This window comes from Sebastes fasciatus, chromosome 23, assembly GCF_043250625.1.
Source record: "Sebastes fasciatus isolate fSebFas1 chromosome 23, fSebFas1.pri, whole genome shotgun sequence".
NCBI lineage: Eukaryota > Metazoa > Chordata > Actinopteri > Perciformes > Sebastidae > Sebastes > Sebastes fasciatus.
The window spans coordinates 20,685,646-20,756,384 of record NC_133817.1 but is presented as its reverse complement, the minus strand read 5'-3'; the positions used below and the strand labels follow the sequence as shown (position 1 = coordinate 20,756,384).

At 42.9% G+C, this 70,739-nt stretch overlaps 5 protein-coding genes across 10 annotated transcripts; 3 read left to right on the top strand and 2 right to left on the bottom strand.

Annotated features, from left to right (window-relative positions):
* Positions 1-3,333: 3,333 nt before the first annotated feature.
* Positions 3,334-18,078, top strand: cdhr5-rs (cadherin-related family member 5, related sequence). Its single transcript, XM_074626451.1, has 15 exons — positions 3,334-3,858; positions 4,939-5,147; positions 5,313-5,369; positions 5,505-5,597; positions 5,983-6,069; positions 6,296-6,406; positions 6,558-6,722; positions 7,633-7,723; positions 8,440-8,546; positions 8,623-8,823; positions 9,419-9,541; positions 13,350-13,428; positions 16,546-16,736; positions 17,479-17,880; positions 17,920-18,078. Exons 1-15 carry the CDS (start codon positions 3,792-3,794, stop codon positions 18,076-18,078), a joined length of 2,142 nt encoding a protein of 713 aa, XP_074482552.1. The 5' UTR covers positions 3,334-3,791.
* Positions 18,079-22,061: 3,983 nt separating this feature from the next.
* Positions 22,062-32,526, top strand: calua (calumenin a). The gene is made up of 7 exons (XM_074624852.1): positions 22,062-22,227; positions 23,037-23,260; positions 23,751-23,944; positions 24,589-24,752; positions 25,384-25,444; positions 25,827-26,026; positions 31,905-32,526. Exons 2-7 carry the CDS (start codon positions 23,046-23,048, stop codon positions 32,007-32,009), a joined length of 939 nt encoding a protein of 312 aa, XP_074480953.1. The 5' UTR covers positions 22,062-22,227; positions 23,037-23,045; the 3' UTR covers positions 32,010-32,526.
* Positions 32,527-32,704: 178 nt separating this feature from the next.
* On the bottom strand, positions 32,705-35,398 carry opn1sw1 (opsin 1 (cone pigments), short-wave-sensitive 1). The gene is made up of 5 exons (XM_074624851.1): positions 34,979-35,398; positions 34,220-34,388; positions 33,974-34,139; positions 33,461-33,700; positions 32,705-32,967 (listed from the first exon to the last, which is right to left on the bottom strand). Exons 1-5 carry the CDS (start codon positions 35,373-35,375, stop codon positions 32,866-32,868), a joined length of 1,074 nt encoding a protein of 357 aa, XP_074480952.1. The 5' UTR covers positions 35,376-35,398; the 3' UTR covers positions 32,705-32,865.
* A 7,029-nt stretch (positions 35,399-42,427) lies between these two features.
* tnpo3 (transportin 3) lies at positions 42,428-56,109 on the top strand. Of its 3 annotated transcripts, none has more exons than XM_074624856.1 (23): positions 42,428-42,698; positions 44,511-44,711; positions 46,459-46,532; positions 47,063-47,219; positions 48,342-48,485; positions 48,632-48,807; positions 48,889-49,027; positions 49,691-49,837; positions 49,989-50,096; positions 50,292-50,383; positions 50,662-50,801; positions 51,064-51,255; positions 51,861-51,952; positions 52,201-52,277; positions 52,385-52,445; positions 52,890-53,030; positions 53,390-53,506; positions 53,588-53,682; positions 53,855-54,011; positions 54,279-54,446; positions 54,532-54,644; positions 54,912-54,995; positions 55,414-56,109. In XM_074624856.1, the coding sequence occupies exons 1-22, from the start codon at positions 42,579-42,581 to the stop codon at positions 54,970-54,972; spliced, it is 2,772 nt and encodes a 923-aa protein (XP_074480957.1). In that variant the 5' UTR covers positions 42,428-42,578; the 3' UTR covers positions 54,973-54,995; positions 55,414-56,109. The 3 variants fall into 3 exon arrangements, 2 of the variants coding, with proteins under 2 accessions (XP_074480957.1, XP_074480958.1); XR_012592588.1 differs by having other exon boundaries at positions 42,430-42,698; positions 54,912-55,055; XM_074624857.1 differs by lacking the exon at positions 42,428-42,698 and adding an exon at positions 43,048-43,188.
* A 1,483-nt stretch (positions 56,110-57,592) lies between these two features.
* Positions 57,593-70,337, bottom strand: irf5 (interferon regulatory factor 5). 4 transcript variants are annotated; one of them, XR_012592624.1, is made up of 10 exons: positions 70,121-70,334; positions 66,226-66,430; positions 63,505-63,691; positions 62,969-62,994; positions 62,860-62,887; positions 62,329-62,706; positions 60,563-60,952; positions 60,362-60,480; positions 58,558-59,042; positions 57,593-58,398 (listed from the first exon to the last, which is right to left on the bottom strand). XR_012592624.1 is itself a non-coding variant. In XM_074625245.1 (9 exons), the coding sequence occupies exons 1-9, from the start codon at positions 70,225-70,227 to the stop codon at positions 58,854-58,856; spliced, it is 1,629 nt and encodes a 542-aa protein (XP_074481346.1). In that variant the 5' UTR covers positions 70,228-70,334; the 3' UTR covers positions 57,593-58,853. The 4 variants fall into 4 exon arrangements, 3 of the variants coding, with proteins under 3 accessions (XP_074481346.1, XP_074481345.1, XP_074481344.1); XM_074625245.1 differs by having other exon boundaries at positions 57,593-59,042; XM_074625244.1 differs by having other exon boundaries at positions 57,593-59,042; positions 60,563-60,946; positions 62,860-62,994; positions 70,121-70,337.
* Positions 70,338-70,739: the final 402 nt, after the last annotated feature.

Here is a 70,739-nt window from a genome sequence, read left to right as displayed (position 1 = left end):
CAGGGAGGCTGAGTAGTGTGATACCCCTGTAATTGGCACACACTCTCTGGTCCCCCTTTTTGAAAAGGGGAACCACCACCCCGGTCTGCCACTCCTTAGGCACTGTCACCGACCTCCACGCAGTGTTGAAGAGACGTGTCATCCACGACAGCCCCTCCACACCCAGAGCCTTCAGTATTTCTGGACGGATCTCATCAATCCCTGGGGCTTTGCCATTGTGGAGTTGTTTGACTACCTCAGTGACTTCCACCAGGGTAATTGATGATGGTCCCCCATCAGCTTCCAGCTCTGCCTCTACAATAGAGGGCGTATTGGTCGGATTCAGAAGTTCCTCAAAGTGCTCCTTCCACCGCCCGATTACCTCCCCAGTTGAGGTCAACAGTGTCCCATCCTTACTGTACACAGCTTGGATGGTTCCCCGTTTCCCCCTCCTGAGGTGCCAGATGGTTTTCCAGAAGCACTTTGGTGCCGACCGAAAGTCCTTCTCCATGCCTGTCCATTTGTGATGTCACAAATATACAATATTTAGACCCTTTACAAAGATTTAAACGTAAAATTCTAAATGTGTCCCAGTTTATTCCTGGTTGCAGTGTATGTGGATGTCTTCAGCTGACAGGAAGTACACATGGACCCAAGCTGTTGCCTAGCAACGCAATTTTGTTGCGATTTCGTCGCAATTCCGTCGAAATGCGCTAAAACAGTGCGTTTAAGACAGAGGGTAAATACAGGCATATTCAGGCCGACAGTATGAGGAAATTAAAGTTTTTTTTGAACATTACAGCATGTAAACATGTTCTAGTAGAAACACAAAATACAAGTATGATCCTGAAAATGAGCATAATATGGGACCTTTAAATCACTTTATTATAGTGATTATGTTTTATGTCCAGGTGGGTAAGATAAAATAAGATCAGTTGTGTTACGGTGGCCTCGGCCTGCGTTATTATGACTCCACAGGTTGTTTCAGTGTGTCTGTGTTTACTGTATCTGTAGCACAGAGTAGCATTAGTTAGTATTAAATACAGTATTAGTACTTGTACTTGTGTAAGTACTTCCAGCAGGTGTCCGGTTGGTGCATTGTCCTGCAGCATGTTGGCCTACTTATCCTGCTCATAATGCTCGGTAAGCTCTCACATAAGCTACTCACACACTAACACACACACACACACACACACACACACACGAACAGTAACACACAATAACACAGTAACACACAGTAACACACCCAGTACCACGGTGACCGTCTCTCTCTCTCTGTTCTCTCTCTGTTCTCTGTTCTGTCTCTGTTCTCTCTCTCTGTTCTCTCTCTGTTCTCTCTCTGAGGCGACGAGCTGAACAATAAAAACATGAACGAATGAGACCATGAAGCGATGACATCATGAGAAGAGGAGGCCTGGAGAGAGCGAGGACGAGAGACACAGACCGACTGTAGACCAACAGGAGAGAGAGAGAGAGAGAGACAGGTGAGTACATCATCATCATCATCATCATCATCATCATTATTATTATTATTATCATTATTATTATTATTATTATTACTGCTGAGGAACAAACTGACACCGACCATCTGTAGACCAACAGGAGAGACAGGTGAGTACATCATTATTAGTATTATAAATGTATAAACTGTATGTAAGTAAACGGATGTTAATTCTCATGTGTCAGTTTGTTCCTCAGCAGTAATAATTATAATAATAATAATAATAATAATAAGTATAATAATCCTGTTGGTTGAGTTAAACAGGCTTTATATAATCTTACTGCAGCAGCATGAATGAAATACTCTGAGAACAGAGGCACCATTCATCAGTCTCTCACTGCAACTCATTTATTTGTTTGTTTGTTTATTTGTTTATTTATTTATTAGGCCAAAAATGATTCGACACTGAACAGTAAAAAGGAGTTATTGTTTGGATCCTGGCTCATTATTTCCAGTTTGTTCCTGATGAACTCACCCTGACTCATCATACTGTATGTGTTTGGTTGTAATCTGCTCTGAGGTCAGTTCTCTTTCACCTCCACATGTTTCTGCTGCAGGACAACAAATATAATAATGTATAATATAATTATAGAATTATATAATAACGATCCTTGAGTTTATTAACCGTCTGTCTCGGTTTTAGTCCACAGTGAACTCTTCAAATGTCTCCTTTTGTTTAGTCTGACCAACAGATTCAGTTTGATAAATCTGACCATCAGTCCTCATCCCGAGACTGCTGCATCTCTCTGATGATGACGTTGACCAGAAACACGTCTATAGAAATATTGATAAACTACCGTTAGTACAGCCGGGATAAGAGTCCAGCTTTAGTTACATGAGCGGTGGTGCCATCCTCTGGTCAAACTTCACAGTTTGACTCCACTGATGGTAAAAAGAGAACAGCTTTCCTTTAGTTTAGTTTAGTGGGATGAACAATAACCAGACAGAACGTGATGAAGAGCTGATGAAAGCTGTTGCGTTGAAGTGAAGTGATGTTTCCATGCTCTGCAGGTGAAGGGGAAGTGGTGTTTTTGTGCTCTGCAGGTGGAGGTGAAGTGATGTTTCTGTGCTCTGCAGGTGGAGGTGAAGTAGTGTTTCTGTGCTCTGCAGGTAGAGGTGAAGTGGTGTTTTTGTGCTCTGCAGGTAGAGGTGAAGTGGTGTTTTTGTGCTCTGCAGGTAGAGGTGAAGTGGTGTTTTTGTGCTCTACAGGTGGAGGTGAAGTGGTGTTTCCATGCTCTGCAGGTGGAGGGGAAGTGGTGTTTCTGTGCTCTGCAGGTGGAGGTGAAGTGGTGTTGGTGTGCTCTGCAGGTGGATGTGAAGTGGTGTTTCTGTGCTCTGCATGTGGAGGTGAAGTGATGTTTCTGTGCTCTACAGATGGAGGTGAAGTGGTGTTTCCATGCTCTGCAGGTGGAGGGGAAGTGGTGTTTCTGTGCTCTGCAGGTGGAGGTGAAGTGGTGTTTCTGTGCTCTATAGGTGGAGGTGAAGTGGTGTTTCCATGCTCCGCAGGTGGAGGGGAAGTGGTGTTGGTGTGCTCTACAGGCGGAGGTGAAGTGGTGTTTCTGTGCTCTGCAGGTGGAGGTTAAGTGGTGTTGGTGTGCTCTGCAGGTAGAGGTGAAGTGGTGTTGGTGTGCTCTGCAGGTGGATGTGAAGTGGTGTTTCTGTGCTCTGCAGGTGGAGGTGAAGTGGTGTTTCTGTGCTCTGCAGGTGGAGGTTAAGTGGTGTTGGTATGCTCTACAGGTGGAGGTGAAGTGGTGTTTCTGTGCTCTGCATGTGGAGGTGAAGTGGTGTTTTTGTGCTCTGCAGGTGGAGGTGAAGTGGTGTTTCTGTGCTCTGCAGGTGGAGGTGAAGTGGTGTTTCTATGCTCTGCAGGTGGAGGTGAAGTGGTGTTGGTGTGCTCTGCAGGTGGAGGTGAAGAGGTGTTGGTGTGCTCTGCAGGTGGAGGTGAAGTGGTGTTGGTGTGCTCTGCAGGTGGAGGTGAAGAGGTGTTGGTGTGCTCTGCAGGTGGAGGTGAAGTGGTGTTGGTGTGCTCTGCAGGTGGAGGTGAAGAGGTGTTGGTGTGCTCTGCAGGTGGAGGTGAAGTGGTGTTGGTGTGCTCTGCAGGTGGAGGTGAAGTGGTGTTTCTGTGCTCTGCAGGTGGACGTGAAGTGGTGTTTCTGTGCTCTGCAGGTGGAGGTGAAGTGGTGTTTCCGTGCTCTGTAGGTGAAGGTGAAGTGGTGTTTCTGTGCTCTACAGGTGGAGGTGAAGTGTTGTTTCTGTGCTCTGCAGGTGGAGGTGAAGGTGGAGGAAGACGTTGAGGTGAAGGTGGAGGAAGATGTTGAGACCCTACAATCTGCTGCTGTGGCAGTTGGCTCTCAGGTTATCGTATCACGTCGTTACAGGTAAGAATACAGAAACATTTGATTTAGCTTCCACCAGGACTGAACCACTGAAACGTTTCCCTCAGATCACATCATCATTCTGAACTCTGACAGCTAGTCGCTCTGAACCAACATCTGAACCAACGTTCAGTCTGGTGATCATCAGATTTTCATCTGTGAAAACAGGTGGAGACATTTTATAAAGAATTGTTTGTTGTTGTAATGCTCATTTCAGCCACAAGAGGCTCTTGTTCTAAATAGGACTAAAAACATCCAGGTGAGTTTTCACCTGTTTAACAGATGAACAATATAAATAAGGATGTATAAAGATTAGTCTTTTTTTCTTTAGTCATAAATACAAGAGGGGAAACAGTTTAGATCAGACTTAGAAAATGGATAGCCAGAATATTTTTGCCTCTCATTTTTAGTGTGTTTTCCTACGAATGTCCAGCAACACGTGAATCACGTGTCAATTTCCACTCCAGTCTTTTCAAAATAAAATTACTTAGTGAGGTTAAGTAAAAGATGATGGTTGAGTTACGATAAAACTAGAATTGGTGTAACTTAAGCACAGAAGTTAAGTGACAAATAAATCAATGTTGACCTCTGGCCTCAAACGGGGCACCAATAGCGGTCTCCTGGTGAAAGTCTGGTGTTTTTAGACCCATCCATCCACCCCGACCTCCTCCCTACATGCCGTTCACCGCTCTTTATACTTCCTGGTTCACGATTATGTGGATTACATATCAATTGATTTTGTGCTGACCACCACGAAAAAGAGTGAAATTCGTGTCTATGTACACGAATCAATACATTCAATTTGGTGACTATTTCTCGAACTGCCGTGCGACTGGGCTGGTCATGTCAGTGCATGTGAGCGTGTTCCACTGGCGAGCTCATGGCCGCCACTTTTTACAGATGAGAACGCCGTCCAGACCAACGGCATCATTGCCGAAGCATACCGCCCACCCTTCGGTTCCCTCCCGCACCCCCAGGTTGTTTTCGCCATGTTGAGAGCCGCGTGGATGCAACAGATATACCCTGAATTGCATACAGAGAAGCTTTAAATCAGAAACTTCATCTGGTGTGTTTTGTCCTCAGCCAGTCTGTGTATGGGGGGGTCGGACATCTTTGCGGCGGTCAGAGAGAACAGTCCAACGGGTCAGTTCATCTCTGACCTCAGTATCAAAGCAGAACCAGGAGCTAACATCATCCGACTGTGTCTGACCGGAGACAACGCCGACTGGTTCTACTTAGAGGGTCGAACCATCCGACTGAACACCTCCGTCTACAAAGTCCTCGACCGAGAGGTACATTTACCTGTAGTTCATCTTTTACCTGTACTTTATCATTCACCTGTACTTCATCATTTACCTGTAGTTCATCTTTTACCTGTACTTTATCATTTACCTGTACTTTATCTCACCTGGATAATCTACAGGAATCTGTCACTGACACATGTGTTTGTCTCTCAGGTTCAGGGACCAGTGCTGATAGCAGAGCTCACCTGTTATGAGGATGATGTCATACTGGTGAGTTAACTACCTAACATTAACTACAGCAGCTAATCAAAGTGTTAAATGAAGTTGTGATTGTTTCCTCAGAGTCAGTACATGATCCTGGTGGAGTAATCAAAGTGTTAAATGAAGGTGTGATTGTTTCCTCAGAGTCAGTACACGATCCTGGTGGAGATTTTGAATGAAAATGACAACAGACCAAACTTTGTGAAGGAGACGATTCAACCATTCACCATCAGTGAGGTAAAACATGGAGGATTAACGCTGCTTTTATAAAAAACATTAAAAAAGAAAAAGAAAAAAGAAATGTAAACCCACGCTCACCTGCATGTCTTTGGACTGTGGGAGGAAACCGGAGAACCTGGAGTAATCCCACACTAACCTGCATGTCTTTGGACTGTGGGAGGAAGCCGGAGAACCCGGAGTAAACCCACACTAACACGGAGAGAACATGCAAACTCCACACTCTTGCTGTGAGGCAACAGTGCTAACCACTGCACCACCGTGCTGCCCAGTTTATTAACATGACACTTGTATAAAATACAGTATGTTAACATGATACTTGTATATAATGCAGTATGTTAACATGATACTTGTATATAATGTAGTTTGTTTTCTGTGTGTGCAGCTGACAGCAGTGAATTCTGTGGCTTACACCGTGAAGGCCGTTGATGAAGACGGAGACATGATCAGTTACATCATCGATCAATCATCGGTAAGACGTCCACATACTTCTGTCCATGTCCTCTGTCCGTCTTTATGAACTCACCTGCCTCCCGTTACCTGTGTCTGTCTTTATGAACTCACCTGCCTCCCGTTACCTGTGTCTGTCTTTATGAACTCACCTGCCTCCCGTTACCTGTGTCTGTCTTTATGAACTCACCTGTCTCCTGTTACCTGTGTCTGTCTTTATGAACTCACCTGTGTCCTGTTACCTGCAGCGTGATGCAGAGTTCTTCAGGATCGATCTACCAAACAGTGGGAACGTAGTTCTGAATAAACCTCTGGACTACGAGACCAGAACTCAGCTGCAGGTGATCATCTGGGCCCAGGTAAGACTCAGTCATACGCAGCCTGGTCTCATTCCCAGGGCGTCGAATGGAGAAGTTTTTGGCATCTGATAGCGATGCACCCTTTAGTGTCTGTATGAGACGCACTAGGCTTTCAACTAACTCCAATGACTCCAATGATGTTGTAAAACAGGAAGCGAACACTGTGGAGAAGTTCAACACGTCTTCTGTTCTGACTGTGAACATCGAGGACGGAGACGACCAGTATCCTCACTTCCTGCCCTGCACACCTATCGCTCCAGATGTTCCTGTGTGCATGAGCCCCACCTACACCACCAACATCACACACAAACACCAGGTAAACAAACAAACATCACACAGAAACACATATATATATACAGTATATATAAATATATGAGGGGGCGCAATGGTGCAGTGGTTAGCACTGTCGCCTCGCAGCAACAGGGTTCCGGGTTCGAAGGTTCAACTCCGACTTGGGGCACTTCTGTGTGGAGTTTGCATGTTCTCCCCGTGTTAGCGTGGGTTTACTCCGGGTTCTCCGGTTTCCTCCCACAGTCCAAAGACATGCAGGTTAGTGTGGGTTTACTCCAGGATCTCCGGTTTCCTCCCACAGTCCAAAGACATGCAGGTTAGTGTGGGTTTACTCCAGGATCTCCGGTTTCCTCCCACAGTCCAAAGACATGCAAGTTAGTGTGGGTTTACTCCGGGTTCTCCGGTTTCCTCCCACAGTCCAAAGACATGCAGGTTAGCGTGGGTTTACTCCGGGTTCTCCGGTTTCCTCCCACAGTCCAAAGACATGCAGGTTAGCGTGGGTTTATCCCGGGTTCTCCGGTTTCCTCCCACAGTCTAAAGACATGCAGGTTAGTGTGGGTCCACTCCGGGTTCTCCGGTTTCCTCCCACAGTCCAAAGACATGCAGGTTAGTGTGGGTTTACTCCGGGTTCTCCGGTTTCCTCCCACAGTCCAAAGACATGCAGGTTAGTGTGGGTTTATCCCAGGTTCTCCGGTTTCCTCCCACAGTCCAAAGACATGCAGGTTAGGTTCATTGTTGACTCTTAATGTCCTGCAGGTGTGAATGTGAGTGTGAATGGTTGTCTGTCTCTGTGTCAGCCCTCTGATAGTCTGGAGACCTGTCCAGGGTGTACCCGGTTCGCGCCACCTCGAACAGGATAGTAGTTACAAATAATGGACGGATGGATGTGAGAAATATTTCGGGTTTTTAGCAGATATATTTGTTTTCTGTTTCAGGACGCAGTTCTGGAGTTTTTTCCCGGTCCAATCAGAGCACAAGATGGAGACAGAGGAATCAACACTCCTCTGATCTACAGCATCCTGTCAGGTCATTAAACACTGATCTGCTGTTAAAGACCACTAACTAATCAGGAATGAGTCCTAAAACACGGAAATGAGTCACTTCCTGTTCCCTCGTCTGGAAGTCAATGGGTTTTTAGATAGATGTCTGAAATAAGGCCTGTGGTTAACACAAGCTGAAGAGATTTTAACGTTTTGTTCTACGATATAAAATACGTCAGTAAATATCCCACTGGTGAATTTTGAAAGTGAAGTGAAAAGGCGGTTGTTAACAAGTGTCTAAATGAGACGACTAAACGTCATCACGCCGACTCGTCCTCCTTTACAGCCTCGTTGAGTTTACTCACGCTCATGTGACCGTGGTGTAGTTGGTTTATAGCCTAACGTTAGATTTTTACTTCTGCTGATTGCATTCACACTTCATAAATCATAAAGTGGTGTTCATTAGTGGGGATTATCTTGATGAACAAAATGTGTCAGTATCATAAACGTGTGTTTACCACAGAGATTATTTTCTGCAATAATCCAAAACCCAAGGGAGCAATCCCATTGGCTGTTAGTGGAGGGAACCAGAGAGATGATCACTTCCTGTTAATGGAGGGAACCAGGGAGATGATCACTTCCTGTTGGACAACAGAAATAAGTCATCCCTGCCACGCTCTATTGATGGCGAAGGCGAGGAGTTGGAGGTCGTTGCGGCGGGGGGTAGGGAAACTGTTGAACTGTGTGTTTGTGTGTCAGCAGGTGGTGATCAGGGCAGGTTTGTGATCAACAACAGGACAGGTGAGATCAGGTTAACCAGAGCGGTGAACGACCGACGCCTGGAGGCCAACTTCACGCTCACCATCATGGTAACAACACTACTTCCTGTTTATAACAGTCACTACAGAACAAGAGGTCTGACCTACCTGTCCTCTACCTGTGCAGGTGTGTCAGGAGGACGACCGGCTGAAGTACAGCGTGGCGTCGGTTCTGATCAGAGTTCTCAGTGAGAACCTATTCCCTCCGGTCTTCAACAGAACCACCTTAAAAGGTTTCATCATCCAGAGCTCCAGCCCCGCCTCCATCGTCACCACCTATGGGAACCAGGTGTTACAGATCCAGGTGTCAGACCGCGACTTCTCTGATGTAAGAACACCTGCTACTGTACCTGTATTATAACCTGTATTATAACCTGTATTATAACCTGTATTATAACCTGTATTATAACCTCTATTATAACCTGTATTACAAACTGTATTATAACCTCTACTATAACCTGTATTACAAACTGTATTATAGCCTGTATTATAACCTCTATTACAACCTGCATTATAACCTGTATTATAACCTCCATTATAACCTGCATTTTAACCTGTATTATAACCTCTATTATGATCTACATTATAACCTGTTTTATAACCTCTATTATAACCTGTATTATAACCTCTATTATAACCTGTATTATAACTTGTATTATAACCTGCATTACAACCTGTATTATAACCTCTAATATAACCTGTATTATAACCTTTATTATAACCTCTATTATAACCTGTATTATAACCTCTATTATAACCTGTATTATAACCTCTATTATAACCTGTATTATAACTTATATTATAACCTGCATTATAACCTATATTATAACCTGCGTTATACCTTGTATTATAACCTCTATTATAACCTGCATTATAACCTGTACAACCCCAGCTGAGTCATCACCACTGCCGTCCAATCACAGGGCCAGAATCCAAACATCCACTACTCCGTTCATCCTCCATCTGAACTGTACCAAGTCACCCAGGGGGGGGTTCTGATCGCCAGGACGGACCGACTGCACGCCTTCGACAGACACATACTACAGGTAGTATTACCTCTAATGTAATACACTAAACTATAAGGCAGTAGTATTACCTTTAATGTAATACACTAAACTATAAGGCAGTATTATTACCTCTTATATAATACAATACAACTACAATGTACAATAGTATCATACAGGTAGTATTACCTCTAATGTAATACACTCAACTATAATGCAGTATTATTATCTCTATTATACTACTATACAACTACAATGTATTATTATACAGGTAGTATTACCTCTAATGTAATACAGAAATATAATGTAGTATTATTACCTTTATTATACTACTATACAACTACAATGTAGTATTATACAGGTAGTATTACCTTTAATGTATCATACAACTATAATGTAGTATTATTCCCTTTATTATACTACTATACAACTACAATGCAGTATTATACAGGTAGTATGACCTTTATTATACAACTGCTACTTACTTTACTCACTGTATTACCTTTACTACATTATACTGATTAATCGCAAATTAATCTCACATTTTTGATCTGTTCTAAATGTACCTTAAAGGGAGATTGGTCAAGTATATATTACTCTTATCATCATGGGAGTGGACAAATATGCTGCTTTATGCAAATGTATGTATATATTTATTATTGTAAATCAATTAACAACTCAAAACAATGACAAATATTGTTCAGAAACCCTCACAGGTACTGCATTTAGCATAAAAATATGCTTGCTATGCTTATACAAAGTTTGGAGCGTAATTTGACCTCCTTCATGATGAGCTAGTATGACAGGGTTGGTACCAATGGATTCATTAGGTTTTATAGATTCATATGATACCAGCCCCACCTTCAGCACCATCAACCACACCATTCTTCCCCATACAACAGTTTCTGTCACACCTGGTGTTCCTCAGGGTTTGGTACTCAGCCCTCTCTTCTTCTTCCTCCATATATATTCCACCTGTTGCTCTATTGTTCTGTTCGCCGACGACACCCCGCTCTGCCTCAAAGACCCTCTCAGTCACATCTCAGGCTTTATAATCCACATAAGACGCCTATAAGTAAAACCAAAGAGTATAGAAGCACAGAGATGAAACTCAACAGCCTCTAGATGGCACAGCGGGAGCGCTGCTGCCATCTTGGACTGAAAACACCAATGAGTCTGTGTCCATGGATGTATAAAGAGATGTCTGTAAATCAGAGGATATAAATCAACTTCCAGTAGGAACACTTCAATATGCCACATTTAAATCACTATGTCCTAAAAGTTGTAAAATGAACTAACAGCTGAATCCAGAGTTATTTTCCTCGCCATAATGAACGGTCATCGGACCCACGGGACTGCACCGCCCTGCACGCTCATATGACATATCGGGTTCTGCCAGCTTCCTGCTAGCTGTATGCGGCTGTAATAATGGCTATATTGGCTGTAATTCATCACTTTTATTATCTTCTAATACACCCATGGGCTGTTTGCTGTAAGCCTGTACCGTGGTGGATGTATTAACGTCTCTGTTCCCAAACAACCGGCTATCGGCCAGTAGCTAATAGTGCTAGTAGCATGACATAAACACAATTTAATGGAGTTGTAGACTATTTACTAACTCGCAGGGCAAAAGAACAGGACACAACCTCTTCTACATCCATGGTCTGTGGTCTATTGGACCCTCTTCTACATCCATGGTCTGTGGTCTATTGGACCCTCTTCTACATCCGTGGTCTGTGGTCTTTTGGACCCTCTTCTACATCCATGGTCTGTGGTATATTGGACCCTCTTCTACATCCATGGTCTGTGGTCTATTGGATCCTCTTCTATATCCATGGTCTCTGGTCTATTGGACCCTCTTCTACATCCATGGTCTCTGGTCTATTGAACCCTCTTCTACATCCATGGTCTCTGGTCTATTGGACCCTCTTCTACATCCATGGTCTGTGGTCTATTGGACCCTCTTCTATATCCATGGTCTGTGGTCTATTGGACCCTCTTCTACATCCATGGTCTGTGGTCTATTGGACCCTCTTCTATATCCATGGTCTCTGGTCTATTGGACCCTCTTCTACATCCATGGTCTCTGGTCTATTGGACCCTCTTCTACATCCATGGTCTGTGGTCTATTGGACCCTCTTCTACATCCATGGTCTGTGGTCTTTTGGACCCTCTTCTACATCCATGGTCTGTGGTATATTGGACCCTCTTCTACATCCATGGCTGTGGTCTATTGGACCCTCTTCTACATCCATGGTCTGTGGTCTATTGGACCCTCTTCTACATCCATGGTCTGTGGTCTTTTGGACCCTCTTCTACATCCATGGTCTGTGGTATATTGGACCCTCTTCTACATCCATGGCTGTGGTCTATTGGACCCTCTTCTACATCCATGGTCTGTGGTCTATTGGACCCTCTTCTACATCCATGGTCTCTGGTCTATTGGACCCTCTTCTACATCCATGGTCTGTGGTCTTTTGGACCCTCTTCTACATCCATGGTCTCTGGTCTATTGGACCCTCTTCTACATCCATGGTCTGTGGTCTATTGGACCCTCTTCTACATCCATGGTCTGTGGTCTATTGGACCCTCTTCTACATCCATGGTCTGTGGTCTTTTGGACCCTCTTCTACATCCATGGTCTGTGGTATATTGGACCCTCTTCTACATCCATGGCTGTGGTCTATTGGACCCTCTTCTACATCCATGGTCTGTGGTCTATTGGACCCTCTTCTACATCCATGGTCTCTGGTCTATTGGACCCTCTTCTACATCCATGGTTTGTGGTCTATTGGACCCTCTTCTACATCCATGGTCTGTGGTCTATTGGACCCTCTTCTATGTCCATGGTCTCTGTTCTATTGGACCCTATTCTACATCCATGGTCTTTGGTCTATTGGACCCTCTTCTACATCCATGGTCTCTGGTCTATTGGACCCTCTTCTACATCCATGGTCTGTGGTCTATTGGACCCTCTTCTAAATCCATGGTCTGTGGTCTATTGGACCCTCTTCTACATCCATGGTCTGTGGTCTTTTGGACCCTCTTCTACATCCATGGTCTCTGGTCTATTGGACCCTCTTCTACATCCATGGTCTGTGGTCTATTGGACCCTCTTCTACATCCATGATCTCTGGTCTATTGGACCCTCTTCTACATCCATGGTTTGTGGTCTATTGGACCCTCTTCTACATCCATGGTCTCTGGTCTATTGGACCCTCTTCTACATCCATGGTCTGTGGTCTATTGGACCCTCTTCTATATCCATGGTCTCTGGTCTATTGGACCCTCTTCTACATCTGTGGTCTATTGGACCCTCTTCTACATCCATGGTCTGTGGTCTTTTGGACCCTCTTCTACATCCATGGTCTCTGGTCTATTGGACCCTCTTCTACATCCATGGTCTGTGGTCTATTGGACCCTCTTCTACATCCATGGTCTCTGGTCTATTGGACCCTCTTCTACATCCATGGTTTGTGGTCTATTGGACCCTCTTCTACATCCATGGTCTCTGGTCTATTGGACCCTCTTCTACATCCATGGTCTGTGGTCTATTGGACCCTCTTCTATATCCATGGTCTCTGGTCTATTGGACCCTCTTCTACATCCATGGTCTCTGGTCTATTGGACCCTCTTCTATGGTCTCTGGTCTATTGAACTCCATTTTGGATCTTTGACATGAAAAACATGACATGTGCTGGATTTTTCTAACTTCCATTTATGTCCATCGCTCACTTTACACTCCTCTGTGAAAGCAGCCAGGCAAAAACTCTAATAAATAAATAAGTAAATAGATTTTATTATTATAGATACTGTATATATATTATTTGTTATATATTTGTATGTGCAGGTTGTAGCCAGAGATGAAGAATCAGGAGAAGAAGCTTCAGCCTCGGTGGACATTGAGGTCCTGCAGAGAGGACAATCAGGTGAGGACATGACTCATCACACATACAGTATAGTACACAGCAGTATGTATAGTATACAGCAGTATGTATAGTACACAGCAGGATGTCTAGTATACAGCAGTATGTCTAGTATACAGCAGTATGTATAGTACACATACAGCATCAGTAACTACTTCCTCGCCATAGACCAGGGGTGCCCACACTTTTTCAGCATGCGAGCTACTTATAAAATGACCAAGTCAAAATGATCTACCTACTATAAAAATGCAAAACATATATTTATTTATAAATATATTGAGTATTCTTTATATGTACAATATATGTTGGTGTACCTTGCATAACTGCATGAACCCATATTGTACAATATAACTCTGTACATTTTTTGTCATTACCTTACTCTGATGACTTGCACTGAATGGAATCAGCCAGGGATGCATAGTCCGGACAGTAGCTGCTGATAGCCAGCCTCAAGCACACTTCCAAATGATCATCAGTCAAGGTGGAACGGTATTTGGACTTAATAATCTTCATGTGGGAAAAGGCTGACTCGCATAAATAAGTGGAGCCGAATAATGCAGTCAAGGAGGTAGCACATTTCCTCATGTTAAGGTACTTTTCCTCTGTGAGTAAGTTCCAGAACTGTCCATGAGCCCTGGACTTAAGCTGAATGTCAGTTTGTAGTGTCAAAATCTCATCCTCCACTCCTGATGAGTTCAGGTGAAACAGTGTTGCAATTTTTGATGCAAGTGAATCAACCTCAGCATCTTCCCGAAAAGAGTAGCACATGAATGTAGCGACTGGCTCCAGTAAAACAAAGTCTTGAAAGCGTCTGTCAAACTCTGACAGACAGTTCTCAATCTGCTCTGTGTAGCGTGCACTGTCAAGTTGCACACACGCCTTGCCTTGCGTCTCCAGCTCTGACGCGAGGTTCTGGAAGTTTGCCAAATCATGGCGCTGCATCTTTGAGGACAGATGTTGCATTTTCCGTTTGAAAGCATTAACTGAGCTGATCATATTGATTACGATTTTGTCTTTTCCTTGCAGCTCTACATTCAGGTCATTTAACATGTTGGTCAGATCGGTTAAAAATGCTAAGTCTAGCAGCCACTGATCGTCATTTAGTTGGTTGTATTCTGCATGTTTAGCTACACGGAAAAACTCCTTAATCTCCGGACAGAGCTCTCGAAATCTTTGCAGGAATTTCCCTCTACTAAGCCATCTCACGTCAGTGTGTAGCAACAACTCAGAGTGGTCGCAGTCAGCCTTCTCCAGATGCGCACGGAATAGCCGTCTTTGAAGAGATCTGGCACGAATAGAACAGGCGATCTTCATTGCCACATCCATTATCTCTTTCATGTTGAGCATTTTTGCGCATAACGCTTATATATTATGCAGTGGTAATTGAGGAAGTCTGGGAAAGCATCGTCCTCCCTGCACTTGGCAATAAATCCATTTGAGCGGCCAACCATCGCGGGCGCTCCGTCCGTGGTGATGGACACCAATTTCCACACTGGGAGCTGGGTTTTCTCGATAAAGTTTTTGAAAGACTGAAAAATATCCTCTCCTCGCGTGTGTTCTTTCATGGGCAGTACTGTTAACAGCTCCTCTTTTGCAGTCATATCGGGAAACACCATCCGAATAAAAATGCACAACTGGGCTGTGTCACTCACGTCTGTAGACTCGTCCAATTGCAGTGAGAAACACTCGCAGTCCACGATATCCTTCCAAAGTTGCTGGGTCAAATCCTCGGCCATGGCTTCACTGCGCCGTGTAACTGTACTTCTTGATAGCTGGAGAGCTTTGATTGAAGATAATATTTCTGGTTTGTTTTTAAAATCTCGGAACAACGAGTCAGCTGCTGCAACGAATGCCTCTTTTACCATCTCTCCGTCTTGGAAGGACTTCTTGTTCTTAACGATGAAGTGACTCACCCGGAATGATGCTTCGGTGGCAGCCTTCGCTTTTGTGGTCAGCTGTGAGAAAAATGACTGCTGTCCGGACAACTGGGATTTTAGTTCCTTCACCTTTCTCTTTCTCAGCTCGCTTTTCGGAGGGAAGTCAGTGTTGTAGTTTTTGTGAACAGTCCGAAAATGCCGCTCCACATTTCCCTTCTTCGGAATAGCAATGGTAGACTGGCAGATGAGGCAAACGCACTTCGAATATGACATTGTGAAAAAAAAGTCCTCCTCCCAGTCCATATGGAAGTGGTAGGTTTTTTGGCTTCTTACTTGGTCCAGCTCCCCCATTCATTTTTATACCCTTTCTTAAGTTTAGAAGAAATAAATTGGAGGCTAACTAGGCAACTCGGTAGCTTGCTAGAGTTTTGCCGCACTTGGCGCGCTTGTTTGCGCATGCGTGGTGACCCATGTGTCAGAAAAGATCAGATGTCAGACTGGCTGCCCTGTATGTCAATCAAGTGACAAATTTCATAGTGAGGATGGATGATAGGCTGACGTTCATTTATTTAAAAAAAAAAAAAAAAAAAAAAATTTTTTTTTTTTTTTTTTTAATGCCATGCGATCTACCCACACTACCTTCGCGATCGACCGGTAGATCGCGATCGACGTATTGGGCACCCCTGCCATAGACAGTGTAGAATATGGATGGCATCTCCGTGACAACGTCACCAAGAAGATTTCTGAAGAGCCGTTTGGAAGTGTCCAAATTGATGGTTTATTTTCCAGCTTTTTAAATATACAAAATGGTGTCCCACAAGGGTGCATACAGGGTCCTATTTTATTTACAATTTATAATAATTATATATATGATAAACCAGTAAAACGTCGATATGTCCAGTATGTAAGGCTTCTGATTGGATGGCTGGTGGCTCTAGTGTCGCCAATTTCAACACCAGCAATCTTATAAAATATCTGAAAACGCATCACGTGAAAAAGAACAAGATACAACAAAGATAGTAATCATATCACATCCATACATTGTCAGCAGTAAACAGCTGTTTATTATTATTAGTAGTAGTATTAATAATAATAACAATAACCATCAATATTTTCTATCACGCTGGTATCAGATTGGTACTCGGTATCAGCCTGGGAAGGGAAGCCTGAATGGGAACATCTCTAATGGTCTAAATAAAGGAAGAAAACACTAAAATGAGGCTGAACTGTCTTCTGTCTGTAGTCCCCCGTGGTGCGTTCACGGAGCAGCAGATGTTTGGAGATGTGGACAGCAGGCTGGCCGGAGGAATCGCAGCGATGATCCTGCTCTTGTTTATATCGGCGGTTCTGTTTCTGCTGCTTCGAACTGCCAGGAGAAGACGACTGACGAGAAACCCTGACGAACACGCAGCCGGCGGGAAACATCCCAGCATGGTAACGAACTACATCACCGACACCTTCACACACCTGATGAGATGTTTGAGACATTACAGGGTCAAAGCTGAACTAATAGATATCACCATTTCATTACTGACTATTATGGCTATTAGCTTTTGTTTTACAAGTTTTCTGAAATATTGTGTTTAAATATGCACAGTGTCCGATATTAACATTATGACTCATTGGCTAAGGGGACTAGTAGATGGAAAATCTACAGGCGCAAATTCAATTTAATGCAATTCATATTCATATTCATATTCATATTTATATTTATATATTGTCAAATCATCACAGAAGTTATCTTGAGATGCTTTTCATAAAGAGCAGATCTATACCATGCCCTATAAGGTTTACATTAAATTTAAATTCAATTCAATTGTATCTAAATGTAAACTATTTATTTAAATTCAATTCAATTGTATATAAATGTAATCTATATATTTAAATTAGATATAATTGTATCTAAATGTAAACTGTTTATTTAAATCAAATTTAATTGTATATAAATGTAAACTATTTATTTAAATGTAATTTAATTGTATCTAAATGTAAACTATTTATTTAAATTGAATTAAATTGTATATAAATGTAAAGTGTTTATTTAAATCAAATTTAATTGTATATAAATGTAATTTTTTTTATTTTAAATGTATTTTAATCGTATGTCTAAATGTAAACTGTTTATTTAAATTTAATTTAATTGTATGTCTAAATGTTATGTGTTTGTGACTGACAGGTGAGCTCCAGTCGACCCGTGTTCTCTATGGACGAGTCTTCATACAGAACCAGAGCTTTCACTCATCAATATGAGTCTTCTTCACAGTCAGAAGGTTTCCATGGCAGACAGGGAGTCTACACCAGGAAACAATCTCTGCTTCCTCTGCCATCATCATCATCATCATCATCACACATTTTCAGCGGTCCTACAGGAAGATTTCACTCTGAGCTGTATCCTGTCATAGAGAAACCAGAACCCCTCACATCATGTGATGTTAGAGACGCTCCACAGTCCACAGCAGTGATCACAGACGACCCCATGAAAACCCAGCAATCACAGGAGGCATTACAGGACCACATGAAAACCCACGAATCAGAGGAGGCGTTACAGGAAGACTTGAAACCCCACGAATCAGAGGAGGTGCTCCAGGAAGACTTGAAAACCCACGAATCAGAGGAGGCGTTACAGGAAGACTTGAAAACCCACGAAACAGAGGAGGCGTTACAGGACTCAGAGGACCCCTACAGGACGATGGCCTCTGTGATCTTTTTGTCTGAAGACGAGTACAGCTCAGAGGACGCTGACATGTCTGTGCAGCAGCCAATCACAGAGCAGTAACAATTAAATCTGACACCTCTCTGCAGCCAATCACAGAGCAGTAACAATTAAATCTGACAACTCTCTGCAGCCAATCACAGAGCAGTAACTATTAAATCTGACAACTCTGCAGCCAATCACAGAGCAGTAACAATTAAATCGGACTATATGTAAACGTACTATAAATATATGCAGATGTGTAAACATGATGTTAAATGTTATATTAAAACTATATGGATATTGATATTCTAGCAGGTTTCTTCACGTTTCTTTATCTTTTGCCACCTTAAGCTGCGTTCTCCAAGATGTTATTCAAGTTCAAATTTTGTAACTCAGAATAAAATTTTGATAGAAAAACATTCATGCTTATGATTATTGATTCCTCATTTTCGTCGACCCTTCACAACTTTATTGATCACAGTCTGTGTTTATTTGTAAATATAACAGGTTGAAGTTGTGTCTGACAGGGATTATTGATTCTGTGTTGTTTCAAGATGAATTCATGTTGAAGATCAATTCATGTCTGACGTGAACAGTTCAAAGATTTAACTGATTTATTCATGATCATCACTGACTTAAAAATCACATTGATAAACAAGCTGATTTTCAACCACAATGTTTCCTGTCATATGTCTGTCGTCACCCCGTAAATAAAGACAGAAGAAACTCAGACAGATCAGACTAATAAAAACAGTAATATATAAATATGTATATATATACAGTATATACTGTATATTGCTATTGATTGCATGTCTACATATGTAACACTTGACATTAGAACCTACACTGAGAACGTGTTGGCAGTTCCGTTGCTGGTGTAACAGGGTAGACCAGTATCTGAGTGGGAGTGGTTCTAGGTGTGAGTGTGAAGGTGTAGAAGGAGTTAATACCTGTGATTCAGGTGTGTCTGAGTGTTCCTCCATTCTGGAGTCTGTTTAACCCCCCAAGCAGCAGATACTGAATGATAAACCTCCTCTCTCAGTGTTCTACCATCTGTTAGTGTCTAATGTTCTACCATCTCTTAGTGTTCTACCGTCTGTTAGTGTTCTACTGTCTGTTAGTGTTCTACCGTCTCTTAGTGTTCTACCATCTATTAGTGTCTAACATTCTACTGTCTGTTAGTGTTCTACCATCTGTTAGTGTTCTACCGCCTGTGAGTGTCTAATGTTCTACTGTCTGTTAGTGTTCTACCGTCTGTTAGTGTATAATTTTCTACCGTCTGTTAGCGTGTCGTGTTTTACTGTCTGTTAGTGTGTAATGTTCTACCGTCTGTTAGTGTTCTACCATCTGTTAGTGTTCTACCGTGTTAGTGTTCTACCGTCTCTTAGTGTTCTACCATCTATTAGTGTCTAATGTTCTACTGTCTGTTAGTGTTCTACCGTCTGTTAGTGTATAATGTTCTACCGTCTGTTAGTGTTCTACCATCTGTTAGTGTTCTACCGTCTGTTAGTGTTCTACCATCTGTTAGTGTTCTACCGTCTGTTAGTGTTCTAGCGTCTCTTAGTGTTCTACCAGCTATTAGTGTCTAATATTCTACTGTCTGTTAGTGTTCTACCATCTGTAAGTGTTCTACCGTCTGTAAGTGTCTAATGTTCTACCGTCTGTAAGCGTGTAGAGTTCTACTGTCTGTTAGTGTATAATGTTCTACCGTCTGTTAGTGTTCTACCATCTGTTAGTGTATAATGTTCTACCGTCTGTTAGCGTGTCGTGTTCTACCGTCTGTTAGTGTCTAGTGTTCTACCGTCTGTTAGCGTCTAGTGTTCTACCGTCTGTTAGCGTCTAGTGTTCTACCGTCTGTTAGTGTCTAGTGTTCTACCGTCTGTTAGCGTGTCGTGTTCTACCGTCTGTTAGCGTGTAATGTTCTACCGTCTGTTAGCGTGTTATGTTCTACTGTCTGATAGTGTGTAGTGTTTTCACCGTCTGTTAGCGTGTAGTGTTCTACCGTCTGTTAGTGTCTAGTGTTCTAACGTCTGTTAGTGTCTAGTGTTCTACCGTCTGTTAGTGTCTAGTGTTCTACCGTCTGTTAGCGTCTAGTGTTCTACCGTCTGTTAGCGTGTCGTGTTCTACCGTCTGTTAGTGTGTCGTGTTCTACCCTCTGTTAGCGTGTTATGTTCTACTATCTGATAGTGTGTAGTGTTCTACCGTCTGTTATTGTGTAGTGTTTTCACCGTCTGTTAGCGTGTAGTGTTCTACCGTCTGTTAGTGTCTAGTGTTCTAACGTCTGTTAGTGTCTAGCGTTCTACCGTCTGTTAGCGTGTAGCGTCCTACCGTCTGTTAGTGTGTAGTGTTCTAACGTCTGTTAGTGTCTAGTGTTCTATCGTCTGTTAGCGTCTAGTGTTGTACGTCTGTTAGCGTCTAGTGTTCTACCCTCTGTTAGCGCGTCGTGTTCTACCGTCTGTTAGCGTCTAGTGTTGTACCGTCTGTTAGCGTCTAGTGTTCTACCCTCTGTTAGCGTGTCGTGTTCTACCGTCTGTTAGCGCGTCGTGTTCTACCGTCTGTTAGCGTCTAGTGTTCTACCCTCTGTTAGCGTGTCGTGTTCTACCGTCTGTTAGCGCGTCGTGTTCTACCGTCTGTTAGCGTCTAGTGTTCTACCCTCTGTTAGCGCGTCGTGTTCTACCGTCTGTTAGTGTCTAGTGTTCTACCGTCTGTTAGCGTCTAGTGTTGTACCGTCTGTTAGCGTCTAGTGTTCTACCCTCTGTTAGCGCGTCGTGTTCTACCGTCTGTTAGCGTCTAGTGTTCTACCGTCTGTTAGCGTCTTGTGTTCTACCCTGTTAGCGCGTCGTGTTCTACCGTCTGTTAGCGTCTAGTGTTCTACCCTCTGTTAGCGTGTCGTGTTCTACCGTCTGTTAGCGTCTAGTGTTCTACCCTCTGTTAGCGCGTCGTGTTCTACCGTCTGTTAGCGTCTAGTGTTCTACCCTCTGTTAGCGTGTCGTGTTCTACCGTCTGTTAGCGTGTAGTGTTCTACCGTCTGTTAGTGTCTAGTGTTCTACCCTCTGTTAGCGCGTCGTGTTCTACCGTCTGTTAGCGTCTAGTGTTCTACCCTCTGTTAGCGTGTCGTGTTCTACCGTCTGTTAGCGTGTAGTGTTCTACCGTCTGTTAGTGTCTAGTGTTCTACCCTCTGTTAGCGCGTCGTGTTCTACCGTCTGTTAGCGTGTAGTGTTCTACCGTCTGTTAGCGTGTAGTGTTCTACCGTCTGTTAGTGTCTAATGTTCTACCATCTGTTAGCGTGTCGTTTTCTACCGTTTGTTAGCGTGTAGTGTTCTACCGTCCGTCATTATTAATAATAATAATGATAATAATAATAATAATAATAATAATAAATAACACTTGTCAAACTTAAGAGCAAAGTTCTTTCCAGATTAAAGGATTTACAGAATAAAAATGAAAAATATCTGAATCCCATGTAATTTATGCCTCGCCCTGCCCCATATGACATATAAACATGAAATGGACGTGCAAGTGCAACATAATAGAAATAACTAAATAAAATGGTCGGTTCTCCTCCTCCCTCACCAGCCTCCAGTAAAGTACAGATGGGTCAGACCGGACTCACCTGGACTCACCTGCCGCCTCTTTTCACCTGCAGCTCCTGACATCACAGTGACCCATCATTTATCAACTGAACCCAGCGGGAAACACTGATATTTTATCTTGATGAAGCTGATTATTAGGGATAATTAAGGGCAGATATGAGGGTTATTTGGTTTTATCAGAACTAATTTAACAGTTTCTGACCAGTTCAGTTTAAGGTGAGCACAGAGGATCAATAATTATAATAATTATTATTATTATTATCTTCAGGACTAACTCGTTCTCCAGTTAGTGAAAATGAATCATGGTGTGATGGTGTTTAATGTGTGAGGACGTGGCAGGACGCGCTCTCTGCTGCCGCTGCAAACAGCCAATGACAAGCGAGTGCGATGACCGAGCCCTCTGACGTCAGCAACCAAAGGGCGCCTGCTGAAGTGGACCAATCGAATCAGGAGAAGTGTTCCAGAAGGCTTCGGATTGGCTGCGGCAGCACGGAGACGGTTCTGCGGGGCCGGAGTGTGTGATGGTCGGCCAAGAGGAGAGAGAAGCACCGGGAGGGAGAAGCAAAGCGAGAGTCCAGGTGAGACCAGGTGAAGAGTCCAGGTGAAGAGACCAGGTGAAGAGACCAAGTGCACACAGGTAAGGGATGCAGATACATCAGAGTGAAATGCGTTATGACAGTTTAAAAGTTATCATACAAATAACAAACAGAGATAAACAAGACAAATAATACGAGTTAATATATAAATCACATGTTACATGTTAAGAGAATATTAAGAGAGCAGACAGGGAGATTATTTTACATTATATATATATATATATATATATACACAGTATGATGATTTTCTCTACAATGTAACGTAATGTAGTAAAGTAGTAAAGTAACTCAATACGATCAGTAGTACTGGATGTACTCAGATCAATCACTTTAGTAGAAGTATCAATACTGTGAAAAAAGTATGACTGAAGTAAAAGTACATAAGTACTATCAATAAAACGTTCTTAGAGTATCTAAAGTAGACGTACTCATTATGTAATATGAATTCTGTCAGTGTTTGATTGTATTATTAGATGTTTTAATATGTAAGTAGCATTTAAATGTTGTAACTAATTGAGTTTAAAATAATTCATATATTGTTGGCTATTTTAATATTCAAACATATTTTATAAGCTGGTCGTTTATTTTCTTGAATCTTAAAGTCACTGAAACAGTCAGATAAATGTAGTGCAGTAAAAAGTACAATACTTCCCTCTACTTATACTGAAGTATCTCTAAATTGTACAGTACTTGAGTAAATGTACTTAGTTACTCTCCATCACTGTTGTGTGTGTGTATATATATTAATTAATTTATGATTGTGTCTCTATGGAGGTCAGAGATGTTTCTATATATAATATATATATAATATATGTTTCTATGTGTTGTTAATAATATCCGTCTCTGTCAGTTTGTCAGGATGATCCGACCGTTCCTGATGTGTTTCGTCCTCTGCGTCGTCTACGGCAGCTCTAAACCCACAGAGAAGGGTCGAGTTCACGAGGAAGTACCTCTCAGCAACCTCGATCACGACGACGAGAAAGACCACGAATATGACCACGAAGCTTTTCTAGGTAAAGAGCAGGCCAAAACCTTTGACAAGCTGCCGCCACAGGAGAGCAAACGGAGGCTCGGGTGAGTTCCTTCATCTTTAATGTTATATACTCCTATAGAAACCCTGTATGCTCTCTAACCTTTGCACCTGCAGGTGTCACCTGTGTGCTGCAGGTGTGTCTTCCTGTCAACGTGTTAACTCAACTGGAAATCCTGTGGTTTTTATTTCCTGGTTCCTTGTGGAAACATCCACAACTGGTTCCACAAGTTCAGGCAGTTTGGAATAGTTTTCACACTGAATAAAGTTTATTTAAGTTTATTGAAATGATTCAGTTCATTTAGGGACACAAAGACTCCTGAAATAAGTCTGAGCCAACAGATGTACTGACTTTGAAACAAAGAAGGAACATTTTAACGATGGTTTACTAGAAATCTATTCGTCTTTTCACTCAGTCAATGTGAGTGTGAGACGTTTCAGTGACAGAGCTCATCAACACACTACTTCTAGAGTAATGATGATCAGGTGGACGTTTGTCTTCAGACTAAAATAACGCTGTGTGTCTGTGTGCAGCATCATCGTGGACAAAATCGACACTAACAAAGACGGTTACATCACCGAAGAGGAGATGAGGGTTTGGATCAGAGCGGCTCAGTTGAAACAAGTTTATAGCGGCGTGGAGACACAGTATGAAGACCTTGATGCGAACAAGGACGGTGTGATCAACTGGGAGGAGTATAAGAAGGTCACGTTCGCCGGTCATCTGGGTAAAGAGTCTGCTATTAATAAGTCACATTCACATCAGTCTGTTATTAATAAGTCACATTCACATCAACAGTCTGCTATTAATAAGTCACATTCACATCAGTCTGCTATTAATAAGTCACATTCACATCAACAGTCTGCTATTAATAAGTCACATTCACATCAGTCTGCTATTAATAAGTCACATTCACATCAATCTGCTATTAATAAGTCACATTCACATCAACAGTCTGCTATTAATAAGTCACATTCACATCAATCTGTTATTAATAAGACACATTCACATCAGTCTGTTATTAATAAGACACATTCACATCAGTCTGTTATTAATAAGTCACATTCACATCAACAGTCTGCTATTAATAAGGCACATTCACATCAATCTGTTATTAATAAGACACATTCACATCAGTCTATTATTAATCAGTCACATTTACATCAACAGTCTGCTATTAATAAGTCACATTCACATCAACAGTCTGCTATTAATAAGTCACATTCACATCAACAGTCTGCTATTAATAAGTCACATTCACATCAACAGTCGGCTATTAATAAGTCACATTCAAATCAACAGTCTGCTATTAATAAGTCACTTGAATTGATTGGCTCTCTGACTGAGTGTCTGATTGATTACCTCTACTAGATGAGCCCTCTGACGGTGAATTTAACTACACTGACATGATGGTGAAGGACGAGAGACGTTTCAAAGCCGCAGACAGAAATGGAGATGTGAAATTAGACAAAGAAGAGCTTGGAGCTTTTCTTTATCCTGAAGAATTCGACTCCATGCACAACGTTTTGGCGGAGGTAAGAGTGATATCACTGAGGTAATGTCACTGAGGTGATGTCACTGAGGTGATGTCACTGACGTGAAGTCACTGACATGATGTCACTGACATGATGTCACTGACATGATGTCAATGACGTTATGTGATGTGACTGAGGTTCAGGTGGTTCAGGTTCAGGTGACTTTATTTGTTCCCATAGGTAGATTTGTTTTGCAAATTAAGAGGATGACATCCGTATTGACAATAAGGTAGAGCACAGACAAGAGACAGACATACCAAAAACATGACAAGGAGTACTCAAAGGCTTACTGGGATCAGAACCCAGCAAAAAGAATGCCACAAGAACAATATAAAGAAAAAAAAGACACTGGAATATCAGGACAAAAAAGACACAATAAATGAGAAAAGGGATAAACTTTCCATAAATATGTGCAAAAGCTGCTAGGACTTATTTAAATGAACAATTGCAGCTGGAATAAATCTGTTCCTGTAGCGCTTTGTTCTACACCTTGGGACCCCAAATATATTGAATACCCTTTTCCTGCCTTTTAGTAAGAGATGTTGTGAATGAGGAAATAGAGTGATTTAATATGACGTTTGTGCTTTCACCTGGCTTTTCCCTGACATCATGTGTCCGCTGACTTTCACAGGAAACGCTCGAGGAAATTGACGCGAACGGAGACGGTTTCATCGACATGAAGGAGTACATTGGTAAGAACATTTATTCAAGTTATGGTCCTGGGTGGAGGAGACAGCAGTTAATTTTGAGAAGGAGTGTGGAGGAGGTGGAGGAGGTGAAGATGGGTGGAGTAGAGTTTGGCTGTTCACATTGTAGCTTAATTAAAGCTTCTACTGGTTTGTTCACTGTTGGTAAAGATTTACAGATGTGTCTAAAGGATCATTACATTGCTCAGTGAGAATGATGTCCATGATGAGTTTAAGGGATCACTCCTCAGTGTGAATGATGTCCATGATGAGTTTAAGGGATAACTGCTCAGTGTGAATGATGTCCATGATGAGTTTAAGGGATCACTGCTCAGTGTGACTGATAAGGTTTCTGCTCTAATCGAGGCTCTCGTTAACTCGTCTGTAGATGACCTCTACACTCCACAGGAGGGAGAACCAGAACCAGACTGGTTGGGGTCAGAGCGTCAGGATTTTAAAGAGCAGAAAGACAAAAACAAAGATGGAAAGATGGACAAACAAGAGGTTCTGGCCTGGATTCTTCCCACTGATGAACCCCTCGCTGACAATGAGGCCAAACACCTTATGAAAGAGTCTGACGCCAACAAGGTGGGATGTGTTTACGTTATTCACCACTTCATATTGTGGCAGCTGCCAATTCTCTGGTGTTTGCTGTTGTTTCCCTTTTCCCTGGTGTTTTTTTGGTTGAGTTGCTGAGTGATTAGAGGGTTATTCAGTTCACCTGTTGCGCAGGGTGTGGGGACTGGCTCTTAAATGATAGTTGAGAGCAGCTTGGTGCATTCCCCTCTTGGCCAATCAGGGTGTAACGACGCCCTTTCTGTAGGGCTTAAAAGAGGAGGGAAACTGCACACCCAGGGTCATTCTGATCTCTCCTTCACTCAATGCAACATGTGTTATCAGCTTTACCAGAAACTCTGGTCTGTTTTGGGCCCTTTTGGGATTCTGTGATCTTTGTGTTTTGTTTGTTGAGAGTGTTGACTCCTAGTTGGGGAAACAAGTTAAGTGCCAACCAATTGGGTTACCTGCACTGGGATGTTTAGGTACTATTTGTGCAGCGATCTGGCTTGCCTTACAATAGCCTAAACGCCTGCAGGGTGTATTTTTGTATTCTATTCATTTGTTGATTTTCAATGAAACCCTTTATACCCATTTCTTTTAGTGTATTTTATTTGGGAAAACTTTAAAGGAGGGTAAAGGGAAAACCACAAACCAATATTTCAGTTTCCTTAATTGTTTGTTGATATAGAGGCATTTGTTCATTAGCGAAGAGGCATTTGTTCATTATTATTATTAAGAAGGCATTTTATTTTATATTATGTGGATGGGAACTGTTTTTCAGTCTTCTGACTGACAACTAAAGTCTGGGGAACTCAGTACCGCCACATAATTGGCAACCACGAAGGACACGTAACACAAAGCATAATCTTTCAATAAAGAGATTTAGTTTTGTGTCCCATCTTCTGATATCTATTTAGCAAGTGTATTTGAGTGTATATTTCTGAAATGTGTATGTGGAGTGTAGCTTGACTATTAGTCCAAATAATTACTAGTGACTATCCATCATGTCTTGGGAAGATCCAGACATTACAATGACCGCATTTGAACCGTCGCTTGCGGAATTGGAATCCGAGCTTTCTCTAAATGTTAGCTTGGATATGCCTGTAGTTGGGCAGGAGGTGCACGTGCTGGATGATGATGATGATGAAAAGGGATGGGTAGATGCTCCAGTAGAACCACAATTGTCTGTGGACACTCATCCTCTTTTGGCTTTAGAGGGCTTATTACTTCTGCCTTCATCCCCAGTTCCTGTAGCTCCTCCCACCCAGGAACACTCAGATTCGGATTTAGTCATTTTTGCTAATGCTGTAGAGTCGATGAAACTTGTGTTTAAAAATACAGTGGATTGGCAGCGTGAGTGGCTGTCAAACATTTCAAAGGGCATACCCATCGATAAAGCTCTAAAAATGTGTACTACTCTCATAACAAATGTGGTGGAGAAAGCAAGTAACCATTTGCTCGCAGAAGTAAGGGATTTTGGTTCAAAGTGCATAAATGCCATTCAGTGGAATGCACAACAAACACAGTCTGAGTTCCAAGAGTCCCTGAATACTGACCGTCAAAACTTGATGACCTCCATTACATCCGCGGTCACTGAAAACAAGGATGTACAACTTCTGGTGACCGAGGTGCATACATTGCAACAGCAGATGGGTTCAGTGCAGGCTACCCTTGAGTCTCTTGTGCGTCAACAGTGTGCACTCAATTCTCAGGTCAATTCAATACATAAGCGAGAGGAATTGGTCCTTAAAGAAGCAGTCACACCTGTTGCAGTTTCGTCTCAAGCACACACATATCCTGTTTCTCCAGTTGTTAAAAATGTGGTTTTGTTGCCTACCTCCTGTCCTGTGGGAGTTCCTTCAGATTGCTCAGGAGCTGCTGCTCCAAAGGGTGACATTTTCCAGGATGATGGTTGTAGAGTGACTGATGGCAAACTTCCAATTAAGATGTTTTTCCCTTGCTATGGCGGGCCTCAGGATGAGAAAGATCCTTTGGTGTATTTGCAAAGATGCAGTGACTTCCTGTCTCTGAAACCACTTACTCATGGTGAGATCCTAGCGACCATGAGAAGTGTATTGCATGGTTCTGCACGTGATTGGTGGGAGACTGTTAGGGAGAAAATCCATTCATGGGAGGAATTTCAGAGAGCTTTCCTATCATCTTTTCATCCCGAGGACTATGTTGATGTTCTGGAAGAACAGATTCGAACCAGGGTGCAAGGAAGAAATGAGTCACTACGAGACTTTGTTTTCTCCTTTCAAGCACTTATCAAACGTTGGCACTCTTCGGCCACAGATGATGAGATTTTAAAAAGAATATTGAAGGCTATGAATCCCTTTCTGGCATGTCAGCTCCGTGGACGGGTTACCTCCATAGATGAGATGATCCGCATTGGGAGTCAAATAGAAGTAGATTATGAAAACCAGAAAAGGTACAGGAGAACTCTGAACGAATCTCACAAAGCTAATGGTACAACTGAAAAGAAGGTTATAAAGAGACCTGAAATGGTTTTGTGTTGGCGTTGCCATGGTGAGCATGCACCAGGGTTCTGCCCTCAGTTTCATGTCTTCCCAGGTAGCTTAAAATACAGTGGACAGCAAAAGTCAGAGTCAAAACAGACTTCAGAGTCCAGTAAAAAAGGTTCCATGGCTACTGTTGCTAGTCAGCCTGCAGCCAAGAACCGCCAGAAGCAAAAGTCTACTAGTGTGGTGGGATCTCCATCTCACCCGCCCACTAGTCTAAAACAGTTGGTTGTGCCCATCACGGTACGTCAGCGTCATGGGAAAGCGCTTGTGGACACAGGTGCTACTTACACTTTATTGCATGTGAGTCTGTGGAATAAGATCAAAGGCCCCAAGGAGTTCCTTGTATCATGGCAGGGTGGACCAATGTATCTTGCGAATGGCCAGCAAGCAAATCCTATTGGATGTAAAGTGCTGGAGTTCAGCATGCATGGTAACTGTAGGAGCCAAATATTGAGAAAGGAGTAGTTGAATTCCTTATTATAAGAGAAACATTATGTTGATAGTAATTGGTATTTTTGCCCCATGTGGCCAACCACAGCATTGAATTGTTTATAAATTTGGCACCAGTTGATGCCGTCATGCGGTTGCCGTCATCCTGATTTAGTATCAGCTGTGGAGAGCGCAGCTGTTTAAGGACGCCAAGAGCCGAAATAGTTTTTTAAAGGGCTTTAATATAGTTTGTTCATTTCAATAAGACAAAGTTTAAGTTAATCTTTTTACTTTACTTTGGGTTGCCGCGGCATATCCTGTTTTGGGTTGTTTGGGTTGGTTTATGTAGTTTAACACACACGCACACACACACACAAAGGCTGCAAATCAATCATATGCATCCAATGACAGAAAGGACATCTAACCGTGAGTAAACCCATGAATGAGCGCAACTTTATTTAGTAGATGCCTTGTTGACACGTTTTCTTGGCGAAAGAAATATGGCTTAGAATAGAAAGTAGAAGGAAGCCATAATAGTAACAGTTGGTTCGTACCTACCGCAGTACTGGATGCAGATGTGTTGGTGTATCCATTAGTTCTTGGTTTAGATTTTATGAGCATGAGTGGGCTCCAGGTCAACGTCCGGGACAAGGTATACTCTTTTGCTGGTGATGACACCACCAGGGTTTTCCCTTTCCAGCCTGTCCTGTGCCCTAGCGATTGTTGGGGTGTTCTGAGTGTGAGCAGTGTTGCTTTGTATACTACCTTACCACCTACATTACCGCTCTTGCCTGCCGTTAGTGATGACTGGTGTAACCTAGCTTGTATTCCTAAAGGTGATGACTTACCCAGTCTGCTCCATACTGCTGTTGCAGACAGTGGTTTAACAGGGAGGGAGGCTGAGAAATTGTACCAACTCTTGCTAAACAACCCGCGGGTCTGCACCACCACTTTAGGCCGTACCTCTGTGCTGAAACATAAAATCAAATTAAACAGTGATGTTGTGGTTACCCAGCGCCCCTATCGATTACCCCTACAAAAGCGGAAGATGGTTAAGGAGCAGATCGAAGAGATGCTTCAACAGGGTATCATTGTACCTTCCCATTCACCATGGGCATCCCCGATTGTAGTGGTGCCTAGAAAAGATGGTGGAACACCCCGATTTTGTGTTGATCTCCGCCGTGTTAATGAACGTAGCGAGGGAGATGCCTATCCTCTACCAACGATTTCTGAGATACTTGAATCTCTGGCAGGTTCAGCTGTGTTCACCACCTTAGATCTCAACAGTGGTTATTGGCAGGTAGAAATGGACCCGGAAAGCCAGCACCTCACGGCATTCGTCACATGTTTTGGATTATTCCATTTTCGGGTTATGCCTTTCGGCTTGAAGGGAGCTCCAGCTACCTTCCAAAGGCTAATGACTCAAGTGCTGAGGAGCTGCCTAGGAGAGTGCTGTATGGTGTACTTGGATGACATCATAATCTATTCCAAAGACGTCCAGAATCACTTTCATGACGTCCAGCGAGTGTTTGATTGCCTCCAGCAGGCTGGCCTTACACTCAATATTAAGAAATGCCACTTCTGTTGTCCCGAGCTTAAATTCCTGGGTCATGTAGTGAGCAAGGAGGGAGTGCAGGCAGATCCAGCAAAGACAGAAGCACTTTGTGACTACCCTGTGCCTAGAAACCTCAAGGAAGTTCAAAGGTTTTTGGGTCTGGCTGGATGGTACCACCGTTATGTCCCTAACTTTTCAATGATTGCGGAGCCCCTGAATGCGCTGAAAAAGAAAGGAGTCGTGTTTAAGTGGTCAGAGGAGTGTCAGAAGGCATTTCAATGTCTTAAAGACCATCTGACCTCTCCTCCTGTCCTTGGTCACCCTGATATGTGTAACACATTTGTCGTCTACACCGATGCAAGTTCTACAGGTCTAGGAGCAGTTTTGGCTCAGAGATCGAACACTTCCTCTAGAGAAGAGGTTATCGCTTATGGCAGCCGCTCTCTAACAAGGTCAGAGCAAAATTACTCCACGACAGAACGGGAATGTCTGGCTGTGGTGTGGAGTCTGGAGAAATGGAGACACTATCTGGAAGGGAAACCTTTCATTGTTGTCACTCTTCGTTGTTGTGGGTCTTTAACACCAATAAAGCTAGCTCCAGGCTTATACGCTGGGCACTGCGTCTACCTGTTTAACTCACTTTAATCCACAAGTCGGACAAGCTGCGAGCGTCTTGTGGCCGGGCCTTGGCTGATGGGGCACAGCCCGAAGAAACAGAGAAACAGAGTTGCCCAGGGTGAGAGGTGCCGGGCGGGTGTGGGGATACTCGCGAGCCCCCGGCTGAGCACCAATGTGTTGGAGGTCTCCCCAGAGAACGAGAGGGTCACCTCTCTCTTATATATCTCTTATGCACCAAACAGCAGCTCATCTGTTGGCTTCATTGAACTGTGACCTTCAGCAGCACTGGTGCGGTATGCAGCCGAGTGTGAAGCGGTCGGGATGAGAGTCAGTACCTCCAAGTCTGAGGCCATGGTTCTCTGCTAGGAAACGGTGGACTGCTCCTCCAGGTTGGGAGTGAGTCTTTGCACCAAGAGAGGGAGTTCAAGTATCTCTGGGTCTTGTTCACCAGTGAGGATAAAATAGAGCGGGATATGGATCTACGTTGGCTGGGCTCAGCCTTAGAGAGAGGGTGAGGAGCTCAGTCTTAGAGAGAGGGTGAGGAGCTCAGTCTTAGAGAGAGGGTGAGGAGCTCAGCCTTAGAGAGAAGATGAGGAGCTCAGCCTTAGAGAGAGGGTGAGGAGCTCTGCCTTAGAGAGAGGGTGAGGAGCTCAGTCTTAGAGAGAGGGTGAGGAGCTCAGTGTTAGAGAGAGGGTGAGGAGCTCAGTCTTAGAGAGAGGGTGATGAGCTCATTTTTACCCGTTTACCTGTCTAACACCTGTTTTTTTATGTCTCTGTTCAGGATGCAAAACTCACAAAACAGGAAATCCTCGACAAATACGAGGTGTTTGTTGGAAGCCAGGTGACGGACTACGGCAGCGCTTTACTAGAACACGATGAGTTCTAGTGGCAAAACCTGATCTTACTCATGTTCTGGATTTAAAACTTTGAGACTTGTGTTACTTTCAAAAACAGATTTGACAGGATAGTTTGATCTTTTTGTAATATATCCACCTTTAGGACTTTATATTACGTCCATGTTCGGTTTGTTTCTGCTCCTCTCTCTGGTTCGTTGTTCTTGTTAAAGGTTTATTTTTCTGCTGCTGTGATCAGTTTACTGACCTCTCCTCCCCCAGTTTTTATCTGTACATTTTCTGTTTTCTTTCATTTCTGTTTATGATTCCACTGAATGATTTATGCACTTATTTGTAAGACTAAATAGTCGGACAGTTCAGAACAAAGTCAAAAGCTCTGGAAATGCCATGAAGAATAATTGTTTCTCTACATTTTATATCACTGTAAGGCTAATTTACACCAGTTTGTCTTGAATCCGCACACAGACAGAAAGTCAGTCATTCATATTTTGGACTAAATGCTGTACTTTGACTTTTACAGCCTCTTTATCAATAAACATTTAAAAATGCTGTGTCTGTTTTGAGTGAACGAACCCTTTAATGATGAATAGTGTGAATAGTTGAATCTATATTCAGTGCTGATATAAGAGCTGTATTATTACACAGTCTAAATTTCCCAAAAGTAAAAGTAACAGAACCAACAAACTTTTAATAATATTTTTTATTAGATTTTTTATGTTGCCTTTTGTCTAAACAAAGATGTTCTACAGTCAAATAAATATCGTCACAAGAACCTTGTTATATTTACATGTTGTCTTGTCAGAAATGACAAAAAAAGACCTGTAAAAGTCTTTATAGGTAAAGTTGATTGAATGTCCTTCTGTCTTCGGTTTTATTTTGATGCCGACATTAAGAAGCTGTGGACACTGAAGAGACTTCAGTCTTTGAAGAGACTTCAGATGATTCGTCCATTTTCTTTCCAAAGACCGTCTCCATGATGCAGGAATTAAACTGGGGAGAAAAACAACGATACCGGCATTTTATTACGACCTCTAATCAGGTCTGACCCGAGTACAGCCGGAGAAATAAGAAACACAACGAAACACAGCGAGACGCACATCAACAGCATCAACAACAAGTTACATGTATATACAAGTTATTATAATGTCTATTTAATCAGGTCTGACCCGAGTACATCCGGAGAAATAAGACACACAACGAAACACAGCGAGACGCACATCGACAGCATCAGACACAATCTGAGACATCTTCTCTAAACAAAACTACAAGTTATTATAACGTATATTTAATCAGGTCTGACCCGAGTACAGCCGGAGAAATAAGACACACAATGAAACGCAGAGCTCCAGCGAACAGGTTAACCTGCTAACCTGTCTACGAGCCGCTCACCTGCTTGTTTTAGGTTTAACCTGCTTATCTTTCTACTACTTGCTCACCTGTTTGTTTTAGGGTTAACCTGCTTATCTTTCTACTACTTGCTCACCTGTTTGTTCAGGAAGGCGTAGATGAGCGGGTTGTAGACACAAGAGCTCTTGGAGAAAAACGCCGGGATGGTGACGAGTCGGTAATCCTTGTTCTCGTCTGAAGAGTAGGCGAAGTAGAGAGCGGCGAGGGCGTACGGACCGTAACACGTGAGGAAGGATCCCACCATGACCACGATCATCCTCGACACTTCCTTCTCCGCCTTCTGGGTGGATTCCGACTCCTGCTGCTGTGCTGCTACCTGAGACACAGGAAAGAAGACCAGGACCTTAATCAATGATGGATGATTGATTGATTGGTTGATTGATTGATTGATTGATTGATTGTCTGTCTGTCTGGCTGGCTGGCTGACTGACTGACTGACTGATTGGTTGGTTGAATGACTGACTGACTGATTGGTTGGTTGAATGACTGACTGACTGACTGACTGACTTATTGATTGATTGATTGATTGATTGATTGATTGGTTGGTTGATTAACTGATTAGTCGATTGATTGATTAGATTGGACTCACGGCTCTGAGAGCTCCCAGTAACTGAGAGTAGGAGAAGATGATGATGGTGATCGGAGCGATGAAGCACGTCACCATCAGGAAGTTTGTGTAGCTGCTGCAGTTGAACTCCTCGTTGTGAGTGTACCAGTCGGGTCCACAGGAGCAGCCCAGACCTTCAGGGATGTACCTAAAAACCAAAAACGGGAAGCGTTCACACTTTCACGTTGAAAACATCAGGTCAGCGTCTCCTACAGGAGTGTCACCTACCTGCTCCAGCCAAAGAAAGGCGGCACGGCACAGCCGATCCCCATGACCCAGGTGAAGGCGACAGCAGCCAGAGCGTGGTTACTGTCGAACTTAAACGCTCCAAACGGTTTACAGATGACCAGGTATCTCTCTAAAGACAAGACCGCCAAAGACCAGGCCGTCACCAGTCCTGCAGAGGACAGAAGACAATCAAACAGAGTAGTTGTACCAACTATCGACGTGTTTACATGCTGAGATCAAATCAAACTACCACTCAGGTGATTTTATTCACATATGGCTGAGAAAAGACAACGCATACTGCTATAGATCCCACAGAAGACTCCACAGCACATCTGGTGACATATAACATCTGTTTACCTACTTGCTGCTGATGTTACGTGTCTAAAAACATCTGTTTACCTACCTGCTGCTGATGTTACATGTCTTAAAACATCTGTTTATCTACCTGCTGCTGGTGTTACCTGTCATATAACATCAGTATACCTGCCTGCTGCTGATGTTACCTGTCTGAAAACATCTGTTCACCTACCTGTTGCTGATGTTACCTGTTTAAAACATCTGTTTATATACCTGCTGCTGATGTTACCTGTCTTAAAACATCTGTTCACCTACCTGTTGCTGATGTTACCTGTCTTAAAATATCTGTTCATCTACCTGTTGCTGATGTTACCTGTCTTAAAACATTTGTTTACCTGCCTGCTGCTGAATAGACACAGGTGTATTTATGAAAGGAAAGGAAGCAGAGCTGATGTTACCTACCTGCTATAGAGCCCATGGCCGACTCCATGGCACACATGGTGTGACCCATGAAGAAGTAACCCCTCATGGTGGAAACAAACACCTGACTGACGGAGAAGGTGACGAAGATGAATCCCGCGAGGGAGATGTTGACGAGGATGTAGTTGAGAGGGACTCGGAGCTTCTTGTACTTGAGCGTGACGAAGAGAACGATGAAGTTTAGAGGCGTTCCAGCGAACAGGACGAAGCCCATGAAGATGGTCTGCAGGTGAAACGCCCATAGAGGGGCCAGGTAATACTGGGGCCCCTCAAAGGGACTCACTTTAGAAATGTTCTCGTAAAGGTGGAAGTGTTTCCCCATCGTGACCATGAGCTTTCTACCACACATAATGACTTTAGCCTCTTTATATACACCCATAAACCACTTACCTACACTTAAAGATTTACTCTGAAGAGCTGCTTTACTTTTTCTAAAGTCACATTTTAGGATTATCGTCACATTTATCTTGTTCTCCGTACGTCACTTTAATCTGTTTACAGACAGGATTTACAGTCAAAGCCGGCTGATATCAACCAGTCTGTAACGTATTTATGTCGTTCAAGTATAAAGATACACAGTTTATAAATGTTGGAGACTGTGTGAAACTGAGAAATAAGGAAAGTAAAACCAAGACCCAAACAATTTAATTCTAAACCTGCTGAAAACTGAATAATCTGAAAATAAACATTATGAACGATGTGAAGCTATTGTCTAAAACTGTAATAAATGGTGATGTGATTCTTTTATAAAGAACCTACCAGTGAAATAAATGAAATTGCATTTAAAAAGAAGACTGCTGGTTTTATTAAATAAATGTGTCAGAGAGAAAACCTCCATGTGAGAAAAATGTAACCCTTTTATTTACCGTACTAAAGTTAGTTTTGTTTATTATCCTTTGTGTCAATTATGAGACAAATAGCACCAGACTTAAAGACAGACATGTGTATCGTATCATGATACGAAGCAGCTCGCCACCGTGTTCATGTTCTTCTATTTTCTTATTCTTTGAAAACAAGCTTGTTTAGTTAAGTCAATGATGAACCTGATTAATCTGATTAAATTTCACATGTTCAACGGTTTAATCTTTAAACAACTAAATTAAACCTTTAACTAACCACTTCATCAAAGAATTAAACAATCATCTACTCATTAATTACATGTTGTAAACCAAACACAGATCAACACAGGACTTCTTCTCCTCTTTGTTTTTACCATTTATTTATATTTTAAGTTCCAGAAAATGTATCTATGATTATCATGATTATTATTATTATTATTATTATTATTATTATTATTATTATTATTAATAAGAAGAAAAAATATAAATCTATTTTTGTTTTGATTGCATAGTCGACATCTTTGTTGCATGAAGTTTCCATGTGTGATTAATGTTGTGTGTTGTATATTTTAGTGTGTAGTTGTTTATGATCATTCTAACATGTGTAAAGTGTCCGTATGAATAAATAAAATGTAGTTATGAAGTAGAAACCACAGTGATGTTGTCGTCAGCAGTAGCAACAAGTGGTCGGCAGAGAGAATCCAATAAGAACCTTTTCGTTTTCAGTCCGTGTGACCTCAGATCTAATTTAATAATCCGGATGTTTCCGATTTACCTGAGCAGGCCGTCCTCCTCAATCCTCGAAATCCTCAAAACATTCTCAGATCATCAGATTAGAGGCAAAAAAGACTTTATAACTCTGTCTAAACTGGTTTAAACCGGTTTAACCCAGTTTAAACTGGCCTGAAATGACAAAGGGTTAATCTGAGGATGAAGATAAAGGCATAAATCCTCCTTTTTAAAAGACCTCCACGTCTCCATCGTTTCTTCTTCACAGGACAATGAGTCAAATCAACAACACTCCTCTGCTCCTTCATCACTTCATCACTTCATCTCTTCATTACTTCATCTCTTCATCTCTTCATCTCTTCATTACTTCATTACTTCATTACTTCATCATTTCATCTCTTCAATACTTCATCTTCACAGGACAACGAGTCAAATCAACAACACTCCTCTGCTCCTTCATCACTTCATCACTTCATCTCTTCATTACTTCATTACTTCATCACTTCATTACTTCATTACTTCATCACTTCATCTTCACAGGACAGAAGCTGAAAGAACAAGTCAAATCAACAACACTCCTCTGCTCCTTCATCACTTCATCTTCACTTTTATCACTTTACAGTGTGTAAGAAGAATTAAAGCTGCAGATACAAATGTAAGTTTTCTCCTCATCAGCTCATCAGAACTAAACAAATGTAAATGTTTAATATAAATGTAAAATGTAAAATGTCAAATGTCAAATGTCAAATGTCAAATGTAAAATGTAAATGTGAAATGCAATTGTTAAATGTCAATGTTAAATGTTAAATGTTAAATGTAAATGTTAAATGTTCAATGTAAATGTAAATGTTTAATTTAAATGTAAATGTAAATGTAAATGTCAAATGTCAAATGTTAAATGTTTAATTTAAATGTAAATGTTAAATGTTAAATGTTAGATGTTAAATGTTAAATGTTAGATGTTAAATGTAAATGTGAAATGTTAAGTGTTAAATGTTAATTGTTAGATGTGAAATGTAAATGTGAAATGTGAAATGTTAAATGTTAAATGTTAAATGTTAATTGTTAGATGTTAAATGTAAATGTGAAATGTTAAGTGTTAAATGTTAAATGTTAAATGTTAGATGTTAGATGTTAGATGTTAGATGTTAAATGTAAATTTTAAATGTTAGATGTTAAATGTTTAATTTTAAGTGTTAAATGTTAAATGTTAGATGTGAAATGTGAAATGTGAAATGTGAAATGTTAAATGTAAATGTTAAGTGTAAAATCTTAAATCTTAAATGTTAGATGTTTAATCCATCCATCCATCCATCTTCAACCGCTTATCCGGGATCGGGTCGCGGGGGCAACAGCTCCAGCAGGGGACCCCAAACTTCCCTTTCCCGGGCCACATTAACCAGCTCTGACTGGGGGATCCCGAGGCATTCCCAGGCCAGAGTAGAGATTTAATCTCTCCACCTAGTCCTGGGTCTTCCCCGTGGTCTCCTCCCAGCTGGTCGTGCCTGGAACACCTCCCAAGGGAGGCGCCCAGGAGGCAACAGGACCACATCATCTGCAAAAAGCAGCGATGAGATCCTCAGCACACCGATCTGCAAACCCTCCTCCTCCGGGCCGGGTAACTCCTCCTCTGCCTCGTGTCGTCATTGGGGTTTTTGTGAACCATTCTTAGTCCGGCCCCTCTCCTAAGACCAATTTGCCATGGGAGACCCTACCAGGAGCACGAGGCTCCAGACAACACAGCCCTCAGGGTCATAGGGACACACAAACCTCTCCACCACGTTAAGGTGATGGTTCCCGGAGAGGCACCATCACACCATTAATGTAAATTTTAAATTTTAAATGTTAAATGTTAAATGTTAAATGTTAAATCTTGAATCTTAAATCTTAAATAGTAACTGTAAATGTAAAAAAGTAATGATTGATCCATCTTCAGAGCTGAGGCTATATCATAACCAAGCTGTGAGTTTTATGAAGCATGGGTATGATATGACTTTAGTTTGGAGCTTGAAACACGACTAACATCAACACTTTTATGACTTTACTCATTTACATTGTTTTTCACTTTAAAGTCAGTTTTCTTTGGGGCTATAAATATCTTTCTATGTTTATATGAAGCTGTGAGATTTGTATTGAGGGAACTCTCTGATTTTAATCCTTAAAGCAGCATGTGGAGAATGCTGTGTAATGTTTTGAGTATTAGATTTAGTATGTTCTTTCCTTGTTCTGTTGTGTTTTAGGTGGAGTTAGAGACACCTCCGGTGTTTACAGGACATGTTAAATAAATCACAACAGAACATAAAAATAAACTTCTTTTGATTTAAACTTTGTTTCAAGTTTCATTTTGATGTATGGACAAATAGACAATCCTTTCTTCACCATAAGATTATAGTGTTGAACTTATTATTATTAATAATAATAATAATAATAATAATAATAATAATAATAATAATAATAATAATAATAATAATAATTAATAATAATATATTATTGTCGCCCATTAAACTTAAAGAGTCAATAATTCAGGATAAATTAATATAAAGAGCGAAGTTATTTGAAAATGATTCGTGGAAAAAACTGAAGCTGAGCTCTTACTCTTTTACTGAAGACCAGCAGAACTGTGTGAAAGACCTCCAGTGGTCTCTGGACCACAGATTGAGGAACACTGTTATGACCGTAGAAATGAAATAAAACACAACCCTCATAATTAATTATAATAAAATGATATCAACACAAAAACTGCTGCAACAACTTATGAGACATAATAGAGCATGGGAATGACCATCACACACTTCTATAATCATGCTATAAGCCAGGGGTCAGCAACCTGCGGCTCCGGAGCCTCTTTAGCTCCTCTCCAGTGGATTTTTAAAAAAAAAAAAAAGTGGAAATTAATAAATGTTTTTTGTTTACATTTTCATTTTTATTTATCATTGTTGTAGGTCTATGGTACGACGGTACGACGGAGTATTAGGGCCACATTGAGGGAAAATTTTTTATCTGAGATTTGGTGAATAAAGTCGTAATATTACAAGAATAAATTCATAGGTTTACGAGAAAAAAGTCGTAGTATTATAAAGTAGTAATTTTAAGTTATTTTGTTATTTTTTTCTCGTAAAGTTCTGACTTTATTCTCGTAATATTACGACTTTCTTTCTTGTAAAGTTATGACTTTATTCTCGTAATATTACGACTTTATTCTGGAAATCTCAGATGATTTTTCCCTCAATGTAGCCCTAATACTCCGTAGTACATTCGCTCTTTGGCCCTCACTGCATTAGACTTATATACTATATACTCAGACTATAAACTGTGTTACCTTCATCACAATGCTCAAATGTTTTGCGGCTCCAGACGGACATTTTTTTTTTTTAATCTAAAATGGCTCTTTTGATAGTAAAGGTTGCTGACCCCTGGTCTAAGCCCTTATACACCCCACCCCCAAATCCCTCGCTTTGGGTCCCTCCCATCTCACCCACCCTAGACCTTGTGGACACGGAGAACAATTATATGAAGGATTTAATTGTAGTGATTGCTTGTTTCCAATGTGATATATTTTCTCTTTTTGCCAAGTGCACTTTCACAATTTATTTTTCTAATTAATTAATTAATGTACACAGTGCTGAGCTGCATCTCAAAGTTGGCCCGCCATCAGGTTTGATTTGGCCCGCCAGATGTTAGCAAATAATTTTTTTTTATCAAAAGACCCAAACGACTTTACTGTCTTTTGGAGGCTGTTCCAGGCTCGGGTTTATGGTTATAAGATAGTGGCATCATATGAAACTAGAAAACCTAAGGACTCCATTAGTACCAATCATGTCATGTTAGCTTGTCAGGAAGGATTCAAGATGTTTATTGTCACGCCGGTTGTACAGGTACAAACGTGTGAAATACTTTTTGCTGGGAAGCTCCATTAAAATAATAAATTATATTAAATTTACATTTACATTATAATTACATTTACATTACAATTATAAAAGGAAATACTTTATACAAGGGCATATTAAGAACATATACAGGCATATTAAGAACATATGTGTTAAGAATATATACAGTATAAACAGTATAAGATATATTTTTGTGTAAGAATGTGTCGAATGAATTATCGATTTAAAAGTCTGATGGCCTGGGGGAAAAAACTGTTCCTCAGTCTGCTGGTGTGAGTCCTGGGGGTCCTGTATCTTCTACCAGAGGGCAGGAGGGAGAACAGGCTGTAGTGGGGGTGAGTGTTGTCCTTAATGACCCTCAGGGACTTCCTGAGGCACCGCTGGGTGTAAAGCTCCTGCAGGCTGGGCAGCTCGCACCCGGTGATGTGTTGGGCCAAGCGCACCACCCAGTGCAGCTGCCGTACCAGATGGTGAAGCAGCCTGTCAGGAGGCTCTCTATGGTGCCCCGGTAGAAGTCCCTGAGGATTTGTGGTATAGTCTGAAAGTCTTGAGTCGCCTCAGAGCGTACAGTCTCTGCTGGGTCTTCCTGACTACAGCGGAGGTGTGGGTGGCCCATGTCAAGTTCTTATGGATTTTGACACCCAGGTATTTAAAGGTGTCCACCCTCTCCACCGCTGTACCGTTGATGGTGACTGGGGGGTGAGTGCAACCCCTCCTCCTGTAATCCACGATGACCTCCTTGGTCTTTGAGACGTTCAGGGAGAGGTGGTTGTTCTGACACCACTGTTCCAGGGTGGTTACCTCCTCCCTGTAAGCCATCTCGTCGCCAAAGGAGATCAACCCCACAACTGCTGTGTCATCCGCAAACTTCACGATGGTGTTTGAAGCTCTTGTTGCCACACAGTCGTGCGTGTAGAGGGAGTACAGGAGGGGGCTGAGAACACAGCCCTGTGTCGCTCCTGTGCTTAGAGTCAGTGAAGTCGAGGTGAGGTTGTCGATTCTCACCACCTGGGGGCGTTCCGTCAGGAAGTCCACGATCCAGTCACACAGTGGTGTGTTCAGGCCAAGATCCTTTAGCTTACTGACGAGCCTGGAGGGCACTATGGTGTTGAACACTGAGCTGTAATCCACGAACAGCATCCTCACATAGGTGTCCCTTTCTTCCAGGTGGGAGAGGGCGGTGTGTAGGACGTGGGCGATGGCGTCCTCTGTGCCTCTGTTTGGGCGGTATGCAAATTGTAGGGGGTCGAGTGTTGGGGGAAGCATCTAAAGTTGGGCTAAATGTTGGTGGGGAAAATCTGGCATGGCCATTTGCCAAGGTGTCCCTTGACCTCTGACCTCAAGATATGTGACTAAAAATGGGTTCTATGGCTACCCACAAGTCTCCCCTTTACAGACATGCCCACTTTATAATAATCCTATGCAGTTTGGGGGAAAACATGCAGTTCTTTGAATTCAGTATACATGTGTTATTTTTGCCTATTCTAAAAATGGTGTATTTTAATATTTCTACATACTGGGGTCCCTAAACAGTCTTGGAAATGCATACATTGTATAAATGACCCCAATTGTATTCAGCAGGTGGGTTTTAAAGGGCTAACTATGTAAAACATATTCAATTAAGGGAACTTGGGATCCTTGTATCATTTTGCATCTTAATAATACAATAAAATAGGTGTTTGATTTTCCCCTGTGGCCCAACATTGAGTTCCAGTTTTGGCCCTCCAAGGGAAAAGTTTGGGCACCCTTGCCCTAGAGACCGCCTGTACCCCCCTAAGGAAGACTAAACCGGGTCTAAGTGGTCTCAGGGGGGTATTTATGACAATAGGAGGCGGTAGTGCAGCTTAACACTGGATCCCAGCAGACATAAAACCGGAAAAGGAGAAGCAGAAGAAGAAGAAGCAGAAGCAGAAGCAGAGCGGCGCTCTGTGTGAAACGCTCCCCCATTCTGACGGAGCGGAACTAATGTTGTCCTGCCCGTGTGTTTCCTGCCGGGACATGATCGTGGTTGCACGCGGGAAGCCTGTGCGAGATGGCGGTCGACATACAGACCGTGTAGGACTCCCTCAGCTCCGCCGTGTTGCTCAACTCTCTGCCTTATCTCAGCCCAGCTTCTGACGCCCAGCCATGGAGGGGGGCAAACCGAACCTGTCTCTGGTCTACCAGGCGGTCCAGGCCCTGTACCACGACCCGGACCCGGCCGGCAAGGAGCGAGCGTCCGTGTGGCTCGGAGAGCTGCAGAGATCGGTAAGAGAAAATGGGGAGAGGCCGGTGAGAGAGCGGAGCCTGGGGAGAACCGGCGGTGTGGAGGACTAGAGGTGCTGAGGTGGACTCAATGCGGTCTACCTGGACCGGGTTTTAGTCTGCTAGCTGGTCTACAGAGGACAGCGGAACCCGAACTGCGCAGTCTCAGAGGAGCCGCAGCTTCACGGTAGCATCATAGCTAAGCTAAGCTAGCTAAATGAATGGATCCAAACAGCGACTGTTAACTGTTAGCGGAGATGTGTAGCGTCGTTAACGGTCCGCCATCAGGTCACCACGGCAACAGAACCGCGGTGTTGTTAATAGCAACGTGTTTAAAACGCGTGTATTCAGCCGGAGACGGAGCTGCTGTGTGTTTGAGTCTCAGAGGAGTTCAGCAGAGGCCCACTGTGCTAGCTCTGTTAGCATGCTAGCACGGCTAATAGCACTGCTGCAGTAAAGTTCAGTGTCTGACTTCATCACACGAGTCAAACAGGTTAGTTAGACCCGCTATAGTGGCCGCTGACTCGGGCCTGGCTCTGGTCACCGAGGCCAGGAGGGCCCTAAACCAGACTGCAGCAAAAAAAATGTCACATTTGAGCTTTCCTGCATGGTAAACGCTGCTCTCCACTGGGTTAGCTGATCTGATCCTCGGAGAGACTGTTAGACTACCACATCTGTGATCCGGCACCGAGTCCAGACCATCAAGGTGGTCCCTGAGGGGTTCACACTAATCATCTGTTTGGTGGGACTTTATGATCAGGAAGTGTTGGTATCAGGGCGTGGCTGAAACCAGACCAGGTCTGGGTTCAGGTTCACACTCGTGACTTCTGTTTACTGCTGTTTTACTGCTGTGGTGGTGTTTGTTTTCATCAGAGTCAGTCTGATGGATCTGGTTCAGCAGATTCTGGTCCTCGTGTGACCAACAGGCTACATTGGGACATTAAGAAATCCCACATCAACCAGTGTAACCCTTACTTCAGGTTCAGGTTCAGGTCTACAGGCAGGTCTCCTTGGATCCTGTCCAGACCTGTTGGAGGTCTGCTGGAAACACAGATGTTACTTTATGTTTTGGTGGTTTGTTGGATTTGAGAGCAGAAACCCAGACCAGGATCAGAGTCCGGGTTTTAGATTAGAGACTGTGCTGGTAGCTTCATATTCAGGAACATACAAATATAATGAAACCTGGTGGTGTGAAGGGGCCCAGGTCTGACCAGGTCTAATCAGGTCTAATCAGGTCTGACCAGGTCTGAACAGGTCTGAAGTCTGAGAGAATATGAAACCACAGAAGAAGTCATGAACAACAATATCCTGTCCTAGTGATCAGTGGTTCCCAACCTGAGGGGACAATGACATGTTCTCCTTCATGTCAATTCATAATAATAATAATAACAATAACAATAATGATAAAAACTTTGTGTTCAGTACTTTTCTTAACAAACTACAGTCATTTTACAGAGAAAAACTAATAATAAAAGCAAAGATTATTATTTTTATCATTATTGTTGTTGTTAATATTGTTATAATTGATATTATAATTATCATTATTATTATCTTCATTATTACCGTTATTATTAATATCATTATTATTACCATTAATGTTATTATTATTAATAATAATAATAATAATAATAATATAATGTTTTAAGAAAGATGTTCCAGATGTGTTTTTAAGTCTGGGGGTTCTACCTGGTCTACCCGGTCTGAGTAAACGGCTGTGGTCCAGGCCAGAGCAAATATAATGCAGAGAAATGACGACTAATAATAAAGTTTGCAGTGAGCTTCTCAGGTGTAATGACATCACTTCCTGTCCCACAGATGTACGCGTGGGAGATCTCCGATCAGCTGCTGCAGCTCAAACAGGACGTGGAGTCGTGTTACTTTGCTGCTCAGACGATGAAGATGAAGATCCAAACGTCCTTCTTCGAGCTTCCACCCGAGACCCACAATGCACTGCGAGACTCGCTGCTGACCCACATCCAGAACCTCAAAGACCTGTCGCCCATCATCGTCACACAGGTAACACGTCTCACCTGCTGGTGGTAGAGGTGTAACGGTGACCATGAGTCACAGTCAAAAGTACAGCATCAGGAACATCTGGTGAACTATTTTATTATTATAATAATAATAATAATAAGGAACATCTGGTGAACTATTTTATAATAACAACCAGGAACATCTGGTGAACTATTTTATTATAAAAATAAGGAACATCTGGTGAACTGTTATAATAACAATCAGGAACATCTGGTGAACTATTTTATTATAACAATCAGGAACATCTGGTGAACTATTTTATTATAACAATCAGGAACATCTGGTGAACTGTTTTATTATAACATGTTATAATAACAACCAGGAACATCTGGTGAACTATTTTATTATAGAAATAAGGAACATCTGGTGAACTGTTATAATAACAATCAGGAACATCTGGTGAACTATTTTATTATAACAATCAGGAACATCTGGTGAACTATTTTATTATAACAATCAGGAACATCTGGTGAACTATTTTATTATAACAATCAGGAACATCTGGTGAACTGTTTTATTATAACATGTTATAATAAAAATCAGGAACATCTGGTGAACTATTTTATTATAACATGTTATAATAAAAATCAGGAACATCTAGTGAACTATGTTATTATAACAATCAGGAACATCTGGTGAACTGTTATTATAACAATAAGGAACATCTAGTGAACTATTTCATTATAACAATAAGGAACATCGTCACACAGGTAACACGTCTCACCTGCTGGTAGTAGAACCGTTACTGTAACATTACTCCAACGTTAGTGTAATGTTACACTAACATTCCTGTAATGTTACAGTAAGGTTCCTGTATAGTTCCTGTAACATTCCTGTAATGTTCCTGTAATGTTACAATAAGGTTCCTGTAATGTTCCTGAAACATTCCTGTAATGTTCCAGTAAGGTTCCTGTAATGGTCTGTACCTAGAGTGTAAACAGTCTCTCTGTGACTCTGTAACTGTAACTCATGTTATAACATCAGGTTCATGTTTCACAACCTGACGAGTGTCAACAGCTGATCACTTCCTCATGTTACCATGACAACATTATGGGATCGTTTCTGATCAATGAAACCTTGAATCTGACAGATACTGAACAGTGAGAACTGAAGGTGTGAACACTGAACAGCTGTTAAAGTAACCAGGTACGAACCAAGGCCTATGGAAAGGAGGCTGGGTCACAGGCGGACATGGGTCTTGAGGTATGGGGTATAACACATGCGCAGTGTAACTGAAGCTGCGGTCGTGCGTTGCAATTGGCTCAAATTCGGCGAGTGCAGGCCAGATTTGACTGCGCATGTGTAATACCCCCTTAGATATGAGGCGTGACCCAGCTTCCTCTCCATAGGCCTTGGGACGAACCAGGAACTTCATGAACACTGTTCTGACACGTTTCAACAGGAAGTGTTTTCTTGCTAGTTCCACTCATTGGTTGCATCAGCTGCTGGTTTCACAGTTTACAACAGAGACAAAACAAGAAGGAAATCTTTATAGTATATATAATGAGTCATCATTTTATTAATAATTTATATAAGTCTTTAAAGTTTATATAAGTATTTATAATGAGTAATAATTTAATTTAGAATTGATATATGTCTTTACGGTTGATATAACTGAGTATCATCAGACCTGAACAGAGCTGAAGAGGAGGTCTGCTTGTATTTATCCAGTAAATGAAAGTGTTTAAATCACTTAATTGATCTTGTTTTTGTTGATTTGTTTTCTCAGCTGGCTTTAGCCATAGCAGATCTCGCCCTTCAGATGGCTTCGTGGAAAGGATGTGTTCACACGCTCATAGAAAAGTAAGAATTCACACAACCAAACAACTGAATGATTACATAAAGTGCATGTTTTTGACTGTAGGCAGGAACTACAAATATGGACGCCGGATCAGTCAACAGATGACTGTTACAGCTTTGTTTGGTTCCAAAAACACTCATTGATGGTCATAGACGTGTTTCACACCTGCACTGGGGTTTTAAAGCATCTACAGGACGTTTACCTGTAACTTTCACACCTGCAGGATGTTTACCTGTAACTTTTACACCTGCAGGATGTTTACCAGTAACTTTCCCACCTGCAGGATGTTTACCAGTAACTTTTACACCTGCAGGACGTTTACCTGTAACTTTTACACCTGCAGGATGTTTACCAGTAACTTTCCCACCTGCAGGATGTTTACCAGTAACTTTCACACCTGCAGGACGTTTACCTGTAACTTTCACACCTGCAGTGAGATTTGACAGACAGGTGTACATGTTTGTGTTTGTAAAAACAGATTCAGATATTGACGTTCTGACTCACCTGTCCATGTCTCCGCCCCCCCTCTCAGGTACAACAATGACATCAGCTCGATGCCCTTCCTCATAGAGATTCTCACTGTGCTACCGGAGGAAGTCCACAGTCGATCTCTACGAATCGGAGCCAATCGTAGGACAGAAATCATCGAGGATCTGGCGTATTACTCCAGCACCGTCGTCACTTTGCTGGTTAGTTTCACTCTTTTTCAGCTACGCTGGATAACGTTCCAACCGCACTGTCCTTCACCTGTGCAGCGGGCAGGCCGCGCTCATTGGCTGTAGATATACTAACGTTATATTCTACGTTACATGGATGCAGATATACTAACGTAGTCTACGCTACATGGATGGTGGATAATGGTACAATCGCATTGTCCTTCACCTCTGCAGCGGGCAGGCCGCCGCTCATTTGCTGTAGATATACTAACGTTATAGTCTACGTTACATGGATGCAGATATACTAACGTAGTCTACGTTACATGGATGCAGATATACTAACGTAGTCTACGTTACATGGATGGTACTGTTAACTATTAATAATAAAACTATTAACCATTAATAGTAAAACTATGAACTATTGATAGTAAAACTATGAACTATTGATAGTACACCAATTAATAGGAAAACTGTGTACTATTAATAGTAAAACAGTTTGCTATTTACAGTAAAACTATGAACCATTAATAGTAAAAGTATGCACTATGAATAGTAACACTGTGAATTATTAATAGTAAAACATGAACTATTAATAGTAAAACTATTTACTATTAATAGTAAAACTATGAACTATTAATAGTACAACTATTAATACTAAAACAACTAAAAAGTTAAAATAGTAACGTGATTCAGTATTTTTTCATATCTAAATCTACCCAGTTACTTACCTCTAACGGTAAAGTTTGTCTCTGGTTTACTCTTCCTGAAGAGTGTATTTCACCACATTTTCATCACATCAGAACTTTAAAATTACAAATGAAAGTGTTTTCTTTCCTTTATGCGTCTAAAATAATTTTCACTGGTGTTGTGTTTTATGATGTGATTATTATTATTGTTATTAATAAATATATTTCTGTTTACATTCTACCTCGTCTCCTTCTTAAACATGTTTATTGATTGTCTGCGTTTTTGTTTGAGATCTCCAGTCTTTGATTTGTTGTAATGTCAGACGGTGAGTGCAGTTTGTGGTGTAAACACCAGGGACAATGATGGCAACAAGACCACGGTCTTTATCGTTCTGTCGCTGACACATAAATGAGTATCTAAGACTGAAACAGTAATAACCCTGACTCTATTGTTTCTATTTTGTTGTAGACGTCGTGTGTGGAGAAGGCGGGTAGCGATGAGAAGATGCTCATCAAGGTCTTTCGCTGTTTGGGCAGCTGGTTCAACCTGGGAGTCCTGGACAGTAACTTCATGGCCAGTAACCAGCTGCTCATGGTCCTCTTCCAAGTCCTGGTGAGAGTCACACGTTTATACTGGTCTGACAGGTTTACAGGGACGTCCGCTTCCTGTTTACATCAAGGATCGTCATGCATCATCTAAAAGTATGTATGAAACCGTCACATTCCTTACAAGGCAGCGTTCTATCTGTGATTCCACAGCAGAGGGATGAAACATCTACCAACCTCCACGAGTCGGCGTCCGATTGCGTCTGCTCGGCTCTCTACGCCATAGAAAACGTGGAGACCAACATGGCGTTAGCTCTGCAGCTCTTCCAGGGCGTTCTGACGCTGGAGACGGCGTATCACATGGCCGTGGCCCGGGAAGACCTTGACAAGTGAGGACACACATGAGATGGTTTTGTGACTGTGTTGCTGAGTGTACGATCGGTGCTAACAGTTTGATTTGTGCCCCTCAGAGTGCTGAACTACTGCAGGATCTTCACCGAACTCTGCGAGACATTTTTAGAGACGACCGTCAGGAGTCCAGGCCAGGGTATGGGAGACCTGAGGACACTGGAGCTGCTGCTGATCTGTGCAGGACACCCGCAGTACGAGGTACGGAAATAACCACAACACCAGTACACTGACACTACAACACCCGCAGTACATGGTACGGAAATAACCACAACACCAGTACACTAATACTAAAACAACCGCAGTATGAGGTACAGAAACAACCACAACACCAGTACACTAACACTACAAGACCCGCAGTACGTGGTACGGAAATTACCACAACACCAGTACACTAATACTACAACACCCGCAGTACAAGGTACGGAAATTACCACAACACCAGTACACTAATACTACAACACCCGCAGTACAAGGTACAGAAATAACCACAACACCAGTACACTAATACTACAACACCCGCAGTACAAGGTACGGAAATAACCACAACACCAGTACACTAGTACTACAACACCCGCAGTACAAGGTACGGAAATTACCACAACACCAGTACACTAATACTACAACACCCGCAGTACAAGGTACGGAAATAACCACAACACCAGTACACTAGTACTACAACACCCGCAGTGCAGATACGGAAATGACCACAACACCAGTACACTGACACTACAACACCCGCAGTGCGAGATACGGAAATGACCACAACACCAGTACACTGACACTACTACTAGATCTCCTTTAACTAGTGATAATAATCCTTTGTCCTGGTCTCCCTGTGTTCTGGTCTTTGTTCTGATCCAGGTTGTAGAGATCTCCTTTAACTTCTGGTACCGTCTCGGAGAACATCTGTATAAAATAAATGACGCAGCTCTCCACACCATCTTCAGACCGTACATCCAGAGACTTCTGCACTGTTTGGCCCGACACTGTCAACTGGATCCAGACCATGTAAGTCACCTGATCAGGTCTACAGAGAACCACCTATAACTGATGAAATCCTCAACCAGAACTTAATTAGTCTGGCTTTATTATCCCATCATTTTTTGGGAGAAACGCTGATGTGAATGGTCTAACTGTGTAAATTGCTCTGACCCGACAGGAGGGGATCCCAGAGGACACCGATGATTTTGGGGAGTTCAGGATGAGAGTCTCTGACCTCGTTAAAGACGTAATTTTTCTGGTTGGATCCATGGAGTGTTTCTCTCAGGTAACCTCGGCTTTAATCCACAACACAAGGCTGGTATTCTATTGAGTGAACATGTGCATAGATTATGTTCTTAAATGTTCTCCTCTGTTTGTTCTCAGTCATGTTCTACTTCAAAAGACGTTCTACTTCAAAAGACGTTCTCCGTTTGTTCTCAGTTTTATTCTACGTTAAAAGACGTTCTCTGTTTGTTCTCAGTTATATTCTACGTTAAAAGAAGGGAACCCTTCCTGGGAGGTGACGGAAGCCGTTCTATTCATCATGGCTGCGATCGCTAAAAGTGTTGATCCGTGAGTATCTGAAGATTAATTTTATCATATATTATATTATATTATATTGTTTCCTTCAGTACGGGATGAAAATATTGAGAGAATACTGAAACATGTTAAAGATACCAGTTGTTCCACTAACCCTAATCCTCCTGCCTTGTGGTTCTCTTTCTCTAAAATGTGTATAAACTGATTACCTCCTTTGAATCTGTTACTGTCAGAGAGGACAACCCGACGCTGTCAGGAACACATTTCATTAATACATTTAAAGTTAAAATCAGTTTGTGTTTATCTTTCAGAGAGAACAACCCGACGCTCTCGGAGGTGTTGCAGCAGGTGGTTTTACTTCCGGAAAGCGTCCATATGGCGGTTCGTTATACGAGCATCGAGCTGGTCGGAGAGATGAGTGAGGTCGTGGACAGAAACCCAAGATTTCTCGGTACGAGTTCATGATTTCAAACTAAATCCTGCTGCTGGTTGTGGTTCAGATGGATGTTTTAATGGTTTGACCTAATCACATTCAGACCTGCAACTGTTGTTTTCAATGAATGAGAGAAACGTCATCTACTTCCATATAAAATATTGCATATTATAATATTATGTATCCTTGATTGTTTGTAAAAGGGAACCTATCTATATTGTCTTGGTTCTGTGAGGTGGACCTTTTTAAACTCCGACTCTGTATTTCCTCTTCCTGTCAGACCCCGTGTTGAACTATCTGATGAAAGGTCTCAGAGAGAAAACTCTGGCGTCAGCAGCAGCGAAGGCAATCCACAACATCTGTTCAGTGTGCAGAGATCACATGGCTCAACACTTCCAGGGTCTGCTGGACATCGCTCGCGCCCTCGACTCCTTCGCCCTGTCCACTGAGGCCGCTGTAGGACTGCTTAAAGGTACGTTAGTGCACCTGTAATACACACGTAGTGACATCATCAGGTCAATACACCATCAGGTCAGTACACCTGTAATGACATCATCAGGTCAATACACCTGTAGTGACATCATCAGGTCAATACACCTGTAGTGACATCATCAGGTCAGTACACCTGTAGTGACATCATCAGGTCAGTACACCTGTAGTGACATCATCAGGTCAGTACACCTGTAATGACATCATCAGGTCAGTACACCTGTAATGACATCATCAGGTCAATACACCTGTAGTGACATCATCAGGTCAGTACACCTGTAATGACATCATCAGGTCAATACACCTGTAGTGACATCATCAGGTCAGTACACCTGTAATGACATCATCAGGTCAATACACCTGTAGTAACATCACCAGGTCAATACACCTGTAGTGACATCACCAGGTCAATACACCTGTAGTGACATCACCAGGTCAATACACCTGTAGTGACATCACCAGGTCAATACACCTGTAGTGACATCATCAGGTCAATACACCTGTAGGCTCAGAGCTGTGTCAACACACACACACACACACACACACACACACACATATATAACAATGAGTGTTTATTTACCTTTACAGGTACAGCTCTGGTCCTGGCTCGTCTTCCTCTGGAGAAGATCGCAGAGTGTCTCAGTGATCTCTGTGCTGTTCAGGTCATGGCTCTAAAAAAGGTCAGTCACCTGTCTGTCCTCCTCACCGGTATGTCCCCCTCAACGGTCTGCCTCCCTCACCTGTCTGTCCCCCTCAACGGTCTGCCTCCCTCACCTGTCTGTCCTCCTCACCGGTATGTCCCCCTCACCGGTATGTCCCCCTCACCGGTCTGTCCCCCTCACCTGTCTGTCCCCCTCACCTGTCTTTACGACAGAATAAAAGCACAAATATTCAAACTAAAACCAGAGTTTTGGGGTTTTCTTTTCAGCTTTTGGCTGAAGAATCTACAAACGGTAAATCAGCTGATCCCACCGTCTGGCTTGACCGACTGGCTGTTATCTTCAGGTGAGTTTCCCTGTCAATTTACCTGTAATCAAATTTCCAACTATATTTGAATTCAGGAAGCAGCAGAAGGTGAATGCGTTCATAAATTTTGTTTGTTTTTCCTACAGACACACAAACCCCATTGTTGAGAACGGACAGACTCACCCCTGTCAGAAAGTCATTCAGGAGGTAAAACATCTGAGCTCACCTGAACTCACCTCATCTCACCTGCTGTATATTTACACATTAACAAATGATTTCATTAAGAAATAACCTCAATCATGTGACCTACCTGTAGATCCGATCACATATGTTAAGTGATACGTTTTACCTGTGATTTCACTTGTATAAGTATTTTACGTCTTACCTGCGTCTTGTGACTGGTCATGTGACTCACCTGTAGATCAAATAATGTATTTTATAAACATATCTTACCTATAGATATACAGTATATCTTACCTGTGCCATGTGGCTCACCTGTAGATCAGATAATGTATTTTATGACCATATCTTACCTGTAGATATGAATCTTACCTGTATCATGTGACTCACCTGTAGATCAGATGATCTATTTTATGAACATATCTTACCTGTAGATATGAATCCTATCTGTATCATGTGACTCACCTGTAGATCTGGCCAGTGCTGTCGGAGACTCTGAACACTCATCAGGCTGATAACAGGATTGTGGAGAGATGCTGTCGCTGTCTCAGGTTCGCTGTACGATGTGTCGGGAAAGGCTCCGCATCCCTGCTGCAGCCGCTCGTTACTCAGGTGAGACACACCTGGGCTGGTTTATTTTTCTGATATGTAATGAGAAGAGCTGAGGAGGACTGATTGGATTTCATGATCACTGATTGATCATGAAATCCAATCAGTCCTCCTCAACTCTTTTCTGATGTGTAATGAAAAGAGTTGACGAGGACTGATTGGATTTCATGATCAATCAGTGATGTTAAAGCCAGTCATATCTCTTCTGTTAGTTCAGGTGATAAAAACACACCTAAAGAACTAAAGTTAGAGAATTATTACCTTTCTTACTGTTGTTCACATGTTAGCTTTAACAGACATGTTCACGTGTCAGTTTTAAAACATGTCATTGATTTTTCTGTTTGGATGTTTGGTGTCATCAGATGGTGAGTGTGTACCAGGTGTATCCACACTCCTGCTTCCTCTACCTTGGCAGCATTCTGGTGGACGAGTATGGCATGGAGGAGGGTTGCAGGCAGGGACTGCTTGATATGTTACAGGTAAACACAACACACCTGTAGACCAGGTAAACGCACCAACACAATGATGATGATGATAATGGTGACTACCTCCTCCTCCAGGCTCTGTGTATGCCGACCTTCCAGCTGTTGGAGCAGCAGAATGGTCTGAGGAATCATCCTGACACCGTAGATGACCTGTTCAGACTGGCCACCAGGTGAGTCTGCAGGTTCACCTGAATAGATTTATCTACTGAAGTTTGATTCAGGAACATCCTCTGACATCTACCTGTATATCTACCTGTCTACTACCTGTATATCTACCCGACTTCTACCTGTATATCTACCTGTATATCTACCTGACATCTACCCGTCTCTTTGTCTGTTCAGGTTTGTTCAGAGGAGTCCCGTCACTTTACTCAGCAGCAGCATCATCGTTCACATCATTCAGTGCGCAATCGCTGCCACCTCATTGGACCACCGAGACGCCAACTGCAGCGTCATGAAGTTTGTCAGAGACCTCATTCACACCGGAGTCGCTAACGACGTGAGTCAGCAGAAATAAACAGATTAAGAGTACTGACCCTACTGATCCTACTGATCCTACTGACCCTACTGACCCTACTGACCCTACTGACCCTACTGACCCTACTGACTCTACTGACCCTGCTGACCCTTCTCACTCTACTGACTCTACTGACCCTACTGACCCTACTGACTCTACTGATGTCCACTGTCTTCTCTCTGGACCATGAACACGATTATAATGTCTGTCTTCTGTCCCTAACCCTCTAACCTTGTCCTCTGTCTGCAGCATGAGGAGGACTTTGAGGTGAGGAAGCAGCTGATTGGTCAGGCTATGGAGCAGCACGGTCAGCAACTCGTCACTCAGCTGATGCACTCGTGTTGTTTCTGTCTGCCGCCGTACACGCTGCCGGACGTCGCCGAGGTGCTGTGGGAGGTCATGATGTTCGACAGACCCGTGAGTAGAAAGAGCAGCAGCTTTCTCAGGTGTGTCGCCGCTCGTTCCCCAGGTGTGTCTAAACTCGGTGTGTGTTTTGTTTCAGACGTTCTGTCGCTGGTTAGAAAATTCTCTGAAAGGTTTACCGAAGGAGACGTCAGGAGGAGCCGTGACCGTCACTCACAAACAGCTGACTGATTTCCACAAACAGGTCACCAGGTGAGACACCAGCAACAACAACAACAAACAACTTACAGTGTTCCACTGACCGCTGGATTGTTTGACTCTCATGAGTCACATCACGGCTTCTCATCAGCTGCCAAACCAGCCCTCATTAATATGAAAAGATGAACTAACGTAGTTGGACCAGAAAATGACCAAACGGTTCTGTTCAGGTGTTTTATTACAAACGGGGGACAGAGACGGCTGTCTGTAACCATAGAGATAACATCTTTCACACCTGTTTGTGTTTCTTCTTCTCTTCAGTGCTGAGGAGTGTAAACAGGTGTGTTGGGCCATCAGAGAGTTCACCAGACTGTTCCGATAGCTGCAACCTTCACACAACACCAGGTAACCGTTCACACCGGTCACTGTTCACACAACACCAGCTAACTGTTCACACAACACCAGGTAAGAGTTCATACTACACCAGGTAAGAGTTCATACTACACCAGGTAAGTGTTCAAACTACACCAGGTAAGTGTTCAAACTACACCAGGTAAGTGTTCACACAGAAACATGTTGTAGATATTAAAACCTACAGCTTCAGTAAAAGCATTTTGATGCCAACGTTCATCACTGAAACATTTTTTCTCTAATAAACTGATGATAGAGGACACACACCTGTCCACCAGGTGTGTGTCCTCTATCAGGACATACACCTGTCCACCAGGTGTGTGTCCTCTATCAGGACATTTAATGATGTTGAGTGAAGCAGTGATCCAGATGTTGAGGAGTGAATCAGCTGTTGTCTCTTCTTCTTCTTCAGGTTAAATCTTTTGTTGACCAACATTCAGAGGTGACGGCAAAAAGCTGCGACTGCAGACGAGGATCCAAAGGGACGAGATGAAGATGATGAAGATGATGGAGATGGTGGAGATGGTGGAGATGGTGGAGATGGTGATGGAGGAGGAAGGACATTGAATGTGAAAAAGGACGAATCACTCTGATGGACTGACAGAGTGAGGACTGATTGGACAGACTGAGTCCTCCACCCCGACCCCCGACCTCACCTGACCTCACCTACAGTAGGTGTCAGGTGGGCGGGGTCGGGTCCAGCAGGTGGGCGGGGTCTGGACTAGGGGTCAGGAGTTCACTAAGTGAACCGATGCGGATCAGTCCTGCTGGATCTTCATCGGTAATCAATCGGAGGACGTGCCTGGCCAACAGTTTTTAAGAGAAGATTTATTTTTGGGACTTTGGTCGTGATGTTTTTTGTCCGTGCCATACAAAGAGCCAAAAGATTTCCCATGATGCTCTTGGCTGAGCGGCTGCCTGTAGAGGCTTAATGCTGGAGGATTTGGCGTCACCTTTGACCTTTTTAACTTTGGTTGACTTTTAGTTGTTTTTCCACAAAGTGAGACAGAGTGAACTCTGGGTAATGAGACGGAGAGACTGACACCATGACATCATCGGTGATGTAGCCTTGTTGTAAACAATAAAAAACAAAACAACGGAAACAACAGATATGTCTGCTTTAGTGTTTTAATCGTCTGATCCAGATCCTGTCTGGATGTGTCTCACTGTGTATCAGGAGGTGTGAAAATGAACCAGACTGTCAGTCCTGAAGCACAAATATCACCTTTGTTTAATCGTCCAGGTAAGTGTTTGAGTGTGCGGAGGCGAGGGTTGGCGGTCTGGAGCCTCTGAAGGGTTTCTGAACTGTCAGAGCTGCTGGGTTCCTGAGAGACCAGCAGACGGCTCAGAGACTCAGAGACCAGATGCTGCAGCTCGCCATCGCCGCCACCAGCAGCATGACCTCTGACCTCGGTGTGGACGAGTCGCAGCTGGATGTCGGCGTGCCGAAGGAGAAGCTGGAGAAGGTGAAGCTGCTGCTGCTGCTGCTGCTGCTGGCGGCTCAGAGGAACCCAGACCAGAACATCCAGAACCTGGCGGAGCTGGGCGGAGACAAGCCTCTGCGTTCTACCAGCAGGAGCTGCGGCATATGTGTATTTATATATACATATACATACTGTATGTGTGCGTAAATATATGTGTATATGTGTCTGTGTGTGTATGTATATTTATATATATATTTATATGTACGTATATACAGAGAAATATTTACAGAGAAAAGTTGCGTGTTTTACTAAAAAATGACTAAACGATTATCACAATATTTGTCAATTAATTTAGTGCTGATGGACTAATTGATTGACTATTGATTACAGATTTCTGGTCATGATGTTTGAGCTGGAGGAAAAATCAAGAGGTCACCAGAAGAGAATCATCAGTGGAACAGAAGTATCTGGACTATTGTGGACAGAATCTTAGTCAAATCTGTCCTTCGTAGACCTGTACCCAATGTATTACTGTGTAATATTTTGTATTAGTGTAATGCCGCATGATGGCGCGTAATGCTGTGTCATGACCTGTAGTGACGTGTAATGACGCGTAATGCCCTGTCATGACGTGTAATGCAATATATTGACGTGTCATGCAGTGTCATGACCTATAATGCCGTGTCATGACGTGTAATGTAATGACGTGCCATGCAATGTAATGACGTGCCATGCAATGTAATGACGTGCCATGCAGTGTAATGCCGAGTCATGTAGTGTAATGCCGAGTCATGCAGTGTAATGCCGAGTCATGATTCAAAATGCTGAGTCATGATGTGTAATGCAGTGTCATGACGCATCAAGACACATAATGCATTCTAATGCTGTGTAACGCTCTGTAATGATGTGTAATGACGCGAAATGCCGAGTCATGACACAAAATGCCGAGTCATGACGCGTAATGCCAAGTCATGATGTGTAATGCGGTGTCGTGACGCGTAATGCATTGTAATGATGCGTAATGCAGTTTAATGCATTGTAATGATGCGTAATGCAGTTTAATGCAGTTTAATGCAGTGGAATGACGCGTAATGCTGTGTAATGCTGTGTAATGCTGTGTAATGCTGTGTATTTCCCGGTAAGTAAAAATGTAAAAACGACAGCATGTATGAAAGAATACTGCAGCGGTGTTTAATGAAATCCTGAATACAGAGTTATCTGACTGTTTCATGGTCATTGAACATGTCGGAAGCTAAAGGACAGATCTGGATCTTAATCCAACAAGCTGATATTATAATACTTCAGCCTGTTGGGTGTAAAATGTTTCCTTGTTGAGCTGCGGTGGAGAGAAACATAACATGAAGGTTTGATGTCGGGACAAAACATCAGAAACAAACCTGCACACCACTTTCAGGAGGAAGAACTTTAAAGGTTCTCTGTACAATATCCAGACCATTAATATATCATCATCATCATCATCAGGCTGTTAGCACCATTAACTTCCAGCCGTCGCTATATTGAGAGTCGTATGGAGGCAATAGAAATGCTCTCAATCTCACATTCAGTACCTTTACCTCACCTCAACACTGATGATCACTGTCTGCTGCAGTTCATACTGAAAGCTTCACTTCCTTTAAAGCTGAGCTGAGACCAGCTGACTAACTCTGGTTCTCAGAGGACAACATTTAGTTTTTTAACTAGAGTGAAAAGTTGAAAACCATTTGAATCTTTAACATGATCAGAGTGACGGGTCCAGTGCCGCTGGATGTGCCGCTGGATGTGTCGATCAGGGGACGTTGGGGGTCCAGTGCTCCTGGGTGTGTCGATCAGGGAACGTTGGGGGTCCAGGGCCCCTGGGTGTGTCGATCAGGGGACGTTGGGGGTCCAGTGCCCCTGGGTGTGTCGATCAGGGGACGTTGGGGGTCCAGGGCCCCTGGGTGTGTCGATCAGGGGACGTTGGGGGTCCAGGGTCCCTGGGTGTGTCGATCAGGGGACGTTGGGGGTCCAGGGCCCCTGGGTGTGTCGATCAGGGGACGTTGGGGATCCAGTGCCCCTGGATGTGTCGATCAGGGGACGTTGGGGGTCCAGGGCCCCTGGATGTGTCGATCAAGTGAACATTGGGGGTCCAGGGCCCCTGGATGTGTGGATCAGGGGACGTTGGGGGTCCAGGGCCCCTGGATGTGTGGATCAGGGGACGTTGGGGGTCCAGGGCCCCTGGATGTGTCGATCAGGGGACGTTGGGGGTCCAGGGCCCCTGGATGTGTCGATCAGGGGACGTTGGGGGTCCAGGGCCCCTGGATGTGTGGATCAGGGGATGTTGGGGGTCCAGGGCCCCTGGATGTGTCGATCAAGGGAACATTGGGGGTCCAGGGCCCCTAGATGTGTGGATCAGGGGACGTTGGGGGTCCAGGGCCCCTATATGTGTCGATCAGGGGACATTGGGGGTCCAGGGCCCCTGGATGTGTTGGCTCTGCAGGAGCCTCTGCAGCTCCTTGAACTGCTCCACCGTCTGGTCCTTCACGTCAGGATTTGAGATCTGCAGCCGGATGCTGTCGGTGGACCAGTTGAGTTCTCCAGAGAACATCTCTCTCAGGATCCGAGCCACCACAGGAACCACCTGCAGACAACCAGAACCAGGTTTAAACAACCAGAACCACAACCAGAGCCATTTTAAAACTGGACCGAGAACCACGATAAGAACCAGGTCACGAGAACCACAATAAGAACCAGGTCACGAGAACCACAATAAGAACCAGGTCACGAGAACCACAATAAGAACCAGGTCACGAGAACCACAATAAGAACCAGGTCACGAGAACCACAATAAGAACCAGGTCACGAGAACCACAATAAGAACCAGGTTACTCTCTATTTGTCAAAGCATTTTTCACAGATCAAAGTTTCAATCCCAGATTTTCATTTAATACCTGCAGAATTAATCCCACATTCACAGGAAGTTGTTGGTCATGATGACATCAAAAAACATTACTTACAGAGTTAAAGCTTTAAATTATATATAATATTATATATCTTATATATATATCATATATATATATGATATATCATATATATATTATATATATCATATATTATATTATATATGATATATATAATATAATATATGATAATATTATATATATCATATATATAATATATATATATGATATATCATATATATATGATATATCATATATCATATATATATGATATATCATATATATATATGATATATCATATATATATATGATATATATAATATATATTATATTATATATATCATATATAATATAATATATGATATATATAATATTATCATATATTATATTATATATATCATATATAATATAATATATGATATATATAATATATATATGATATATATATACATTATATATATCATATATATAATATATATATGATATATATAATATATATATATAAATATTATATATATATATATATATTATAGCATCATGTAAAAATCGATGAATATGTAAAGATAGTTTGTTTCTAACAGCTGGACACGTCCCTGTAAAGTCTCACGGGTGAATTGATAAGGAATGGGGCGCGGCCGCTGACAGAAGATATTGTGCTGTAATATATTACTACTATTATTATATATTACAGCACACACATGCCCATAAAGTTGTGTCTGATTGCAGTTACCCATGTGAAAGTATAAATGTTGAAGAACAATGGCAGAGTGTCCAGACCACGAGCTCCAGGTCTTAAACGACGAGGTGCAGGGTTAGCGTGGGTTCATTCCTCAAAACTTCAGGAAGGAATGTTAACGTGACGGAGAGAGAAACCCTATTTGAGATTTACTGTAACGGCCCAGACACCAAACCCACATCAGAGAACTTTGGGAAAAAGAAGAAATTCTGCCCCAAATGTCTGCATATCCCCCCCCCAGTGGACGAGTGTCGATGAACAGACCTGGACGATGATGAGTTTCTTCTCTTTGGGTTTCTTGTCGGGCCAATCCTCCCCGAAACAGAAGTAAATCTCGAAAGGTGGCGGGTTCTGAGCTTCCCCTCTCTGGAACAGGATCAGGCCTGCAGACAGAAACACCTGGATGTTAATAGAAATGGGATGAAACATTTGGCGAGCTCTCTCAACACCTCAGTGATTGGTCACCTTGCAGGAAGTCGTTGAGGCTGAACACCTTGATCTTCTTCTCCCTCTCCAGGGGGTTGGGTGGACTGTGCTCGGGCACGCCGGGTCCGGACCAGAACACCTTGCACTGACAGAGACGGACGGCGTAGATGTCTTGCTCCCAGATCTCCAGGATCAGACCGCGGTCCATGACGTCCAGCAGGGCCTCGGTGTAGAATTTCTGCTTCTGGTTCTGAACCTCAGACGTCCCCGGGAACAAGACCTGCTGCAGGGTGACGGGTCCAAACAGGTCCACCTGCTCCGGGGTCGGCTCCAGGTGTCCGTAGTACAGCCGGCAGCCCTGAGGGTTACTGACGGTCAGAGAGCCCGCCGTCCGGCCCCGATACTGGAACCTCAGGTCCAGATCTGTTACTACGGCAACACACAGAGTACATCTGTTACTACAGCAACACACATAATAACTGTGTTGCCGTAGTAACAGAAATACTCTATCTGTTACTACGGCAACACAGAGTATATCTGTTACTACAGCAACACATAGTTATTATATCTGTTACTACGGCAACAGATAGCATATCTGTTACTACGGCAACACACAGAGTATACCTGTTACTACGGCAACACAGAGTACATCTGTTACTACGGCAACACACAGTATTTCTGTTACTACGGCAACACAGTATTTCTGTTACTACGGCAACAAACAGAGTATATCTGTTAGTACGGCAACACACAGAATATATCTGTTACTACGGCAACACAAAGAGTATATCTGTTACTACGGCAACACACAGAGTATATCTGTAACTACGACAACACATAGTTATTATATCTGTTACTACGGCAACTAACAGAGGACAGGTATTACCTCGGGCCAAGGAGGTTATGTTTTTTGGTTTGTTTGTGTGTTTGTCAGCAGGATTACAGAACAACTACCGGCCTGATTGTCATAAAACTTGTTGAAGGCTGAAGCACTCATTCAGTTTCAATAACAGGGCGGATACACAGATTATTTTCCACTTTTGGGAACGGCCTTGGTGGAGGTCTGTGCTCTCTGAGTGCCCCTCTAGTTTTATCTGTTACTACACCAACAAGACCATTTTAATAATGAAACAAACACATGATTAGTGAACACACTCTGAACTGTAGTTTCCTTGGTAACACTCAGTGTTGAATAAACTGTTGTGTTGTTCAGAGTTTAACCACAGAACCGGTTCCACCGTCCACCACACCTTCCTCACTGTGAGCCAACAGGTGGGTGTGATCCAGGTGATTTGATCCTCATGTTAACCCTGATGTGTCTGAGTAGAGCTCCACACTCACCCTCTTTGTTTACTAGAAACTGTAACTCGATCACACCTGTAGTGTCTGGGATTCAGGGTTCAGGAGCGCCTGGTAGAGGAGCCGGAAATCAAACTACCGACCCTCAATGAACCAACTCAGACTCATCCTGCTTCTTCATCACTCAGTCCAGTTACCTGAACCCTGAACCCTGAACCCTGAACCCTGAACCCCAGAGCCAGGTGAGCTTGTCAATGTTTCCCCCTGCTGCCAGTCTTAGTGCTGAGCTTGGCTAAACCTGCCTTTATTCTAAACTAAGACTAAACAGTTGTCTTTATTGTCTCAACAAGAACCAAACACCACGTGGTGTCAGAGAGGATCAACGGTACCAGAACCAGTGAACGGGCCGGTGCAACCGTGCAGACTGAGTTCTCAACATCTCATTGTCACCTGTAACACCAGAGCAGGTCAGAGGTCAGAGGTCAGAGGTCGGAGGTGGCACTCACATGGGACGCTGCTCAGCAGGTCGTACTTGCAGGTTTGGTGGTTCTGGACGTCCCCCTGGTCCTGGACGTCCCCCATGCTGCTGGCCTCCATCTGGGCCGGCCCTTGGGGAGCAGAGGCAGCCGGGGGGGGCAGAGCATTCAGGTCCGGTAGTCCGTTAGAGAGTCCTGCAGGATGGACGAAGCTCCCCTGGTTCACCATCCGGCCCTGAGCCCGGAGGTCCGAGGTCATGGGGAGGTCCGAGACCATGGGGAGGTCCGAGGTCATGGGGAGGTCAGAGACCATGGGGAGGTCAGAGGTCATGGGGATTACATGTCCAAACGTGGCCTCTGAATGAGCTGGGAAGGAGCTGAAGGAGGAGGGGTCACGGATCCTGGGGTCTGATGAGACATCACATGACAATCACTTAACCACATGGGTCCTAACAGGTTTATGTTTCCATGGAGACACTGAACCATACGGGTCCTAACAGGATTAAGTTTCCATGGAGACACTAACAGGTTGGTGGGTTGGGGTTAGGTCGTGGTACTTACTGATTGTGAGCTCCATCAGATTGGGCATCTGAGAATAAAACAGATTGTCAGTCAGGTGATAAAAATGTGAAGTGTTGTGTTTGTATTGTTTACACGTTGTGCTCCTCACCTCTTCGTCCTCATCATCAGCACCGTCTGAAACAGGAAACGGATCACAGACAATGAGTTCAAATTCATATCAATTATTATAAATTACACGTATCAGCCCACTTGACTTTTTCAGGGCAGTTTTACTAATTCACTTTTCTGAAATAACACTTTGAAATTACTTTCACTCTATATCTGAATTTCTGTGAGATATCGACCTCTAGCTACAAAACATCTGGAGGTACTTTCACTGTAGATCTCTGAATTCACCTGTAATGTAGTCTAGCTCAGAACAGACTCACCTGTAATGTAGTCTAGCTCAGAACAGACTCACCTGTAATGTAGTCTAGCTCAGAACAGACTCACCTGTAATGTAGTCTAGCTCAGAACAGACTCACCTGTAATGTAGTCTAGCTCAGAACAGACTCACCTGTAATGTAGTCTAGTTCAGAACAGACTCACCTGTAATGTAGTCTAGTTCAGAACAGACTCACCTGTAATGTAGTCTAGTTCAGAACAGACTCACCTGTAATGTAGTCTAGTTCAGAACAGACTCACCTGTGATCCCGATCTGCTCGCAGACCTCGTAGATCTTGTACGGTTGGACCGGAGTTTCTTTCGTGCCGTCATATTTCAGCTGAAACTCTCGGCTTTTGTTCAGAGCACAGCGAAGGTTTGCTTTCCACTTGGCCGGATCGGGTTCATCCACACCTTCCTGGTATTTACCCGTCTCCAGAGCCCACGCCTGCCGGACACAGAGGAGGAACATTAAAGGACCAGTTAGACAGACTGGTGCTGCGTTCACACGCTGTGGGAGTGGAGGGTCCGCCATATTAACCACTCTACCCACTTCCTCTCCATTAGCGCGTTGACATAGAGGGTCCACCATATTAAGCACCCTGCCCACTTCCTCTCCGTTGGCGTAGAGGGTCCACCATATTAACCACTCTACCCACTTCCTCTCCGTTGGCGTAGAGGGTCCACCATATTAACCACTCTACCCACTTCCTCTCCGTTGGCGTGGAGGGTCCACCATATTAACCACTCTACCCACTTCCTCTCCGTTGGCGTGGAGGGTCCGCCATATTAAGCACCATCCCAAACCAGTCAGCGGGGAGTGGAAGTGGGATATAAACCCTCCAAAAGTGAGTCCGCATCGATTACGACTTAACCAGCTTCTCTTACTGAACACGTGCAACGCCATTTAGTGTTCCTCATGAAACACGCTCCAATCTCAGTTCCATGTGACTACCGGTACAAACTATTTACTGTAAACGGCTCAAACTGAGACAGACCTTTCATTTATTCTACTTTATTGTCATAAAGTTTAGAAAACGGTAGACATGTTCATTAGATTGCAAAGTGTTGCATATATATACTGTATATGTATACTGTATATAGACAACATATATTTTACATTTAGATATATTTTTATTCATGATTTCTCTATGTTTATACATCTATATATTCCCCCCGGGGATCAATAAAGTATTTCTGATTTCTGATCTGGATTCTAGTCTTGGAGTGGGTTAGGGTGTCGCTCCACCACTGTTACCTCCAGCAGAGGGGGCCAGAGAGCAGGGCCAGACCCAGACCTGGAGGGATCAGCTGGGAAGAGTTCTCAATCAAGTCTACCTACACTGCTAGCTCGTCCAGACCTGGAGGAGAAGGAGAGCAGGAAGAAACACTGAGGAGCCGGGGAGAAGACCTGATCCTGATCCTGATCCTGATCCTGATCCTGATCCTGATCCTGATCCTGATCCTGATCCTGATCTCGATCTCTGTCTACCACAGCCCTTAAAGAAATATAAAGTGACTGATGCGATCATTTAGTCTCCTGTTCCTCTCCCCTGAGAGTTAATAAAGACGTCTTCAGCCCTGTGGGCCACACGGACCGTGATCTCATCGCCGTGACCCGGGGAAAGGTAACACAGAAGATGGAGGACAGCGACCCCCCAGAGAGGCCCAGAGGACCCGACATGTGTTGCAGAGGCAACACCTGAAGGTGATGTTGGGGCGTTCCTGGAGGTGTTTGACAGCCGCGAGGGAGGGATGGCGAGCAGCTGACTTGGGAGTGATCCTGGTTTCCTTTGTTACCAGCCGGCCTGAGCCCAACGCCTCGAGTCCTGGTACTATGACCCACATTAAAGGCTGCCGCCATCCTGACCCTGTATGGTCTCAGTCTGCCGGCCCGAGCACAAAGCCTACAGTCCTGTTACTATGACCCTGCCCATCCGGCTCGGCCCCAGGGGGCAGAACTGATACGCCTCACTGAGAACTGGACCGCCCCGACTAGGACGAGTGGTACTGGACCAATGCATCTGGACGTTGCCTGCTGAGGATCAAAGGTACGCTGCTCAGATTCAAACCCAGTAACACTGAAACAGTGGTTCTGTTGAGAATCATCAGGTCCAGTTTAGCAGTGAGTTACTAAAAGAATCAGAACCAAAGAAAGCGCTGCTCTAAAGTCGAGTTAACCGGGCTCAATGGGTCGACCCGCTCTTCTGTCTGTCTCAGCACAGCGATCAGAAATAAAGCAGAAGCAGCGACCAGTGAAGGAGGAAGTGACATCATCAGCAGTAAAGTTCACTGAGCCAATTCCACATTTTAGGAAACTCACACTGAGGAAAGGGGGCTGCACGGTGGTGCAGTGGTTAGCACTGGCGCCTCACAGCTAGAGGGTTGCAGGTTCGAATCCGGCATGGGACCCTTCTGTGTGGAGTTTGCATGTTCTCCCCGTGTTAGCGTGGGTTTTCTCCGGGTACTCCGGTTTCCTCCCACAGTCCAAAGACATGCAGGTTAGGTTAATTGTGGACTCTAAATTGCCCGTAGGTGTGACTGTGAGCGTGAATGGTTGTCTGTCTCTATGTGTCAGCCCTGCGATGGACTGGCGACCTGTCCAGGGTGTACCCTGCCTTCGCCCAATGTCGGCTGGGATCGGCTCCAGCCCCCCCGCGACCCCTAACGGGATAAGCGGTTGCAGATGGATGGATGGATGGATGGATGGACACTGAGGAAACTCTCCAGCACTAACTAGGGTTTAATAAATTAAAGAGACGGTCATTAATTAAATCAGTGAAACCTGCAGAAACTGAATAAACTCAACAACTAACCGATAAAATCGTATTACTAATTATGATTTATTTAATTACTAATGAAAAAAGATTAATAAACAATACAAGTGCAGAACAACATGAAACTGAGAACAGACCGGTGGGAATAAAGGAGGTCAGATATTAACGGATCAAAGAGGTCAGAGGTAGTTCCGGACTTTCAGACCTTGAAGATGGTGTTTTCCTCGTCTGATGCTGGCGTGTGGCGTGTAGCGTGTTTCCAGGGGATCTGGAAGAGTCTGTGTTCTGAGCTGAGCCACTGCAGACCAGGATACCTGCCGCTGTTCACCTGCGCCAACAACCAGGGCTTCAGACGGATCCTCCGGGGCTGCACGCTCATGGTGGGAGTACTGGGACGACACTGGGGGAAACTGGGGATGCACACCGACAGGTTATTAATCTTATATTCTAATGAAGGGAGGTAAAAACAGAAATGTGTGACAGCGACATGTACTGTAGGCTAATAAATATTAAAGTTATTATAAATTATTATTGCTTGGTGTTAGAGGTGAGAGGTCCCATAGAGCTTCTGGTCAGATGTTTTATTCTTGACCTCTGTGAACATGATGAAGGTCACCTGATGACTCAGATCCTGCTGAACCTCCGACCTCACAGACCAACGGAATGGTGCCTTCACAGGTCTCAGTCAAAAATCAGTCAGATTCAGAAATCCTCTTACTGGTCTATAATCAGTCAGATTTACTGGTCTATGAATCAGTAAATGGACTTGTCGGGTCACCTGTTGTTCCACCTGTAGAACACCTGAGAGCAGCCACCGCAGCAGCTCATTTAAATCAGATCAAATCTTTTTACCAACTCACTTTTAATCTGCTTATTTTCTGGCTTTAACTTTTGGTTTATTGTCTTTTAATTGTGAACGTCTCCTGTTCAGTATATTTACTAATACTAATCCTCAGTATATTTACTAATACTAACCCTCGGTATATTTACCGACTCTAACCCTCGGTATATTTACCAACACTAACCCTCGGTATATTTACTAACACTAACCCTCGGTATGTTTACCGACTCTAACCTTCGGTATATTTACCGACTCTAACCTTCGGTATATTTACCGACTCTAACCCTCGGTATATTTACCGACTCTAACCTTCGGTATATTTACTAACACTAACCCTCGGTATATTTACTAACACTAACCCTCGGTATGTTTACCGACTCTAACCTTCGGTATATTTACCGACTCTAACCTTCGGTATATTTACTAACACTAACCCTCGGTATATTTACCGACTCTAACCCTCGGTATATTTACCGACTCTAACCCTCGGTATATTTACCGACTCTAACCCTCGGTATATTTACCAACTCTAACCCCCGGTATATTTACTAACACTAACCCTCGGTATATTTACCGACTCTAACCCTCGGTAGATTTACCGACTCTAACCCTCGGTATATTTACCGACACTAACCCTCGGTATATTTACCGACTCTAACCCTCGGTAGATTTACCGACTCTAACCTTCGGTATATTTACTAACACTAACCCTCGGTATGTTTACCGACTCTAACCCTCGGTATATTTACCGACTCTAACCTTCGGTATATTTACTAACACTAACCCTCGGTATATTTACCGACTCTAACCTTCGGTATATTTACTAACACTAACCCTCGGTATGTTTACCGACTCTAACCCTCGGTATATTTACCGACTCTAACCCTCGGTATATTTACCGACTCTAACCCTCGGTATATTTACCGACTCTAACCCTCGGTATATTTACCGACACTAACCCTCGGTATATTTAGTACTCTAAGCACTTCAGTGTTTCAGAGGTTGTGTGAGTGAATGTGAGTGGTTTCATAACTCTACTGTACTCTACTATACTGTATTATACTCTACTTTACTCTACTCCACTGTACCCTACTATACTGTATTATACTCTACTATATTGTACTGTATTATACTCAACTGTACTCTACTCAACTGTACTCTACTATACAGTATTATACTCTACTATACTGTATTATACATTACTATACTCTACTCCACTATACTGTACTGTATTATACTCTACTTTACTATACTCCACTGTACTCTACAGGTGCAGCTCAAAAAATTTGAATATTGCGAAAAAGTTAAATATTCTTTGACAGTTATTTAAGAAAGTGAAAATATAATATATTATAGACTCATTACACATAAACTAAATTGTTTCAAGCATTTTTTCATTTTAATTTCGATAATTACAGCCTACAGCTCAAAAAAGAAAGAAAAAGGTATCTCAAAATATTAGAATATTTCATAAGATCAATCAAAAAAAGGATTAACAATACAGAAATGTGCATTTATTCACTCACTACTTGATATTGAGTGAATAAATGCACAAATTACTGCATCAATGCGGCGTGGCATCATGGAGGCGGTCAGCCTGTGGCACTGCTGAGGTGTTATTGAAGCCCAGGTTGCTTTGATAGCGGCCTTCAGCTTATCTGTATTGTTGGGTTGGATGTTTCTCATCTTCCTCTTGACAATACCCCGTAGATTCTCTATGGGGTTCAGGTCAGGCAAGTTGGCTGGCCAATTAAGCAGAGTAATATCATGGTCAGCAAACCAGTTAGCAGTAGTTTTGGCACTGTGGGCAGGTGCTAAGTCCTGCTGGAATAGGAAATCAGCATCTCCATAAAGCTTGTCAGCAGACGGAAACATGAAGTCCTCTAAAATGTCCTGGTAGACGGCTGCGTTGACTTTGGACTTGATAAAACACAGTGGACCAACACCAGCAGATGACATGCCACCCCAAATCATCAACGACTGTGGAAACTTCACACTGGACTTCAAGCAACTTGGATTCTGTGCCTCTCTACTCTGCCTCCAGACTCTGGAACCTTGATTTCAAAATGAAATGCAAAATTTACTTTCATCTGAAAAGAGGACTTTGGACCACTGAGCAATGGTCCAGTTCTTCTTCTCCTTAGCCCAGGTAAGATGCTTCTGACGTTGTCTCTGGTTCAGGAGTGGCTTGATACTAGGAATGCAACAGCTGTGTCCATCTTCTGAAGACCTCTGTGAGTGGTGGCTCTTGATGCACTGACTCCAGCATCAGTCCACTCCTTGTGAAGCTCTCCCAAGTTCTTGAATCGGCTTTGCTTGACAATCTTCTCAAGGCTGCAGTCATCCCTGTTGCTTGTGCACCTTTTCCTACCTCACTTTTCCCTTCCAGTCAACTTTCCGTGAACATGCTTCGATACAGCACTCTGCGAACAGCCAGCCCTTTCAGCGATGACCTTCTGTGACTGACCCTCCTTGTGGAGGGTCTCGATGATTGTCTTCTGGACAACTGTCAAGTCAGCAACCTTCCCCATGATTGTGGTTGTGTGTACTGAACTAGACTGAGAGATACACAGTATTTATACTGTATGAATAGCAATTTATTGAAACCTCGAAATTAAATATTCTAATATTTTGAGATACCTTTTTCTTTCTTTTTTGAGCTGTAGGCTTTAATTATCGAAATTAAAATGAAAAAATGCTTGAAACATTTTAGTTTATGTGCAATGAGTCTATAATATATTACATTTTCACTTTCTTAAATAATGGAAAAAGAATATTGAACTTTTTCGTGATATTCTAATTTTTTTAGCTGCACCTGTACTATACAGTATAATACTCTACTATACTGTACTGTATTATACTTTACTATACTCTACTCCACTCTACTGTATTATACTCTACTATACTGTACTGCACTCTACTCCACTGTACTTAACTATACTCTACTCTACTCTACTCTATTTATTAGGTCCGTGTTAGTAATGACAACAGGAACTGAAGGCTCATCTCTCTCAGACAACTTCATGTTTTTGTTCCTGAAAAGTTTTCGGAAGTCAGTGAGTCACAATCATGAGATCTGATCTCAGATCTCTGAGACCAGATCTCAGACCAGATCTTTTTAAACCGGATCAGGACGTGTAACTGACAAACTTTGTTCAATCAGAGAAACGTTTAATGTTTCAGCTCGTTGAGGAGGGCGGGCTGATGCTTCCGTGTGTGTGTGTGTGTGTGTGTGTGTGTGTGTAGTGACTGGACTCACCTGGTCCTGGTCCTAGTCCTGCTCCTGGTCCTCGTGCCGCTCCGTGTGTCGTTAAATTGACGTAGTTCTTTGCAGCACCACAGTGACGTCAGCAAACAAATAAACATACAAACAAACAAACAAAAAGCCGCCGACACGAACTGAAGCTCCTCACGGAAAACACCTACGACTGACTCCGGATCACAATCAATGTAACACAATGACAGCTACTACTTCCTGTCAGAGTCACAAAATAAAAGCTTCAGTCACTCTGAAATGAAACAAATAAAAGTCTAAACTAGTTCATATTAGATTTGTTTATTAACACCAAACATGAAGGCACATGCACTACAGAATAAATACATATTAATATATAATAATATTTAAAATTAAAAGTCTAAACTAGTTTATATTAGATTTGTTTATTAACACCAAACATGAAGACACATGCACTACAGAATAAATACATATTAATATATAATAATATTTAAAATTAAAAGTCTGAACTGGTTTATATTAAATATGTTTATTAACACCAAACAGAAAGACACATAAAGACAGAAACTGTAAGCTAGTCTGCACTACAGAATACATTCATCATGTTTGGGGTTGTAAATTTTCATAAATTGTTCATACATCG

Bases quoted from the DNA above. Each gene is read 5' to 3' on its own strand.
- calua (XM_074624852.1), top strand. From the start codon at position 23,046: ATGATCCGACCGTTCCTGATGTGTTTCGTCCTCTGCGTCGTCTACGGC. The intron at 24,753-25,383 runs GTAAGAGTGATA...TGACTTTCACAG, and splicing joins TGCACAACGTTTTGGCGGAG to GAAACGCTCGAGGAAATTGA. The intron at 25,445-25,826 runs GTAAGAACATTT...ACTCGTCTGTAG, and splicing joins CGACATGAAGGAGTACATTG to ATGACCTCTACACTCCACAG.
- irf5 (XM_074625243.1), bottom strand. From the start codon at position 70,227: ATGTTTATTTGTTTGCTGACGTCACTGTGGTGCTGCAAAGAACTACGT. The intron at 60,481-60,562 runs GTGACCAATCAC...TTCTGTCTGCAG, and splicing joins CCTCAACGACTTCCTGCAAG to GCCTGATCCTGTTCCAGAGA. The intron at 59,043-60,361 runs GTCTGTTCATCG...GGTTGTCTGCAG, and splicing joins AGAAACTCATCATCGTCCAG to GTGGTTCCTGTGGTGGCTCG.
- tnpo3 (XM_074624856.1), top strand. From the start codon at position 42,579: ATGGAGGGGGGCAAACCGAACCTGTCTCTGGTCTACCAGGCGGTCCAG. The intron at 48,486-48,631 runs GTGAGAGTCACA...GTGATTCCACAG, and splicing joins TGGTCCTCTTCCAAGTCCTG to CAGAGGGATGAAACATCTAC. The intron at 49,028-49,690 runs GTACGGAAATAA...GTTCTGATCCAG, and splicing joins CAGGACACCCGCAGTACGAG to GTTGTAGAGATCTCCTTTAA.
- opn1sw1 (XM_074624851.1), bottom strand. From the start codon at position 35,375: ATGGGTGTATATAAAGAGGCTAAAGTCATTATGTGTGGTAGAAAGCTC. The intron at 34,140-34,219 runs GTAGGTGACACT...TTTGGTTTTTAG, and splicing joins CCTTTCTTTGGCTGGAGCAG to GTACATCCCTGAAGGTCTGG. The intron at 32,968-33,460 runs GTGAGCAAGTAG...TTTTCTCCCCAG, and splicing joins ACGCCTTCCTGAACAAACAG to TTTAATTCCTGCATCATGGA.
- cdhr5-rs (XM_074626451.1), top strand. From the start codon at position 3,792: ATGTTGAGACCCTACAATCTGCTGCTGTGGCAGTTGGCTCTCAGGTTA. The intron at 5,148-5,312 runs GTACATTTACCT...TTTGTCTCTCAG, and splicing joins ACAAAGTCCTCGACCGAGAG to GTTCAGGGACCAGTGCTGAT. The intron at 13,429-16,545 runs GTGAGGACATGA...TTCTGTCTGTAG, and splicing joins CCTGCAGAGAGGACAATCAG to TCCCCCGTGGTGCGTTCACG.